Genomic DNA, 72,089 nt, shown 5'->3' with positions numbered 1-72,089 from the left:
CAGGAGCCTTTAATTTACTCTGAGAAAGTGAAATCCTGCTGATTTTTCTATGCTCTTCTCTCTAAACCCATTGTGGAAGGGCAAATGTTTGGCACAGTTGTTCATTAAAAATGATTAGCAGAGGATGGTTTCGATCCATCGACCTCTGGGTTATGGGCCCAGCACGCTTCCGCTGCGCCACTCTGCTGAACAACACCCCAGACGGGACTCGAACCCACAATCCCTGGCTTAGGAGGCCAGTGCCTTATCCATTAGGCCACTGGGGCTCCGTTGCCTATACAGTCAACAACAAGCGAGAACACACTGGTATTTTGACACATTTGAACTAATTTACAAAGCATTTAATTATGTTTTCGCTGTGTTTCTGAGTATGAAGCGAGAGTGCTGCAAATAAAGGCTGGTAATATTTGCTGAATAACACAGACAGCATCAGAATCCTCTGATCCATATGCTCTTGTGTCTTGAGCCCAGCTATCTGGTGCCTTAAGTTTGCTATCTGGCAAACAAAGGCAGCTACTTTTCCAAGCATGTTTTTTTACTCATTGTAAATCTGAGCCAGACACTTTGAGCGGACTTGCTGCAAGAGAGAACGTTGCACGTTTCTCAATTCAGTGGGTAGTAGCAGAGGATGGTTTCGATCCATCGACCTCTGGGTTATGGGCCCAGCACGCTTCCGCTGCGCCACTCTGCTGTGACACACTGATGTCGGGACTTGAAGCCACAATCCTTGGCTTTGAAGGTCAATGGCTTTTCCATTAGGCCTCTGATGCTCTATTGGCTGGCCTATCACCAGTAAAAGATCTGTTGTATTTGGCTTGGATTGCATGGTGGTCAAAAAGACAGCACGTTGACATTTGTTCACAGTACAACCTATTTACAAAGCTTAAACATTCATGTCAGCATTGTTCCTGAGCCTGAACGGAGAGTAAGGCTCATTTATTCTAGGAATATTCACAGAGAAACATTAATTAGCATAGCATTGTTTTGACCCAACAACTTTTGTTTAATGGGCACAGCTCTCAGGAGCCTTTAATTTACTCTGAGAAAGTGAAATCCTGCTGATTTTTCTATGCTCTTCTCTCTAAACCCATTGTGGAAGGGCAAATGTTTGGCACAGTTGTTCATTAAAAATGGTTAGCAGAGGATGGTTTCGATTCATCGACCTCTGGGTTATGGGCCCAGCACGCTTCCGCTGCGCAACTCTGCTGAACAACACCCCAGACGGGACTCAAACCCACAATCCCTGGCTTAGGAGGCCAGTGCCTTATCCATTAGGCCACTGGGGCTCCGTTGCCTATACAGTCAACAACAAGCGACAACACACTGGTATTTTGACACATTTGAACTAATTTACAAAGCATCTAATTATGTTTTCGCTGTGTTTCTGAGTATTAAGCGAGAGTGCTGCAAATTAAGGCTGGTAATATTTGCTGAATAACACAGACAGCATCAGAATCCTCTGATCCACATGCTCTTGTGTCTTCAGCCCAGCTATCGGGTGCCTTAAGTTTGCTATCAGGCAAACAAAGGCAGCTGCTTTTCCAAGCAAGTTTTTCTACTCATTTTAAATCTGAGCCAGACACCTTGAGCTGACTTGCTGCGAGAGAGAACGTTGCACGTTTCTCAATTTAGTGGGTAGTAGCAGAGGATGGTTTCGATCCATCGACCTCTGGGTTATGGGCCCAGCACGCTTCCGCTGCGCCACTCTGCTGTGACACACTGATGTCGGGACTTGAAGCCACAATCCTTGGCTTTGAAGGTCAATGGCTTTTCCATTAGGCCTCTGATGCTCTATTGGCTGGCCTATCACCAGTAAAAGATCTGTTGTATTTGGCTTGGATTGCATGGTGGTCAAAAAGACAGCACGTTGACATTTGTTCACAGTACAACCTATTTACAAAGCTTAAACATTCATGTCAGCATTGTTCCTGAGCCTGAACGGAGAGTAAGGCTCATTTATTCTAGGAATATTCACAGAGAAACATTAATTAGCTTAGCATTGTTTTGACCCAACAACTTTTGTTTAATGGGCACAGCTCTCAGGAGCCTTTAATTTACTCTGAGAAAGTGAAATCCTGCTGATTTTTCTATGCTCTTCTCTCTAAACCCATTGTGGAAGGGCAAATGTTTGGCACAGTTGTTCATTAAAAATGATTAGCAGAGGATGGTTTCGATCCATCGACCTCTGGGTTATGGGCCCAGCACGCTTCCGCTGCGCCACTCTGCTGAACAACACCCCAGACGGGACTCGAACCCACAATCCCTGGCTTAGGAGGCCAGTGCCTTATCCATTAGGCCACTGGGGCTCCGTTGCCTATACAGTCAACAACAAGCGAGAACACACTGGTATTTTGACACATTTGAACTAATTTACAAAGCATTTAATTATGTTTTCGCTGTGTTTCTGAGTATGAAGCGAGAGTGCTGCAAATAAAGGCTGGTAATATTTGCTGAATAACACAGACAGCATCAGAATCCTCTGATCCATATGCTCTTGTGTCTTGAGCCCAGCTATCTGGTGCCTTAAGTTTGCTATCTGGCAAACAAAGGCAGCTACTTTTCCAAGCATGTTTTTTTACTCATTGTAAATCTGAGCCAGACACTTTGAGCGGACTTGCTGCAAGAGAGAACGTTGCACGTTTCTCAATTCAGTGGGTAGTAGCAGAGGATGGTTTCGATCCATCGACCTCTGGGTTATGGGCCCAGCACGCTTCCGCTGCGCCACTCTGCTGTGACACACTGATGTCGGGACTTGAAGCCACAATCCTTGGCTTTGAAGGTCAATGGCTTTTCCATTAGGCCTCTGATGCTCTATTGGCTGGCCTATCACCAGTAAAAGATCTGTTGTATTTGGCTTGGATTGCATGGTGGTCAAAAAGACAGCACGTTGACATTTGTTCACAGTACAACCTATTTACAAAGCTTAAACATTCATGTCAGCATTGTTCCTGAGCCTGAACGGAGAGTAAGGCTCATTTATTCTAGGAATATTCACAGAGAAACATTAATTAGCATAGCATTGTTTTGACCCAACAACTTTTGTTTAATGGGCACAGCTCTCAGGAGCCTTTAATTTACTCTGAGAAAGTGAAATCCTGCTGATTTTTCTATGCTCTTCTCTCTAAACCCATTGTGGAAGGGCAAATGTTTGGCACAGTTGTTCATTAAAAATGGTTAGCAGAGGATGGTTTCGATCCATCGACCTCTGGGTTATGGGCCCAGCACGCTTCCGCTGCGCCACTCTGCTGAACAACACCCCAGACGGGACTCGAACCCACAATCCCTGGCTTAGGAGGCCAGCGCCTTATCCATTAGGCCACTGGGGCTCCGTTGCCTATACAGTCAACAACAAGCGACAACACACTGGTATTTTGACACATTTGAACTAATTTACAAAGCATTTAATTATGTTTTCGCTGTGTTTCTGAGTATGAAGCGAGAGTGCTGCAAATAAAGGCTGGTAATATTTGCTGAATAACACAGACAGCGTCAGAATCCTCTGATCCATATGCTCTTGTGTCTTGAGCCCAGCTATCGGGTGCCTTAAGTTTGCTATCTGGCAAACAAAGGCAGCTACTTTTCCAAGCATGTTTTTTTACTCATTGTAAATCTGATCCAGACACCTTGAGCGGACTTGCTGCGAGAGAGAACGTTGCACGTTTCTCAATTCAGTGGGTAGTAGCAGAGGATGGTTTCGATCCATCGACCTCTGGGTTATGGGCCCAGCACGCTTCCGCTGCGCCACTCTGCTGTGACACACTGATGTCGGGACTTGAAGCCACAATCCTTGGCTTTGAAGGTCAATGGCTTTTCCATTAGGCCTCTGATGCTCTATTGGCTGGCCTATCACCAGTAAAAGATCTGTTGTATTTGGCTTGGATTGCATGGTGGTCAAAAAGACAGCACGTTGACATTTGTTCACAGTACAACCTATTTACAAAGCTTAAACATTCATGTCAGCATTGTTCCTGAGCCTGAACGGAGAGTAAGGCTCATTTATTCTAGGAATATTCACAGAGAAACATTAATTAGCTTAGCATTGTTTTGACCCAACAACTTTTGTTTAATGGGCACAGCTCTCAGGAGCCTTTAATTTACTCTGAGAAAGTAAAATCCGGCTGATTTTTCTATGCTCTTCTCTCCAAACCCATTGTGGAAGGGCAAATGTTTGGCACAGTTGTTCATTAAAAATGATTAGCAGAGGATGGTTTCGATCCATCGACCTCTGGGTTATGGGCCCAGCACGCTTCCGCTGCGCCACTCTGCTGAACAACACCCCAGACGGGACTCGAACCCACAATCCCTGGCTTAGGAGGCCAGTGCCTTATCCATTTGGGGCACTGGGGCTCCGTTGCCTATACAGTCAACAACAAGCGACAACACACTGGTATTTTGACACATTTGAACTAATTTACAAAGCATCTAATTATGTTTTCGCTGTGTTTCTGAGTATTAAGCGAGAGTGCTGCAAATTAAGGCTGGTAATATTTGCTGAATAACACAGACAGCATCAGAATCCTCTGATCCACATGCTCTTGTGTCTTCAGCCCAGCTATCGGGTGCCTTAAGTTTGCTATCAGGCAAACAAAGGCAGCTGCTTTTCCAAGCAAGTTTTTTTACTCATTTTAAATCTGAGCCAGACACCTTGAGCTGACTTGCTGCGAGAGAGAACGTTGCACGTTTCTCAATTTAGTGGGTAGTAGCAGAGGATGGTTTCGATCCATCGACCTCTGGGTTATGGGCCCAGCACGCTTCCGCTGCGCCACTCTGCTGTGACACACTGATGTCGGGACTTGAAGCCACAATCCTTGGCTTTGAAGGTCAATGGCTTTTCCATTAGGCCTCTGATGCTCTATTGGCTGGCCTATCACCAGTAAAAGATCTGTTGTATTTGGCTTGGATTGCATGGTGGTCAAAAAGACAGCACGTTGACATTTGTTCACAGTACAACCTATTTACAAAGCTTAAACATTCATGTCAGCATTGTTCCTGAGCCTGAACGGAGAGTAAGGCTCATTTATTCTAGGAATATTCACAGAGAAACATTAATTAGCTTAGCATTGTTTTGACCCAACAACTTTTGTTTAATGGGCACAGCTCTCAGGAGCCTTTAATTTACTCTGAGAAAGTAAAATCCGGCTGATTTGTCTATGCTCTTCTCTCTAAACCCATTGTGGAAGGGCAAATGTTTGGCACAGTTGTTCATTAAAAATGATTAGCAGAGGATGGTTTCGATCCATCCACCTCTGGGTTATGGGCCCAGCACGCTTCCGCTGCGCCACTCTGCTGAACAACACCCCAGACGGGACTCGAACCCACAATCCCTGTCTTAGGAGGCCAGTGCCTTATCCATTAGTCCACTGGGGCTAAGTTGCCTATACCGTCAACAACAAGCGACAACACACTGGTATTTGGACACATTTGAACTAATTTACAAAGCATCTAATTATGTTTTCGCTGTGTTTCTGAGTATTAAGCGAGAGTGCTGAAAATAAAGGCTGGTAATATTTGCTGAATAACACAGACAGCATCAGAATCCTCTGATCCATATGCTCTTGTGTCTTGAGCCTTGAGCCCAGCTATCGGGTGCCTTAAGTTTGCTATCTGGCAAACAAAGGCAGCTAATTTTCCAAGCATGTTTTTTTACTCATTGTAAATCTGAGCGGACTTGCTGCGAGAACCGTTGCACGTTTCTCAATTCAGTGGGTAGTAGCAGAGGATGGTTTCGATCCATCGACCTCTGGGTTATGGGCCCAGCACGCTTCCGCTGCGCCACTCTGCTGTGACACACTGATGTCGGGACTTGAAGCCACAACTGACAGCACGTTGACATTTGTTCACAGTACAACCTATTTACAAAGCTTAAACATTCATGTCAGCATTGTTCCTTAGTCTGAACGGAGAGTAAGGCTCATTTATTCTAGGAATATTCACAGAGAAACATTAATTAGCTTAGCATTGTTTTGACCCAACAACTTTTGTTTAATGGGCACAGCGCTCAGGAGCCTTTAATTTACTCTGAGAAAGTGAAATCATCTGAGTTTTTCCATGCTCTTCTCTCTAAACCCATTGTGGAAGGGCAAATGTTTGGCACAGTTTCACATTAAAAATGGGTTAGCAGAGGATGGTTTCGATCCATCGACCTCTGGGTTATGGGCCCAGCACGCTTCCGCTGCGCCACTCTGCTGTGACACACTGATGTCGGGACTTGAAGCCACAATCCTTGGCTTTGAAGGTCAATGGCTTTTCCATTAGGCCTCTGATGCTCTATTGGCTGGCCTATCACCAGTAAAAGATCTGTTGTATTTGGCTTGGATTTCATGGTGGTCAAAAAGACAGCACGTTGACATTTGTTCACAGTACAACCTATTTACAAAGCTTAAACATTCATGTCAGCATTGTTCCTGAGCCTGAACGGAGAGTAAGGCTCATTTATTCTAGGAATATTCACAGAGAAACATTAATTAGCTTAGCATTGTTTTGACCCAACAACTTTTGTTTAATGGGCACAGCTCTCAGGAGCCTTTAATTTACTCTGAGAAAGTGAAATCCTGCTGATTTTTCTATGCTCTTCTCTCTAAACCCATTGTGGAAGGGCAAATGTTTGGCACAGTTGTTCATTAAAAATGATTAGCAGAGGATGGTTTCGATCCATCCACCTCTGGGTTATGGGCCCAGCACGCTTCCGCTGCGCCACTCTGCTGAACAACACCCCAGACGGGACTCGAACCCACAATCCCTGTCTTAGGAGGCCAGTGCCTTATCCATTAGTCCACTGGGGCTAAGTTGCCTATACCGTCAACAACAAGCGACAACACACTGGTATTTGGACACATTTGAACTAATTTACAAAGCATCTAATTATGTTTTCGCTGTGTTTCTGAGTATTAAGCGAGAGTGCTGAAAATAAAGGCTGGTAATATTTGCTGAATAACACAGACAGCATCAGAATCCTCTGATCCATATGCTCTTGTGTCTTGAGCCTTGAGCCCAGCTATCGGGTGCCTTAAGTTTGCTATCTGGCAAACAAAGGCAGCTACTTTTCCAAGCATGTTTTTTTACTCATTGTAAATCTGAGCGGACTTGCTGCGAGAACCGTTGCACGTTTCTCAATTCAGTGGGTAGTAGCAGAGGATGGTTTCGATCCATCGACCTCTGGGTTATGGGCCCAGCACGCTTCCGCTGCGCCACTCTGCTGAACAACACCCCAGACGGGACTCGAACCCACAATCCCTGTCTTAGGAGGCCAGTGCCTTATCCATTAGGCCACTGGGGCTACGTTGCCTATACAGTCAACAACAAGCGGGAACACACTGGTATTTTGACACATTTGAACTAATTTACAAAGCATTTAATTATGTTTTCGCTGTGTTTCTGAGTATGAAGCGAGAGTGCTGCAAATAAAGGCTGGTAATATTTGCTGAATAACACAGACAGCATCAGAATCCTCTGATCCATATGCTCTTGTGTCTTGAGCCCAGCTATCTGGTGCCTTAAGTTTGCTATCTGGCAAACAAAGGCAGCTACTTTTCCAAGCATGTTTTTTTACTCATTGTAAATCTGAGCCAGACACTTTGAGCGGACTTGCTGCAAGAGAGAACGTTGCACGTTTCTCAATTCAGTGGGTAGTAGCAGAGGATGGTTTCGATCCATCAACCTCTGGGTTATGGGCCCAGCACGCTTCCGCTGCGCCACTCTGCTGTGACACACTGATGTCGGGACTTGAAGCCACAATCCTTGGCTTTGAAGGTCAATGGCTTTTCCATTAGGCCTCTGATGCTCTATTGGCTGGCCTATCACCAGTAAAAGATCTGTTGTATTTGGCTTGGATTGCATGGTGGTCAAAAAGACAGCACGTTGACATTTGTTCACAGTACAACCTATTTACAAAGCTTAAACATTCATGTCAGCATTGTTCCTTAGTCTGAACGGAGAGTAAGGCTCATTTATTCTAGGAATATTCACAGAGAAACATTAATTAGCTTAGCATTGTTTTGACCCAACAACTTTTGTTTAATGGGCACAGCGCTCAGGAGCCTTTAATTTACTCTGAGAAAGTGAAATCCTTCTGAGTTTTTCCATGCTCTTCTCTCTAAACCCATTGTGGAAGGGCAAATGTTTGGCACAGTTTCACATTAAAAATGGGTTAGCAGAGGATGGTTTCGATCCATCGACCTCTGGGTTATGGGCCCAGCACGCTTCCGCTGCGCCACTCTGCTGTGACACACTGATGTCGGGACTTGAAGCCACAATCCTTGGCTTTGAAGGTCAATGGCTTTTCCATTAGGCCTCTGATGCTCTATTGGCTGGCCTATCACCAGTAAAAGATCTGTTGTATTTGGCTTGGATTGCATTGTGGTCAAAAAGACAGCACGTTGACATTTGTTCACAGTACAACCTATTTACAAAGCTTAAACATTCATGTCAGCATTGTTCCTGAGCCTGAACGGAGAGTAAGGCTCATTTATTCCAGGAATATTCACAGAGAAACATTAATTAGCTTAGCATTGTTTTGACCCAACAACTTTTGTTTAATGGGCACAGCGCTCAGGAGCCTTTAATTTACTCTGAGAAAGAAAAATCCTGCTGATTTTTCTATGCTCTTCTCTCTAAACCCATTGTGGAAGGGCAAATGTTTGGCACAGTTTTTCATCAAAAATGTGTTAGCAGAGGATGGCTGCGATCCATCGACCTCTGGGTTACGGGCCCAGCACGCTTCCGCTGCTCCACTCTGCTGAACAACACCCCAGACGGGACTCGAACACGCAATCCCTGGCTTAGGAGGCCAGTGCCTTATCCATTAGTCCACTGGGGCTAAGTTGCCTATACCGTCAACAACAAGCGACAACACACTGGTATTTGGACACATTTGAACTAATTTACAAAGCATCTAATTATGTTTTCGCTGTGTTTCTGAGTATTAAGCGAGAGTGCTGAAAATAAAGGCTGGTAATATTTGCTGAATAACACAGACAGCATCAGAATCCTCTGATCCATATGCTCTTGTGTCTTGAGCCTTGAGCCCAGCTATCGGGTGCCTTAAGTTTGCTATCTGGCAAACAAAGGCAGCTACTTTTCCAAGCATGTTTTTTTACTCATTGTAAATCTGAGCCAGACACCTTGAGCGTACTTGCTGCGAGAGAGAACGTTGCACGTTTCTCAAAGGTAGTAGCAGAGGATGGTTTCGATCCATCGACCTCTGGGTTATAAGCCCAGCACGCTTCCGCTGCGCCACAACACCCCAGACGGGACTCGAACACGCAATCCCTGGCTTAGGAGGCCAGTGCCTTATCCATTAGGCCACTGGGGCTAAGTTGCCTATACCGTCAATAACAAGCGACAACACACTGGTATTTGGACACATTTGAACTAATTTACAAAGCATCTAATTATGTTTTCGCTGTGTTTCTGAGTATTAAGCGAGAGTGCTGCAAATAAAGGCTGGTAATATTTGCTGAATAACACAGACAGCATCAGAATCCTCTGATCCATATGCTCTTGTGTCTTGAGCCCAGCTATCGGGTGCCTTAAGTTTGCTATCTGGCAAACAAAGGCAGCTACTTTTCCAAGAATGTTTTTTTTACTCATTGTAAATCTGAGCCAGACAACTTGAGGGGACTTGCTGCGAGAGAGAACGTTGCACGTTTCTCAATTCAGTGGGTAGTAGCAGAGGATGGTTTCGATCCATCGACCTCTGGGTTATGGGCCCAGCACGCTTCCGCTGCGCCACTCTGCTGTGACTCACTGATGTCGGGACTTCAAGCCACAATCCTTGGCTTGGAAGGTCAATGGCTTTTCCATTAGGCCTCTGATGCTCTATTGGCTGGCCTATCACCAGTAAAAGATCTGTTGTATTTGGCTTGGATTGCATTGTGGTCAAAAAGACAGCACGTTGACATTTGTTCACAGTACAACCTATTTATAAAGCTTAAACATTCATGTCAGCATTGTTCCTGAGTCTGAACGGAGAGTAAGCCTTATTTATTCTAGGAATATTCACAGAGAAACATTAATTAGCTTAGCATTGTTTTGACCCAACAACTTTTGTTTAATGGGCACAGCGCTCAGGAGCCTTTAATTTACTCTGAGAAAGTGAAATCCTGCTGAGTTTTTCCATGCTCTTCTCTCTAAACCCATTGTGGAAGGGCAAATGTTTGGCACAGTTGTTCATTAAAAAAGGGATAGCAGAGGATGGTTTCGATCCATCGACCTCTAGGTTTTGGGCCCAGCACGCTTCCGCTGCGCCACTCTGCTGTGAGACACTGATGTCTGGACTTGGAACCACAATCCTTGGCTTAGAAGGTCAGTGGCTTTTCCATTAGGCCTCTGATGCTCTATTGGCTGGCCTATCACCAGTAAAAGATCTGTTGTATTTGGCTTGGATTGCATTGTGGTCAAAAAGACAGCACGTTGACATTTGTTCACAGTACAACCTATTTACAAAGCTTAAACATTCATGTCAGCATTGTTCCTTAGTCTGAACGGAGAGTAAGGCTCATTTATTCTAGGAATATTCACGGAGAAACATTAATTAGCTTAGCATTGTTTTGACCCAACAACTTTTGTTTAATGGGCACAGCGCTCAGGAGCCTTTAATTTACTCTGAGAAAGTGAAATCCTGCTGATTTGTCTATGCTCTTCTCTCTAAACCCATTGTAACCCATTGTGGAAGGGCAAATGTTTGGCACAGTTGTTCATTAAAAATGGGTTAGCAGAGGATGGTTTCGATCCATCGACCTCTGGGTTATGGGCCCAGCACGCTTCTGCTGCAACACTCTGCTGAACAACAATCCAGACGGGACTCGAACCCACAATCCCTGCCTTAGGAGGCCAGTGCCTCATCCATTAGGCCACTTGGGGCTCTGTTGCCTATACCGTCAACAACAAGCGACAACAGACTGGTATTTGGACACATTTGAAAGCATCCAATTATGTTTTCGCTGTGTTTCTGAGTCTTAAGCGAGAGTGCTGCAAATAAAGGCTGGTAACATTTGCTGAATAACACAGACAGCATCAGAATCCTCTGATCCACATGCTCTTGTGTCTTCAGTCCAGCTATCGGGTGCCTTAAGTTTGCTATCTGGCAAACAAAGGCAGCTGCTTTTCCAAGCATGTTTTTCTACTCATTGTAAATCTGAGCCAGACACCTCGAGCGGACTTGCTGCCAGAGAGAACATTGCACGTTTCTCAAAGGTAGTAGCAGAGGATGGTTTCGATTCATCGACCTCTGGGTTATGGGCCCAGCACGCTTCCACTGCGCCACTCTGCTGTGACACACTGATGTTGGGACTTGAAGCCACAATCCTTGGCTTAGAAGGTCAGTGACTTTTCCAGGCCTCTGATGCTCTATTGGCTGGCCAATCACCAGTAAAAGATCTGTTGTATTTGGCTTGGATTGCATTGTGGTCAAAAAGACATGTTGACATTTGTTCACAGTACAACCTATTTACAAAGCTTAAACATTCATGTCAGCATTCTTCCTGAGCCTGAACGGAGAGTAAGGCTAATTTATTCTAGGAATATTTGCAGAGAAACATTAATTAGCTTAGCATTGTTTTGACCCAACAACTTTTGTTTAATGGGCACAGCGCTCAGGAGCCTTTAATTTACTCTGAGAAAGTGAAATCCTGCTGATTTTTCTATGCTCTTCTCCCTAAACCCATTGTGGAAGGGCAAATGTTTGGCACAGTTGTTCATTAAAAATGGGTTAGCAGAGGATGGTTTCGATCCATCGACCTCTGGGTTATGGGCCCAGCACGCTTCTGCTGCAACACTCTGCTGAACAACAACCCAGACGGGACTCGAACCCACAATCCCTGGCTTAGGAGGCAAGTGCCTTATCCATTAGGCCACTGGGGCTCCGTTGCCTATACCGTCAACAACAAGCGACAACACACTGGTATTTGGACACATTTGAACTAATTTACAAAGCATCTAATTATGTTTTCGCTGTGTTTCTGAGTCTTAAGCGAGAATGCTGCAAATAAAGGCTGGTAATATTTGCTGAATAACACAGACAGCATCAGAATCCTCTGATCCACATGCTCTTGTTTCTTGAGCCCAGCTATCGGGTGCCTTAACTTTGCTATCTGGCAAACAAAGGCAGCTGCTTTTCTAAGCATGTTTTGTTACTCATTGTAAATCTGAGCCAGACACCTTGAGCGGACTTGCTGCGAGAGAGAACGTTGCACGTTTCTCAATTCAGTGGGTAGTAGCAGAGGATGGTTTCTATCCATCGACCTCTGAGTTATGGGCCCAGCACGCTTCTTCTGCGCCACTCTGCTGTGACACACTGATGTCGGGACTTGAAGCCACAATCCTTGGCTTTGAAGGTCAATGGCTTTTCCATTAGGCCTCTGATGCTCTATTGGCTGGCCTATCACCAGTAAAAGATCTGTTGTATTTGGCTTGGATTGCATGGTGGTCAAAAAGACAGCACTTTGACATTTGTTCACAGTACAACCTATTTACATAGCTTAAACATTCATGTCAGCATTGTTCCTGAGCCTGAACGGAGAGTAAGGCTCATTTATTCTAGGAATATTCACAGAGAAACAATAATTAGCTTAGCATTGTTTTGACCCAACAACTTTTGTTTAATGGGCACAGCGCTCAGGAGCATTTAATTTACTCTGAGAAAGTGAAATCCTGCAGATTTTTCATTAATTTTTCTATGCTCTTCTCTCTAAACCCATTGTGGAAGGGCAAATGTTTGGCACGGTTTCCTGTGGAACAGTTGTTCATTAAAAATAGTTTAGCAGAGGATGGTTTCGATCCATCGACCTCTGGGTTATGGGCTCAGCACGCTTCCGCTGCGCCATTCCGCTGAACAAAAACCCAGATGAGACTCGAATTCACAATCCCTGTCTTAGGAGGCCGGTGCCTTATCCATTAGGCCACTGGTGCTCCGTTGCCTGTTCAATCAACAACAAGCGACAACACACTGGTTTTTGGACACAGTTGAACTAATTTACAAAGCTTCTAATTATGTTTTCGCTGTGTTTCTGAGTCTTAAATGAGAGTGCTGCAAATAAAGTCAAGTCAAGTCAGCTTTATTTATACAGCGCTTTCTACAATTTTCATTGTTACAAAGCAGCTGTACAAGAAAACATTGACTATAAGTAAAACATAAAAGGTTATGGAAGTCAAAACACAGGTCAAATATCAGACACACAATAAATTCCTATTTGCAGTGTTAATTAAATAAGACTATCAAATTCTAGCAGCCCCCCCAGTCAGATAACAAATTAATATTGGATTGGATTCGATCTATGGTCACACATACGAGTACAGTGTAACGAAATGTAGTAAGAAGAAAAATACAGCATAACATGGGAGAGGTGAGGAGAAAGACATGCACACAATTCACCATAGACAAGACTTGCAACAGGGGAAGTAATCCACGAGTCTCCAGCACCGACTTACAAAGAACTTTTGACATTTTGCAAAGAATTCTCACCCTCAATGAGAGAATTAGAGAGACTGTTGAAAGTCAAACTAAAACCATCTGACCTAAGAAAGTTACAGGGTAAATGGCCTGTGGAGGAAGGGAACATGTCAACTGGTCACATACAGACAATGCAGAGTACAGAAGGATTTTGGAAGAATTCTTAGAAGGACTAAAAACTACGTTTCCCAAAGCTCTGAACCTGGACAAGATCGCTGCTTGTGTGCAAAAAACGGATGAAAGAGTGGAGGATTTCTTGGCCAGGCTGGAGGAAGTATTTAAAGAACATTCTGGACTTCAACCTGATGCAGACGGACCAAACATTGGTCCGTTCGAAGGACATCTCAGATCCGCTTTTCTGCGGAACCTCAGAGGAGAGCTGGGACGAGAAGTGGAAAATCATGCATCGAGCCAGATCGCTCAAGAATGAGTGAGATCGTCAGTCATGCTGTGCACGCAGAAAGACAAACAGAAAAGAAAGCGCTTCAGAAGAAACACAAACAAGACAAAGAACTTCACATGGCTGTAGTAAACATCGGAGAAGAGCATGGAGGGAAATGAAACTGGCATGGACGTGGAAGAGGAGGTTTTAAACCCTCTAGTAATTATGGAGAGAAGAGATCACGGAGGTCAAAAGAAAAGGTAGATTGAAGTGAGGGGGTGAGGCATCATTCCGAGGGTGGTGAGTATGATTTCCCCTAGCATATGCAATGAAGAAATGCTTTTTCCTACTGTATGCAATGAAGATCTGCTTAGCTCACATTCCATGATAAATTAAACCGCTTTCTGAACTTTGCTAAAATACACAATGCTTGTGTGCAACAAAACGCTTGAATTTTTGATAGATTCAGGGACAACAAATAGCCTACTGTGATTCACAAGAAGTGTTTAAATTTGCCAGAGTCTAAACTAGCTGTGTTTTCCCTAAATGCTAGTGGCTCTAATGTAAAATAATTTATGTCAAAAGGGTGCAATGCGAGTTGGGGAGTGTCAAATTTCAACACAGGTTTCTCATGTCTGACTGCTGCCCGATTCATTTGCTGGGCAGTGTCATAATGTCTATGATGACAGATTGAGCATGATAACAATACGGCCCGAGTGCAGCGCTCGTACAGCTGTACGATGTAGTTTTGAATTACGTAAGTACGATGTTAAAAATGTTTTGCCTCACAGAGCCTCATGACGTTGATTGCAATGGTGTGGGGAGCTGTGGATGTTTTGCTGACAAATATGTGCACGCCATAGAATGGGTTAAAAGGGATGACGCGCAATATTCAAATGTGTTGCCCGCCCATCGTGAGAATCATGCCTGTCTGTCAGCAACAAGGGGACTTGAATTGTTTTCACACACAAATAAATTAATGATGCATGTTGACATACCAGAAATTTTGGGAAGGTGCCCGTATAATGTTGGGTTGATTAGGAACTGTGAGCCTGTTGTGATAACGCCCAAGAGTAATTTTCGTCCATGCAAACAGCAATATCCCATCAAATCAGAATCCTCAAACCAGAAGCCCTCAATGGCATAAGGCCAATATTTAACGAGTTTCTCAAAAAAGGCATAGTTGTGCCATGCCCAAATTCACCGGTGCGCAGGCCTTTGTTTCCAGTTAAAAAGATAAGAGAAACGAACACAAAGTAAATGTCTCCAAAGTCCAGCTGACAAAACGATTTGTTCATTTTTGGGTCACGAAATTACTGACCGCGGCAGACAGCTGTCCTGCAAAGCATGTCTGCAATTACAGACATCGCAAGTCCAAAAGCAAAGAAGCAATTGATATCATTTTTAGGGACCATTTCTCTGCTCAGACAGCAGAGCTCATTGCACTTACACGCGCATGCGAATTAGCAAAGGGTAAAAATGTAGACATTCACACAGACAGTAGATATGCATTTGGTCATTAACTCATGATTTTGGCACATTGTGGAAACACAGAAACTTTGTAAAAGCTGATGGTAAAAACTTTTAATCACGCATAGGTTGCTGATATGCTATCTGCCATTCTTCTACCATCAGCCATTGTTGTGTGTGACTGTGTACACACACTTTTGTATCTGAAACAATTTCTACAGGAAGTCGACGAGCTGACCTTGCAGCAAAGCAAGCAACATCAGAGCCACAGACAGATTTTCTCCAGGAATCACTAACAAAACTCTTTCTCTTGCAGAGATGCAAACATTTTGCAGAACCAGCTGAGCGTGCACTCTGGGAGGAGTGCTCATGTAAATACACAGACAATGTTTGGGGAGGCCCAAATGGCCTCACCTGTTTGCCAAAACATTTTTTCCCTGCTTTTGCGATTTTGACGCATTGCCTAGACCACGCGTCAAAAGGGGAGATGTTACAATGTGTTTTTGTGTTTTTGCTCTCAAAATATTTGTGCAGGTCAAAAGAGCAGTAGCAAACGGAGCTGACAAATCATTACACAGCTTCCAGGAAGTCGTAGGAAAGACACGCCTCCCACTGCACAAAGGTTTCCAAGGAGGGGCAACCCCAACCGTAGGCCCGTCACCATGGAATCCACATGGCTCTTCGCAATGGTCGTGCTGACTCAAGCAACAGGAGGGGGGCTGTTGGTGCTCGCAAAGGGAATCACTGTTTGAGTCGGGGAATTTTATTTCTGTGCGACCCTATATTTCGAGGTTTTAAAAATGTTATTCTGCTAGGTACTGGGGAACAAATATGTATTTGTGTAGAGGTAGGAGTACCTCAGGTGATGTTATGGATAAGGCAACAAAATTTGAAAATGTGGGACATTATGTCCCCTGGGACGGCCAGATAAAAAGGAAAAAAAGAGAAAGTTTTAGACTAGCTCTAACTCAGAAAAATTTTAATTATAAAGGAATGGGAGCAATTTACCAAATAAGAGTGGAAATATGGAAAGTGACGAAGGTTAAGCAGGTGATGAAGGTTTAAGCAGGTCAGTATTGGTGTATGTGGTGGAGGAGAGAAGGAAAGACACAGGTCAGAAGGTTCAGATATCATTTCACCCAAGGAATTTTCAGGCCGCAGAGCAGTTTGAAAAAGAGGCACAAGAAGCAGAGGATAGAACGTAGATATGAGAAAGGCAATATACCAATGCAAAGGCAATAAGGCACTGATAGAATAGAAAGAGGTTGGAGTGAATGACAGTTGTTGGTGGTATGCGACTCGAGCAGGCATGGAAAGTCAGTCCTCTGAGATATAGAGGACCGGAAAAGGCTTAAGTGTCACCCTGCACAGTCACAACCCTGTTGACAGTTGCAAACAGCACCAACAAGGCCGAAGAAAAGACAGAGTGCAGAGAAGCAGGTGGTAAGTAAAGTAAAGAATTGAACAGTTTGGAAGTAGGGAATTAGGATTGCAGGGTAGGTTGTAAGGGTTAGGGTTAGGGTTAGGGTGTGTAAAATGCTCAGGGTCAGTTGTTGTTTCTACATTCAGGAAGCCGGATGATATGACTAAACAGCCTGTTGAAGTGGTGGAGTCCCAGAACCGATCCCTGAGGTAATCCATAATTAACTTGCGTTAGATTTGATGATTCCCCATTTAAATGGACAAATTGATGTCTGTCTGGCAAGTAAGATCTAAACCATTGTAGTGCCTGTCCCTCAATACAGGTACAATTGTGTAAGCGATCTAGAAGTATGTTATGGTCTACGGTATCGAACGTAGCACTAAGGTCAAGCAGGACCAGGAGTGAGATGTTACCTTTATCTGATGCTTTAAGCAGGTCGTTTGTAATTTTAACGAGCACAGTTTCAGTGCTATAATGCCTGACTGAAATATTTTGTGCATGTCGTTATTTTGTAAGAAAGAGCACAACTGAGTGGACACTGCTTTTTCTAGAATTTTAGACAGGTATGGGAGATTTGAAATCGGTCTATAGTTTCCTAGTTCATTTGGATCTAAGTTTGGTTTCTTGATAAGAGGCTTAATGACGGCCATCTTAAAGGGTCCTGGGACATGGCCTAGATTAATTGACGAGTTGATAATGTTATAAATGGGCTCAATTGCAACACGTAGTAACTCTTTTAATAATTTAGTTGGTATGGGGTCTAATAAGCAAGTTGTAGGTTTAGATGTTGCAATAAGTTTAATTAAATCTTCCTGTTTAATAGGTGAAAAACGTTGTAGCCTTTCTTTTGGAGCGATGGTTGGTGCTAATTCATAGGACAGATTTGGAGGTTGAGTTTTTACTATTTTGTCGCGAATGTTTTCGATTTTCTCTGTAAAAAACATGAATTCATTGTTACCGAGGTGCGGCGGAAAAGCCAGGTCAGGTGGTGTCTGCTTATTTGTTAATTTAGCAACTGTGCTAAATAAAAACCTTGGATTGTTTTTGTTGGTTTCTATGAGGTTACGAAGGTGCTCTGCCTTTGCTGCTTTTAGTGCCTTTTTATAACAATTTGCACTCTCTTTCCACGCCATTTTAAAGACCTCTAATTGCGATTTTATCCATTTGCGCTCTTGTTTGCGAGTTTCTGTACTGTTCTGCACTCTTTGATGCAACAAATGCATCAGTTGTTATTGGAAGTGTTACTGGTTCCGGTTGATCTAACTAGTGCAGCCTAGATCTTTGGAATATATATATATTATGATAGTGTAGTGTATATAAGATTAAAAAGATGCGTCTTTAGTCTAGATTTAAACTGACAGAGTGTGTCTGCCTGCTGGACAGTGCAGGGAAGACTGTTCCAAAGTTAAGGCGCTAGATAGGAAAAGGATCTGCCGCCTACACTTGATTTTGAAATTCTAGGTATTACCAACTGACCTGACACCTGAGAGCGTAGTGCACGTGATGGACTATAATACGTGAGAAGTTCTCTCAAGTAGTGATCAGTTAAACCATGCAAGGCTTTATAAAGGTAATAAGCAAGATAGGTAACCAGTGCAAGGTTGACAGAACCGGGCACATATGCTCATACTTTTTTGTACGTGTAAGAACTCGAGCTGCCGATTTTTGGACCAGTTGAAGTTTTTATAATAGGCCTGCAGGGCAACCACCTAATAGTGCAATATACCAAACCAAAAAAAAACATGTGTTAGCATATTTTAACACATTTTCACAAAAAAAAATCATATTATTACTCACTATATGAGGGACTCGCTGCAACCTGCGGTGGATGTCCAACCCAGCCCACATCCAAGTGTGATGTCATAAACCACGCCCTTGTCCAAAAACGTCACATTCTCATTAACATTGAAACAGTAAGACACCAACACAGTAGATGGTGATAATACACATTATTGATAACAAAACTTTCATAAAACTAAAAAGAAATAAAAAAACTTTTCGCTATGTCGATAAGTAAAACAAATCTTGTAATTTCAGAAGAATTTATATTAAGTGGATTTAAGCTTGCATATGCCCTTTTATGTCAAGTATACATCTATTAAATACAATTACTGAAAATGCACTCATCATCAACTTAGGCCAGATTAAAACGTTTTGTTTTGAGCCATCGTGAGGTCAGACTCGCTTGACAACACTGAAAATATGTGCACCATTTGTGTGCCTTTGTTCAACATGCTTGATCAAAAAATTCAAACTTTAAATTTTTTCATTCCCCCCACAATTACGCTCAACCACGCACACATAACGCTTAATTTCACTGATCACTTGCAATACCTCCACATATTCTTGATTGGAATTCACATAATTTCAATATTTACAAATTTTCCTTTATTAATGTAAAATGTCATGTCAACGTTTTTCAGCATCCTACGCATTTTAGATCAAATCCTGATGAAGAGCAGTTCTGCAGGGATGGATGATGTGAATGTCCCTGCTGCAGTTATACATGCGATGAAAAGATTTATTTTACTTTTCACATGGAGAACCACATGCATGGAGGAATGGTGGGACATTTCTCAAGATAATAATGGATTTATGTGGTTTTAAATCATAAATGTGGCTGTTTTTAGCATTGAAGATATTTTCTTGCATCTCCAAATATAGAAAATATCAAACCACTAAAGTGATGAAGTTGTTGTTTTGATTATTTATTATTTATTTTGAAACTTGCATTGTTAATAACTTTGTTGCTACACTCTTACAGGTTACTTCATCTCAAAATGCAACAAACTGTGCAGGACCACAGCACATTTTCACTGTCTGTATTAGAGAAAAAATTATAACTATGCAACCAGAAGTTGGAATAACGGGCATCACTTCTCGTAAACCAGCTCGGGATTCTTGCTGGGGGGCAAAGGGAGGGGGTGTCACATTTTAATCATATATATACTATGTGTGCAGGAGGAAAGAGCGCCTTCTCTCTGCACCATTCTCATTGCTTATGATGCAGATTAAACATAAATAAAATACTTTGCAAAGTAACCTCACCCCTCTGTGTATTGCGTTTGTCAAAGTTGACTCAACCTAGATTAAGGAATAAGAAAATTCCACAACATAGTCGATATAAAAAAGTGGATGAGTAGCAATTTTTATTATTGAACTCGGACAAAACTGAAGTGTTATTTATTGGACCGAAAACCGCCATACGTAATAACAAAGAATACTGCTTAACTATTGATGGATGTTCCATAAAACCCTCATCTTCAGCAAAGAATCTTCCATCTTCAAATATATCTCAACTACGTTATATGCTGTCACCATCAGATTCAGAGAAGCTAATTCATGCCTTTATGACATCAAGACTAGATTACTGTAATGCACTATTAGGTGGTTGCCCTGCAGACCTATTATAAAAACTCCAACTGTCCAAAATGGGGCAGCTCGGAACCAGGAACACTTCAAATAACAATTGATGCATTTGTTGCATCAAAGAGTGCAGAACAGTACTCTACTCTCAGCCAGTCTTGTGTCATTGTTCCAAGGTTACCAGAGCGAGCAGGACGCAGTCCATACCCAGACCTGACTAGAGCTGGACAAAGGACGTGGCGACTCTAATAATCTAATAGCAGCTGAAATTTTGTAATCATAATTTTTTTACAGATCTATTTTTTTATTTTATTTTGCCTTGTTGTGCAAGCACAGTTGAGCTTGTGCAGAGGCTGCAGCTTTTGCTGGAATCCCCTGGTTAGGGGATTTTAAACTGTGCGTAGGATCCTTACTAAAAGTGTACATGCGCTCGAGAGCCAAAAATGGCCTATGCAAACAAAAATTGAGACTTATAAAACTGTGTGCACGCACACCTGCACGCAATTGTCTACCTTCAGGGAACTAAGGGAATATTTATTTATTTGGCCTAGTGGTTAGAGCTTTGGGCTTGTGATCAGAAGGTTGCAGGTTCGAATCCCAGTGCCAGCAGGTCATGACTGAAGTGCCCTTGAGCAAGGCACCATACCCCTAATTGCTCTTCAGTAATGTGCCACTGTAAAAAACTACTTGTAAAGCGTCTGCCGAATGAGTAAATGTAAATGAAAGTGATTTGTATGTTAATGGTTATATGGATAGTTCTATATGCGCAACTTTTCAAGTTTAATGTGTTTAATTTCATTAATCTACCGTCAATCCATCAGCTCACGATCGGTTGTCGCCAAAACTGCTCCGTCTCCAAAATGTTCGTACGCATGGGTCACAGTTTGCATGCAGGTACGCAAATATTCCCGTATAAATTTGTTTTTATAAATCACAATTTATGCGTCTGAAGTGGCGTACGCCTGTTTCAGTGCCTTTTTGTGCGTACGCAATGGTTATAAATGAGGCCCCTGGTTTCCCTCTGAGTTTTTTTTCTCCAGAGGAGTTTTGGGTTCCTCGCCACCGTTTGCATACTGTTTTGCACTGTTTGCCTGCCTGCTAGAAATGTATAGTTTTATTTAATTAACACTGCATATAGGTATTTATAGTCTGTCTGATATTTGACCTGTGTTTTGACCTGCATAACCTTATATGTTTTGCTTATAGTTTTCTTGTACAGTTGCTTTGTAACAATGAAAATTTTAAAGCTGACTTGACACAAAAAAAAATATTTATGTCCAGGGCTGGGCAATTACGAAATGCATGTAATTTAGTTACGTTTTTCTTAAATACAAAATAAAAGAAACTGTATTTCATTAGTTTACCGTTAAAGGGGTGGTAATCAAATTACACTTACATCTCAAAAGTATTTTAGATTACCAGAGTGATTACTTGGAATTTTATTGTCATTTAAACATTAATAATAAATGTAAAAGGCGATTATTGTCCACAGTAATCAGTAATTATCTGACTCTTACAATCTGCAAAAGCATCCTATACTACAGTTCATACACATGATACCCCTTGCCGGATATGCAAATTGTGAATAATTTTAACAAAATAAGAGGGATCTGGGTTTATAGTAATTGCATGCTAATTTTAATTAGTACTTTCCTTAATAATCACAAGAATTGTCCAATGAGGTAAAACTGTAAAACTGATGTTGTTTCAAATGAATGCAGAGGAAAGCCAAGTCATCTGTTTGGTGGCCTCTCTGTTTTATGCACCTTAATAGTATTCCAAATTATTCCAAAGTATTGAGATTAAATTACAAAAGCAGCTGTACATGAAAAATGTTGATTATAACCACAACATTTAAATTATACAAGTAAAAAAAGGTAAACACACACAGAAAACAACAGGCAGGTTCACCCACATGCAAAACCCGGACTCACAACTCCACACACACAGAACACAAAGTACACACATACTAACACAGAGAAGTACACATTAACAGTAATATAAAAGAGAGAGAAACACAGGTCAAAAAGTAAACGGACTATGCATTCCTAAATGTAATAATACATACATTTTGGAGAGCGTTACATTTAAAGTGATATTACTTAATACAAAAACTGTCAAGCAGCCCCAAATCCCCCAGCAGCTCTCTCTACTAGCTCGACAGTGCTTACACGACTAGGTTAAATAAAAATGATTAAACATAGTAAAAAGGTAGATAACAGGTTTTCCTACCATCATGTCTGGGCATGGACTGCATCCTGCTCACTGTAGTAGTCTCAGAACAATGCGACAAGACAGCCAAAACTAGCTTTCATGTGGTACAGTGGTTGGAACATGGCGCTAGCAACACCAAGGTCATTGGTTCGATTCCAGGGATTGCCCATAGATAGAAACAAAGCAATGTAAGTGTAATGCCAAACCAGCAGAGGGAGTCATCACCCGAGTACTGACTGAACGCTCCCTCTGCTGCTTCTACATTCACTTCCTGTTTGGGACTACTTAAGTTGTGACCGTGTGCTTTTACATCGCGAAGTATTGCCAGTTTAACCCTGCCTTACCAAGCGTTGTTTCTATTTTTCTGTTTGTCTGCAAGTGTATGATTCTGCCTAGTTCTCCGACCATTGATTTACGGATTTCCCTTTCTGGATTGTTTGTTTGTGTGGACTGATCTCAAGTTGTGTGTTGTTGGATGTTGACCATAAACTTCCGCATATGGATTCTAAAGCCACCTCCGCATCCTCATTACAGTAAGGCCCTTTGGATAAAAGCGTCTACCAAATGCACAAATGTAAAAGAGTAGATTGCTGTTCTTCACAATTCGATTTAATGCAAGAAGTACATAAATTGTTATGGGAAGTGTTCCTGGTTCCAAGTGCTTTAACTAATGTAAGTTTTACGGAGAAGGTTTACTGACAAATAAGTGCCATTGATTTGTCTCAACATGTTTTAATCAAAGACCTCAATCCCTGTCTGTTATAGCAGACCTGCATTGTTGGTGCTTATGACATCGTTATTGACTTGCAAGTTACGGTAGTCTGTAGTTAAGTGTCTTCTAAATGAATTAATGTAAATATTTTATATATGCAATAAAACTATTTGAAAATAAAGCAACAAAACTTGAAAAATAGAAATTTGAGGAATTCACAACAGAAAGGAAACATTTCAATAATAAAGGTCAGCATCATTACTAAAACATATTTTTATAGAAATCAAAAATCATCTTATTTGTTACATATACAAGTATAGTAATACAGACATGCATGTGAAAAAGGTTCACAAATTATTCTTCACATTGCTGTAGCATCCAAAAGCCCATAAAATAACATGCAATTAGTTTAATAGTGACACATACTCCCTGAATCCAGAACAAATAGTTCTTGGTTCAGAATTGTATGCAGGATTGGTACATTTTATTAGTACATTTTCATAGTGTGCATGGCAGGCAAACTATTTATTTGACAATCCATTTGGCCCCACCCTCCAGGATAAAACATACACAGGGCACTATTATACTTTATAGAACCAATAGCTGCATGATAACATCATGTTTGGTGCAGCCATCCAATGCACGACACAGGTTACCTAAAGTAAAACCCAGAACTCCCTCCCTCATCTTCCAGCACTCCAACATCTGGTGCACCTTTTCTAACAGCCCATCACGGTCATAGTCATGCTCGATGGTCTCCACGTCTATTTCAGTCAGACCTAGTTTACGAGCAACGCGTTTCCAGTTACTCCCAATGTTCTGACGAACAATGTCCAGGTGGAATTCCGTAATTGCATGGTCCTCTAATTATGAAAACACAATGAGAAAAAGAAAAAAAATAGTAAGAGTCATATGAGATTTGTTTTAGCGCTCAAATAAAACAATTAGATTTTTAATAATAAATGGAGTGGGGATGTTAATGACAACATCATGATATGATAATAATAACCTATGCAAATAGGTCTTCCCTTTATTGTGGAGTTCATTTGATTCAATTTAGCTTATTGTTCAAATCATTTAAAAGAACGCATTGCACATCCACATGCTCCTGTGTAGCTTGGCTTCTTTTGCCTTTGATGTTTTGACTTGCCGACTTGTTTGCAACTAATTCCTGAAATATACTACACAAACTGATCAACAGAGTTGACTGCGATCCGCAGTTCGAGCCATAAATAGGCAGGGATAGTGCATAGCTTTGAAACAGTTACTGCAACGTGAGTACATGGTTCTCACATGTGCATTGCGAAACTGGCTTTAGCAGTGTCTGGAACTGCTGCATCTACGTAGGTATATATCTACAGTCCAAGCTGTTGCAATTAGGTTTGGACTAATTATGAATAATTATGAATTCCCATATGCTAAATGAGGTAATGGTGTGTTGTTACATTCAAGTTATATTAAGGCATGTAGAAATGATTTTTAATGGAAAAATATTTTGCATAAGCTCCTTTGATGCTCAAAGATGAGTTTTAAATATTAAAACGATAAAAAAATTTTTGTAAATTTATCACGATTTATTTGACATAACATGATTTTTTAAAGATATACAGTCATGGCCAAAATTGTTGGCACCCCTGAAATATGTTCAGAAAATCAAGTTTTTCTCACAGAAAAGTATTGCATTAACACATGTTTTGCTATACACGTGTTTATTCCCTTTGTGTGTATTGGAACAAAACGAAAACAAGGAGGGAAAAAGCTTATTTCACATAATGTCACAAAAAAACTCAAAAAATGACCTGAACAAATTTATTGGCACCCTTAACTTAATATTTGGTTGCACACCCTTTGGAAAAAATAACTGAAATCAATCGCTTCCTATAACAATCAATAAATTTCTTACACCTCTCACCCGGAATTTTGGACCACTCTTCCTTTGCAAACTGCTCCAGGTCTCTCATATTGGAAGGGCGCCTTTTCCCAACAGCAATTTTAAGATCTCTCAACAGGTGTGCAATGGGATTTAGATCTGGACTCATTGCTGGCCACTTCAGAACTCTCCAGCGCTTTGTTGCCATCCATTTCTTTGTGCTTTTTGAAGTATGTTTGGGGTCATTGTCCTGCTGAAAGACCCACGATCTCAGACGCAAACCCAGCTTTCTGACACTGGGCCCTACATTGCGACCCAAAATCCTTTGGTAATCCTCAGATTTTATTATGCCTTGCACACAGTCAAGGCACCCAGTGCCAGAGGCAGCAAAACAACCCCAAAACATCTTTGAACCTCCACCATATTTGACTGTAGGTACTGTTTTCTTTTCTTTGTAGGCCTCATTCCGCTTTTGGTAAACAGTAGAATGATGTGCTTTACCAAAAAGCTCTATTTTGGTCTCATCTGTCCACAAGACGTTTTAGGCTTACTCAAGTACATTTTGGCAAACTGTAGTCTTGCTTTTTTATGTCTCCGTGTCAGCAGTGGGGTCCTCCTGGGTCTCCTGCCATAGCGTTTCATTTCATTTAAATGTTGACGGATAGTTCGCGCTGACACTGATGCACCCTGAGCCTGCAGGACAGCTTGAATTTCTTTGGAACTTGTTTGGGGCTGCTTATCCACCATCCGGACTATCCTGCGTTGCAACCTTTTATCAATTTTTCTCTTCCATCCTCGTCCAGGGAGATTAGCTACAGTGCCATGGGTTGCAAACTTCTTGATAATGTTGCGCACAGTGGACAAAGGAACATCTAGATCACTGGAAATGGACTTGTAACCTTGAGATTGTTGATATTTTTCCACAATTTTGGTTCTCAAGTCCTCAGACAGTTCTCTTTTCCTCTTTCTGTTGTCCATGCTTAGTGTGGCACACACAGACACACAATGCAAAGAATAAGTCAACTTCTCTTCTTTTTATCTGCTTTCAGGAGCATCACATGCATTAAACAATCTTATTTATCCACAATTTTGAAAGGGTGCCAACTATTTTGACCAGGTCATTTTTGGAGTTTTGTGGTACATTATGTCAAATTTGCTTTTTTCCCTCCTTTTTTTGGTTTTGTTCCAATACACACAAAGGGTATAAACATGTGTATAGCAAAACATGTGTTAATGCAATAGTTTTCTGTGAGAAATATTTGATTTTCTGGAAAAATTTCAGGGGTGCCAACAATTTTGGCTATGACTGTACTTATATACTTTTAGATTCTAGTATTTTGGTAATTCTGTTAAATCCCATTATTTACCATTTCGGTAACACTTTCCTTGAAGCATGTATGTATAATGCATTATAAAGAGTTATAAGAGTTATGTAAAAAGCATTATAATTCTTCATAATGCGTGTTGTAATGCATTTTATGTTGTTGTAAATAATTATAACCATTTCAAATGTGTAGTGTAACAATGAATTGCTAAGTGTTATAATGTATTAACTGTAGAAACAATTATTTATAAGACATTACAATGCATAAAGAGGGGCACTACAAGGCTTTACATGCATGCTTCAAGGAAAGTGTTACTAATGCCATCATTCATCTATGAATGAAGGTGAAGCTTGAATGAAGCATTAATGGTTTAAAAACCTTTGCATGAATAAGAGCCTGATCATACAATGCAATGCTAGCCAAATGATGACAAAAAAATAGTAGTGATGGACGCTTTCGAAACAGGTAAACTCATGAACCAGTGTCTATAATTGATTTCACTCCCTCCGAATCAGCCAAGAACCTCAGAGTCATATTTGATGAACAGCTGTCCTTCAATGATCACATTGCAAAGACAACGCGATCCTGTCGATATGCCTATTTAACATTCGCAAGGTTAGACCGTATCTCACTGAGCATGCGCCACAACTCCTTGTCCAGGCCCTGGTCATCTCATGGTTGGACTACTGCAATGCTCTCCTTGCTGGTCTTCCTGCAAAGGCTATCAAACCACTTCAGCTGGTTCAAAACGCAGCAGCACAACTCGTCTTCCAATCCAAGAGGGCTCATGTGACACCCCTTTTCATCTCTCTCCACTGGCTACTGGTTGAAGCCCGGATCAGATTCAAGTCACTGATGTTTGCATACAGGACTATCACTGGATCTGCGCCGGCATACTTTCACACCCTACAACACTCCTACACCCCGTCAAGAACCCTGCGTTCAGCAAACGAGCGGCGCCTTGTAATGCCTTCTCAGAAGGGCACTAAATCCCTTTCCCGCTCATTCTCCTTCACAACTCCTTGTTGGTATAACATTCTTCCCAATGCGGTCCGGTCAACCACATCTCTCACAACCTTCAAAAAACTACTTAAAACACCTCTTCGGCGAATACTTGACAGAAAAATGAAAAAAGAAAGTACACTAACCCTCTTCTCTCAACAGGTAGTGGTCTAGCTTTTGTTGAAACTAGTAACTTTGTATTAGCACATTGTGGTGAGGAAGGCAGGACGAGAGCCGTGACGCAGGGCCGGTGGCGTGAGTGATCAGTGCAAGCAGCTGTGCGCGCACCGGTCCCGCATCTTATCACGGAGGAGATTGGGAGCTTAAATGGATGTTCGGCAGGACTGTTGACGAGAGAGGACCGGGCCCGAAACTGTGTTTAGTTGGTGTATGTTTTATGGCCGGCAGTCTACCGTGAGGTGGCTGTCGGCTACTTCCGTGTTCAGTGTTTATTGTTTATTTAATTAAAGTTTTAAAGTTTGAATGTTCGCCGGTTCCCGCCTCCTTCCTTCCCTTCTTACGAACTTTGCTACACACATATTGTACTATTGCTCTTTGTATGAAATATCGCTTATTGGTCCCCAAACTCTTTGTAAGTCGCTTTGGATAAAAGCGTCTGCTTAATGACTAAATGTAAAATGTAAATGCTGGGGGGAAACCGACTCACCTAACTAATGTGATTATTTTAAAAACGATTTTAGAATAGATTTTTTATACCAGATTTATATTTAGTTATTTAACTGTACCTAAGAGGTACTGGAGCGATATTATGAAAAGTTTTATAAAAAGTTTATATATTATATAGCATATTTGAAAAACTTTGTATGTTTATTTGCAATCAGTTAGGTTTTATTCTTAATTTATGCCGTTAAAACAGTGACATCTGCTGATTGTTGTGACAGGAACATGCCAGCTGAAGATAATTAAGAAATTAAGTCGCTTATTTTGCCAAGTGTATTCCAAACGTCTACATAAATGCCCTGCTCACTCCAAAGTCAAAACTCCAAGGATCTGCCCTTCAAAGGGAGTAGGGCATAGGAATTATGACTTTGTTTGGAATTTTCCCTGTGACAGTTCAGTACGAATGCACGTCATCCCAACCCTACTATACAGTGTTTGAAAGAGATATATTTTGGAAAATCATACCATATTTCTGTAGCAGCTCATTGTATCTGGCTCTGTTGGATCCTGTGGATAATGAGCTGTGAGAGCTGCTTTGAGTGGTCCGTAAATTCATTGTGTTGTTGCTTCCAATCTGAATCGCCTGAGCATTTGAGATAAACACTGTTGGACAGAAAAACAAAGTTGAAGACATGTAAGCAATGATACTCTGAGGAGAAATGTAATCATGCAAAAGCAAAAATTATGAACACTTTATAAAATCTTTCATTTTGAACAGAAACACTGCCACTGACAAAGTAAAACGAAAGAAAATGATTCCTTTTCTTTCCTTTCCAAAGGGTGTGGCAGGTGGTCCTGACTATCTATCTATCTATCTATCTATCTATCTATCTATCTATCTATCTATCTATCTATCTATCGTATCTACTGTATCTACTAATAAAGGACACTCCATTAAAATCATCGCAGTGAAGATACAGTAAAGAAAAGAGACTGATTCTGCAGCCTTCGTCCCAAGAATAATAAAGTACAGAGACCGTTTACACTACCTGAAGCTGCACCCGAGTCTGACGGAGGACATATGACAGGTGCGCTACAACGTAAGCCAGGATTTGAATCCAGCATGAGCAGTTCTGCTTCAGGGCATCCACTTTCAGGACAGGACTTCATTCGATCATATAGTTGATGCTGGGGCCTGTAATATTCAGAACCCAGCCCTGACAAATGATTTAAATTTTCTGTCCTGCGAAAATCATCAAATAAACTTGGAGCAGTTGCAGACCTCCATTGGACCTCTTCCTCTGGATTTGGACATGGGCTATGCTTAGTCCAAGACTTCACCGATGATACCTGAGAAGAAGCATCCCTAAGGCATCTGCTACTGGCTGGTTGCTGTGGTAGTGGATTGTAAATGCTTTGCGGCAAGAAATCCGGTTCATCTATACGGCTGCCATATTTGTGGTAGTTGTACTCCTGTGCCAACTTTAGCTCTAAATTGGGAGAGCTTAACGGTGCTGCATCAACCTCTAGAATAGACTCTCTAGAGGGCATGAAGCTGAGGTCTTCAATGCTGGCCTCCACTGGACCGATGTCTGAACTCCTCAAAGATGCTGGGGAGTCTCTTGATAGAGTCAAAGGCTCTGCCAATGCACAAAACATCAATGTGCATTATGTCATTTGAATTTTTTGAACATCATGGTAAAACTGTAGTATGTATTAAGTGAGAAAGATCTACTAAACATAATCACAAACATTAATACAAAACTTTTTGTGTTGCTACGTGCCAATGCACACTCCAAAAAAAACTGTTCACTTTACTTAAATTTGTTTTGATTTAATGCCATTTATGAGAATTAACACTGAAAAACAATTGCATCATCATGTTAAACTGACTTGTAATGGTAACTTTTTGGCTTAACTCCATGTTTTCGTTGTTTCAATCAAGTCGCTAAAACACTCACGAACAATTTACTTTAACTAAACATGTTGATTTAACATGATTTATTTCCACCATGCTTTGCATTTGATTTAATAATGAGTGTAAATGTCTAAACAGTGTTATTTTATGCTTTTTTAAAAGAAGTTTAGGAGGATACTATTATGCTGAAGAGTAGAGCATTTGCTTAGGCTGAGAACTGACACATTAAAGACTATTTTGATTGTTTCTATAATTGTTTTATGATGTTAATGCCGTGATCCATTTTTTTCAGATCTCAGCTCTTGCTTTACCTCATGTCATCGTACATAGTTTCATGTTTAAAAGAAGCCCTTGTTGCTATTAGGTAGAAGTTAATCAAAAGTTATTCAATCTAGTTGTTCTGACATTTTGATGGATTTACTTGATTCATTCATGTTCCCACTACATGAAGTACTGTATCCGATTAGATTTTACCATTTTATTTCATGTTTAGATTGTACCATTTTTATTTCATGTTAATGAAACTAGACATAAACATGTGGAACAACGGTCAATGATTGAATCATGTTAAACTAAATATAAATTTAAACGTAACATACATGTCTATGGGTGTTTGTAGTTTTTATGATTAAAAATTAGATTTTAGGAAATCAAGAAGACATTCTGACTCACAGCAGGCATCACATGCATGTTTTAATGGTAAAAAATGTTGAATACCATTTATATTTATTCAAGACCAGGTCAACATGTGGATGTTGTGCATTTATCTAACAGTGTTGACGTGATCAAGAACTGGATGTCTGATAAATGGCTCCAAAACCGAAGTTATCCTCATTGGCTCTCCCCATCAGTTGTGAAATGCAGGCTTTATAACTCTTTCTATCGACAGTGCCACCTTGGAGTTTCAAAGCACACCAAAAAATAATCTGTGAGAAATGTTTATGCTTCGCTGTCATTTGGGCCTTTTATGCAGAATACAGTAAAGAGATCCTTTTTCCATCTGAGAAATATAGCCTGTTTACGTCCTATGTTATCCTTTGCAGTTGCTGAGAGGTTCCTTTGTTTTTGCGTATTGACTATTGTAATGGTCTTCTAGCTGGAGTATCAAAAAACTCCACTAACAAGTTACAATAAGTGCAAAACTCAGCTGCTAGAATTCTTTCTGGGGCCTGGTTTTGTGATCATATTTCTCCTGTGTTGGAGTCTCTACACTGGCTCCCTGTAAGATACCGTATTGATTTTAAAATCCTTATGTTAACATTTATTGCTTTGCATAACCTGGCTCCGCAGTACCTGTCTGACCTGTTATTGCCGTACATACCATGTCGAAAATTCTCAATGTGGCCTTTTATTGGTTCCCAAGACACGGCTTCGCACAATGGGTGATAGAGCATTCTCCTCATACGCTAATAAGCTCTGGAAATCTCTACCGGCGGACATCAGGGTGGCAAATTCGCTTGTGATCTTTAAATCTCTTCTTAAAACATTTTATTTTAGGATTGCTTTTAATTGTTTTTTTGCTGTTATATTAAATATTTTTTTACAAATTGTCTTGATTTATCTGATGCGATGTCTATTGTGAAGTGCTTTGAGAAAGCAACTTTTAATTGCAATTAAATGTATCATTATTATGTATTCAAACATAAAACAAATGTAAAAAAAATTATGTTTTCAATGGTAAAACTGCAGTATTTAATCACTCTTTATTTGTTTAAGGAACAGTTACTTCCTAGAACATGAGTTATGCCTTTTGTCACTGCATAGTACCTCTAATATACACGTAACTCTGAATCATTTTGCAAATGAGATTAGCATACCCTCAGGCATGTGTGCTTCTGAAGTTGTGAGGAATTTCAATTTCTCTACAAGATCTTCTGGACCCTCATACAATGTCTGCCAGGAGAAAAAGTAGAGTTAGTTGTCATGCATTTCCCCAAAGCCATCCTGACCAAGTCTCTCACCCAAATGCCTGTTTTAACAATCTTAATTTTTTGTTGTTTAAAGCATTGCACATCATTGTTCTAAATTCATGATGACCGTGAAAATGTGTAAATACTGACACAATCCTGTCCTCTTTGTAGCTGCTGTTTTTTACTAATTTATGGTGATACAATCGTGGCAGTTCCACAGTCTATGTTTGGAAGCACATGGCCATTGTTTGTTTCTTTGTGCCATATGCACTCCTGTCTCGTGTCTTGACCCCGCCCCCTTGTGCTCTGATGAATTATTCATTCACGTTTCTTCTTTTCCCATTCAGTACCCTGGAAAACTTAAATATTATGACAATTCTCTAACATCCACTCACCATAAAATTGAGCAAATCTCCTTCTACACTAGCTTCCAGCTTCTCCTGGTAAAATGGTAAGATTTTTGTATAGTTCTCTGTAAATGAAGCAATGATGATTAAACATTTATATAACTGAGCAGTAGTGTTTTTTCACTAAAGTACATTTAATATATGCAAAAATAGCTAGACATTCCTCAGGTATCACTTGATTATCATATACATAATTTCTGTCTGGTAAATTTCACTAGCCATCATGGGGTTTAAAAAGCAATTCAGTGCTTCATCCACTATAGACACACCTTTAAATGTGGGACGGCTGTGAGGGTCCTTATGCCAGCATGTTTCCATAAGGTCAATGATTTCTGATGGCGTGTCATCTGGGATATGTGCTTTACTGGGACGTTCCCCCTGACACACACAGTGGCAGATGTGCTCTTCACTTCGGGCATCTGAAAGAAACACAATTTACATACACAAGTTTTGGTCACTAAAAGTGTTCCAAATATGATGTTTTAAATGTTAAAAAGGAGTAAAAGTTTTCCTTCGAGAAGCCTTCAAAAGTCTAAAAAGAGCAAACTTAGCTCCTAAAAGGCTGCTTTTTAACATTTAGACATCAGCTAGATGCAAAAGAAAGAAAATGACTTATAGTGTAAAAAGATTGGAAAATTCAGAATATTCATATTTTTCTAAACATAGGTCAAATTTATTTTTATAGTGCTTTTTACAATTTGCATTGCATCAAAGCACCTGTAAAAAAAAAGATAACATAAATTGAACAAACATAGAATAATGATATAAATGTGTTGAAAACCATAAGAAACGTCATTATATCAATTAATAACAATCAAAAAGTTAAGAAATAATGATTTAATGTTTAGAATATGCATCGACAGATAAAACTCTGAATAATTGGCATCGGTATCGCTGCATTTCTAATATACTGTACATATATACACTCATGTATAGGCATTGTAAACAAAGTATTATTACAGAGTACAAGTCTCATGGTATTAATGCGAGTCCTACAAAACATGAGGTAGACGATAGATCAATTATCAACAAGTCAAAGGGAATTTGGACCGCACGAATAGCTGCACAAATGGACTGCAAAAATAGCATTCTTGGGAAGAATAGCTTGATGTCTTTAACATATTACACTAAAATCGTAAAGGCAACAGTCAAGTATAAATCCCTAAACCTGATGTCAGCCCAACAGTGGCCAACAGTGGCAAGGAACAAAAACTCCAATGATGTATATGAATGGAAGAATAACCTTGGGAGAAACCAGACTCGACCAGGAGAACCATTTCTTCGCTGGCATAACTTCTTAAACTTTTGCGAGCGCAGAAAAGTATAACGACAAAAAAATATTGCATAGGCATTAGATAATATAAAAGGCAGTCGCTTACTTTCGAAAGGCTCTTGACCAGTGAGGATGACCCAGACTACAATGGCAAAACTGTAGACGTCAGATTTTTCAGTGGAATGGGTGTGGATGCTTTCAAGGTGTTCTGGGGCCATGTAGCACAACGTGCCAGAAGCTCGCATATAGGAGGACTTCTTGCCCAAACGACTCCGTCGGCGAGATTCCTCTTTTGTCAGTTTGCTCCATGCTTCAGATGTGGCCAGGCCGAGGTCTGCTATCTGATTCGGAACAAATAAAAAATGATTCAATTTAAATATAGAGTTTAGAAATGAGAAATATAGTATTTAGCATGCAATGACAACTCTAACTATCAGGCTAGAGACAAATAAAAAAATCAAGTAATCCTTTACAATGGTTAAGGAAAACAGATTTGGCCTCTTGCCGGCCAAAAAATAGATGCAGCTGCAGAGCCAATGAGAAAGCTCACCCAAAAGTTAAAATGAAGCCAACCTCTGTGACATTGTTTCTTTCGTGATACACAAAAGCAGATTGAGAGTGACAGCTTTAGTCACTATTCAGTTTTCATTCAATCTTTTCCAGTGCATTAAAAGTCAACAGAGTCCGGCCACCTCAGTTACAAACATGCTTTCTATCTTACAGGTTTGGAACAACATGAAGCAGACTGAGCAACAACAGAATTACTTAACGCTAAAACTAGAGAGTTTGTACCTCACCTTAGATTGTATCACTGTTGTAAGTAAATTGTGCTTTATTGTTTTAGAGTAAGTTAGAAGTACAATTATTTGTGAGTTTGTCATCATTGCATCATTGTTTAAAAGTCATAGTTGAGTAATGCAAGTCACAATTTGCAAAATCTGAATTCCAATACACCGCAAGATCCTTTTTTTCATGTTTTAAACTTTGTAGTTACAACAGGATGACTCCAAAGATGTTGTGATGACCAGGGGCCTTATGTACAAATACTGCAATGATTCCATACTAAAACATTGCGTGCAGACAAAGCTGTAAATGTGCGGACGCACAAAAAAAACCTCATACCAGACATGAAGTTAGCGTGGACGAACGCACATTCTCACGTTAACGAAGTGCTGATACATGAGGCCGCTGGAGCCTCATAGGACCACAATCTAACCTGGTTTCAGTAACCATTTTTTCATATAGTGGACAACTTTACAAAGGTGATATTTGGTTGGATTCGGATATCATTCAGAAATTAACTGTATACCTTTATATGAAAATGATTGTCCACCAGGATGTTCTCTGGTTTAAGGTCTTTGTGAATAACTTGGTTTTCTGTGAGATAAACCATTCCTTCCAAGATTTCCACAATGAACCGTCCCGACAGAGATAATGGGACAGTTACCTAGTACAAAAGCATGACAGAATAAGTACACTTTTGCAAGTGTTACAACAGCTTGCGGTGATGAAAGAAAGCTAATAATGTTTTTCAATCTAAAGTCATCACCCTGATATTACCTTCTGAAGCATACAAAGCAGATTGCCTTTAGGAATCAGCTCCATGACTAAAGAGTAGTCACAATCTTCCAAAATGACACCTAACAGCTTGACAACTCTTGGATGGTTTAATCTGCTCATCAGGCTGCCCTCATCTAGGAGAGATTGCTTCTGTCGGCTTGACAAACATGGAAAAAAGTCAAGATACCATTATAGATGTAACCATATATGTATACTGTATATTGGGGTGTAACGGTACGTGTATTCGTGGCGAACCGTCACGAGGAAAATTACTTTGAAGGGCAGATCCTTGGAGTTTAGACTTTGAAGTGAGCAGGGCATTTACGTGCCATTATATAGACGTTTGGAATACACTTGGCACTACAAGCGACGTAATTTCCTCATTATATTCAGCTGGCTTGTCAGCATTCTTTACGTCAGCGATTTGCACTTCAAAGGAGTAGGGCATAGGAATGATGACTATATTTGGAATGTTGCCCGTGACGGTTTAGTAAGAATACACGTACTGTACCGTTACACCCCTACCGTATATGGTATATTTTCAATTTTAAAAATGTATATGACTCCTTGCGGTGGCACATTGGGGCACTATATATCGCAATACAAATAATAAATTATATGTATTGTGAAGCTATGGCGAGTTTCTAAAATATGACATTCGTTTAGTCTATTAGTTCTTTATGACAGACCTATTCATTGTTATTCATATTTTATTATAATGTTTTTAGTAATTTTATGGTGTCTGTACATTAAGCAAACAATTACTTCATTTTGTATTGTTCCTCGTTGGAATTATAAGTTCCTCATGGGTTTATGGCTCATGGGTTAGTACCCAGTGTTTCCCGAACTGGGGTTCGCGGACCCCCGGCGGTTCACGAGGGAATAGCAGGGGGTTCGTTAGGTTCACTGTGTGCATAAATAAGTAGTTTCCATTACTTAGGAGTAGGCACCTTGTTTTTCAAGTTTAGTTTAGGTCAAGCGTGTACGGCGGACAAAAATGACTGTACTAACCCACTGCGTGGAGGTCCAGTGTAGACAGTCTTCAGCACCACGTGACCAAGTGTTTTGTGATAACACAGATACACTTCTCCAAAGCCTCCATAATCCAACAGCTCTTTCTTAATCAGATCTTTAGACGTCATACGATTCAGGCGTTCGGTTGCCATTCTGTTTTTGTGCTTAAATTAGATTACCCTAAAAGCAAAATAAATCATATAAAAAAGACCAACATGTTTGAGGTTTGCCTCCGGATGACGAAATCAACGGACGACCACTTCATGTGTGTAGAATATTTGCGTTATCGGTACGAAGAAGAATCACAGAAAATCAGTTACATCTTTGAACAAGCAACATGTATGGCAGATCTGCCCCTTTTACTTTAAAAACATTTAGTTCTGTTTACTTAAGTGGATAAAAACTTTTTGAACTACACCAGCAGTCAATGTCATTGGCTTATCAAAGGAAAGAAATCAACTTGCCTTATCTGTTTTGTTGACTCTAGTCGAGATGGCGACAGGTAAAAAGAAGATCAGAAGAAGAACAATAGAAGTTAAAACCGCACATACCGTGTGTCAAAGCGCCTATAACTTTGCTTCCCTGCTTCCGTGATATCGATTTACAAAGTGAAAGTAAGAATGAGGCAGGCATTCATAATCAACACCAGATAACAAGATCGTCAGCTCGTGTGATGCTCGTTTATTAACGTTTAATGTTTCAAGATTCAAAGCAATTTTAATGTAGATTTAAATTGGGCGAGTGTGTCTGATTCTCGAATAGTATCAGGAAGGCTATTCCGGAGTTTAGGTGCTACGTATGACAAAGCTCGACCCCCTTTGGTGGATTTATTCTTTCAAAAGTCCTGAGTTTTGAGATCTTGTGATTAAAAGAACTTTAAAGTCATACGATAATGGGTAACCCTTAAGGGTTGATAACATTGGGGTTATGTGATCGTATTTTCTGGTCATGTGATCGTGTGATTGTGAAATGACAGGTTGCTGTCTAATATTATGCCTAGATCTTTTACTGTATTTGTTGGGGTAACTGAAAATCCTTCGATTTGCAGGTTAATCCGAACTATTCGGTTTACGTGTCTTTAAGACACTTTCAAATACATATATTAATACGTAAGGTGAGTAGAATGCGTTGCTCAACTTGACTCTAAATGGCATGAGACAATTCTATATTTTATTTGTCTACCTATATATTTTTAAAAATATATTCATATCCAGTCCGATTCCTGAGATCACAGTTATATTAGAAACCAATCTGTTTTTCAATGTTCAGCGATTAAAGTTTAAGTTTAATTGTTGTTCACTCCAAAATAGCCTGGTCGCGTTACACACGCAGTAAACGTTTCTGCTACAAACGATTCTTTACTTTATTTACAAAATTCGTTTTTGAACATTTCCAACATGTTCTGTCACGTGCCTGTGTGGACTGTGTGTACTGTGCCTTTAAGGGAGGCTCGTCAAATGAAAACACTACAACGTATGGACGTAACTAGCTGAGAAGAGAAACTGTCGATGTAATCCCGAAAACCACATTTAAGCAAACTTACTGTTTATTTACTTGAATCTTTAGCTGCAGCAAACGCAGTGACATGGGTAACGGGGTGAATAAGGTACATGGCTTCCTGTTTCTGCAAATACATTTTCAACTTTGCGATCATATCGGCAAACCACTTAACACAGTGTAACGTTGCATTTCGTTGTAAACGTTTTAGATGTGTTTCTGAGATCTGTTGTTACTGCTCAGTACATTGTGCTGGCGACCAACGTCTAACCCTCACTTCGATCTACAGACATGGATGACACACTCAATGTCAAAACGTGTTTCTTTTCTTGATATTTTGATTCGTGGTTTTTATCAGCCTGTAGAATGAAACTTTTTAGGGAAAATGTACATGACAGAACTGATATTTGACCAGTGGTTTGACTTGCATAACCTTATATGTTTTGCTTATAGTCAATGTTTCCTTGTACAGCTGCTTAACTGAAAATAATAAAAAGCATTTTATAAATAAAGCTGACTTGACAGACGTTTAAGCGAAGTTGCGGCTGTAAACGAGCACACGCAATGTCATGGTAACCGCACAGCAACTTTCTTTAATAGAACAATCAAAGCAACGGTCAAGCATGCTTATTGCTATGGCAACCACCCACAACACGCTATTAATGACCTAGCAACGTGCTAACACCCACTTGAAACATCTTGGTCATCCCTTTATCTGACAATATGTGTACACTGAGAGAGCGCATGACATGGAAAGCCAAACATTTGGTTTTGCGCATTCAAAAATCCCTCAATGTGTATCTATATATAAAGTGTATGTATATAAATGTATTTAAAAATACATATAAACAAGCGGATCCTAAGGAAGTTGTGTTTTGTATGAATGTCCTGTGTATTATTTGGCCTTAAGTTGTGATTAAACAAACTTCCTTGTGTTGTCCCAGGTTCTGCCAGACTTGTACTTGGGTAATTTTAACGGTAAGAATGAAAATTGTTGAATCATAGAAAGTTTGTTTTAAAGAGAATCATAAAATGTTTTTTTACAGATGCCAAAGACCGAGAACAATTAGCTAAAAACAACATTACACACATCCTCTCCATCCATGATACTGCCGCTCCAAATTTACAGGTATGCAAGTATACAATTTAGACAATCTTGCTCTGTTGTGTACATTTTCACTACTGATCTTCAATCAAACCGCACTGTAATTTGTATTTCAAGTCGGATGACTGCATGTGTGTTTTCACTTAATACTTTCCTGAAAAATGTACAAGCAGGCACGTTTGACAAGTATACGAAAGAGCTATCATGAAACAATATGTTCAACAACAAACAGCCTGATGATTTAAATCAAACTAAGTAAGTAAATGAATTATTTTTAAAAAGCATCCCACCATACCCCTCCGGAAGTTGGTTGAGAGAATGCCCCGAGATTTAATTCAGAAAAGGATTGTTGGATTTGTTGAATTGTCCATTCCTCTCTGTATTATTTTACATCATAAGAGTGGGAAACATTAACAGCAGGTGTGTCCAAACCTTTGACCATGTGTTGCAAAATATAACATTGCTGTATTTCATCCCTTTGTTTAGGAGATGACTTATCTTTGTATTGCAGCAGCAGATTCACCCAGACAAAACCTGTAAGTAGGCTAAATACATATCGGTGTGCATGTTTGTCGATGTATTTTTGCCACCAGGGGGCAGCACGAGTCACTGTGTCAGACTAAAGATACACATGATTTTTTAAAGTACATATGTTTACGAAAGGTTTGTTATTAACGCCAACACGTACTGTTTATGTTCATATGTTTTGTCTGTGATCATAACCCTAATTTGTGATTTTGTTATTTCATGCCATTATGGACTCACCTCGTAGCGTGCATGAACTGTGTGTGAGTGCACATACACGCATACGCACACTTCCTCTTGTGGCCCTCGTAGTGCAGGAAGGAAGTTATGAGCTGGGTTCTGCTGTGATGCCTTGGTCTTGCTACGCCTTTATTTATATCCACCCTTTACCATCAGGCCTCATGTCACTTCTCTGAGCCTGTGAAACCCAGCAATGCGTAATGTGAAACTGACCCTTTTTAACCAAACTGGACAAACCCAGCCCTTTCTCATCCTGGTCCTGTCAGAAGGATGGATGTTCTGGAGGAAACGTTGTTGTATCTGCCATGCTGTTTTCTTCTGTGCATGCTGAATCAAAACCACAGCCAGATATTCTCTGGGCAGTGTTAAACAACAGCTGATTTGGGCCTGTAACATCAATTTAAGTTATCATTTGTTGATATGATCAAAATACTATTCAAGGCATTATTCTTATATGCCTCATCATTAGGCCCGTTGTCCAATTCCATGGACTGAAATCACTCACAGTAGGTACTCTGTTCTGTGCCTTATTACAAATGCGACTAGATCAGTTGAAATCCTTACTGTGAAGATTATGACCAATTACGTATTTTAGCCAGGGTTCGAATTGAAAGGTCCCATAAGGCCCTAATAAGCCTTATGGGACCTTCCATAAGGTCTAAAATAATGTTTTTCATTAAAACTAGACCACTAAAAACGCTCAATAATTTTTTGTCAAATGATCACGCTTAAACAAAACACGTTTGTCCGCTACTTATTTCCTAAGACACAAATTAAAATGTAATTTTTATCTGAAATAACACCACACAGTGTTCAGTGAAGACCAGTACAGAGATGTCGCAGCGAGGCACTGGCAGCTTGCGGATCCTCTCATATTGAAAGCTTTTATTATAAAACTTTATAGTTAGGCTATCATTTTGATATGCAAGTCCTTCTTTATGTGCACTGTTATCTCACATTGTCAAAACAAATGTCAAAACAGATCTGCAAAAGCATGATACATTTAAATATGGTGTCTATGGTGCCAAATCTCATTCTTGTATGTCTCGTGACTAGTTGTTGCGTGTTTTGTCACATGCTGCGTGATGACCTTGTGTGCACCCCACTTGAAGAACTATTCCTTTAACAGATAGGTGTGTGTTATTTCTAAATGAAGACAACACAATCTTTCTGTTTTTGCCTCCACAGTATGCAGCATTTTAAAAAGAGCATATCGTTCATACATGAATCCCGTCTGAAAGAAGAGGGCTGTTTAGTTCACTGGTAAGTGAGAGGTTTCTATCTTCCTACACTATCAAAATCTGTATTGCACAGAAGGCCTGTACTATTTTGTCACATATGATTGCTTGCACCAAGACTATGATCGAACCATAAGCGGAACGAAAATGTGCTCGCAGTCAAGATACCGCAAAATAGAATTTGAGCTCAGGGTGACAATGTGAACAGCTGATAACTAGGTGTCAAGGGGGAAAGGCTTTTTTTATACTTCCCCAAATATAGTAGTAGACATCAGCCTCAGTTTGATATGAGAATATTATAAATCATATGGATACTACTGTGGGGCTGTGCCATGCTGTGAAAATCTTTATTTAAAATGTTCCACCCACGCACGGCTAGTGTTTTATATACATTTAGTAGTCCTGTGTCTGGGTTTCTTTACTTTATGTGTACTGTACTCACCAAGGTTCTAAAATCTATATTACAATGTAGGTACGCAGTTGTGTTGTTTGAAGACAGGCACTGTCCTGTATATTTGACTTGTAATGTACCACCAACCACAATATCGTCAAATATCATATTTCCTCAATACATTTTGATGTATTGGTTGGTCCGCATGTATAAAACTGTTCAAGGCTGTAAATGCTGCAATAATGATGCAAACTGGCTTTATGCGGAACAAAGGGAACAATAATTTTACTTTTTTATTGAATGTTGCTAAACAAGAGCCCGTCTTTGAACTTTAATGATGACACAAACATTTTTGTTGAACTGTTTCTCTTTATTTATGAGGTTTAACATGCTGAATACGAAAATATTTTTTAATACCATTTATGGTACTTTACAAAAAATAAAGTACACAGATATCACAAGGGACTGGCATAACCCTGAGCTCAAAACAGCAGTTTAAAATAACATTTACTATAATAAGTCGTCCAAGACTTCAGATGTGTTCATTTTATTTTGTTTGTTTTTGTCTCACAAACCAAGATCCAGACGTAGTCACCCATCATCGCTTCATCTCACCTTCCCTGTGCTAAAGAAATTTCTAGAATTTTTTTGACAGTGACAATTGTAAAATATTTTTTTAAATATGTGTGTAACAAAGATCCATAAAAGGAAAAAAGTAGGCCGGAACCGGCGAACGTAACACCATACTTAATATAATAAATAAACAAACAATAAAACAAACTTACTTGAGCTTAATGGACACTAAAACCTTGATGCTTCATGACAATAAATATTACCACAATGATTAGCACCACAGAATTGTACAAGAACTATAAAACAATTTGTTACAGTGTGTAATCTGATTCTTAGATTTGGCTCAGGTCTCTTTTGCACTATAAGTTTATGGCAGTGTTTCACATTTACACTAATTCCCGAAGTGTTAAATATGTCATTCATGATGTGACATGTTAAATGATGTCATTCATGTCTGAAGCATAATGCAACCGGACATGTAACATTACGATGTGTAATACTTAAGGTTACAGGTTTGCTTAAATCTTATGAATCATTAATAAATCATCATACTGACCTATAATTAAAATGGTAACTGTGATGAAATATTTGAGACGCATGTTTCTTCAGTACTTGCCTGTATGGCGACTAACATTTACTTTTAAATGAATGCATGTGGCAGATGGTTTTACACAAAGTGACTTACAAACCTTACAGTGAGGAAAATAATTATTTGATCCCCAAATAAAAATAAAAAAGTTTGCCTGCTTACAAAGAAATTAAGGGTTTATAATTTCATGGTAGGTTTATTTTAACTGATAGGGACAGAATCTTAAAAAACAGGGGAATTTTTACATAAAGCTTATATATTAATTTCCACTTCAGTCAGTGAAATAAGTATTTCATCCAGAGCAAAACATAACTTTGTACTTTGTGGAGAAACACTTGTTGGCAAGCACAGAGGTAAGACATTTCTGATAGATGGTCACCAGGTTTGCACATGTGTCAGGATACATTTGAGTCCTCTAATCTGTAAATCTTTGAGGAACCACCCAACTTCTTGGCTGTCGCTCAGCAAATTCACAGATGTTCTTTAGGACTAGGGTCAAGAGACTGGCTAGGACATTTAATGTGCTTCTCCTTAAGCCACTCTTTGGTTGTCTTGGCAATATGTTAAAGACACACCCACGACCCATCTTCAGTGATTTAGTTGAGGGGAGAAGGTTCTCATCCAATATTTCACCTCAATGTGGTGAAGTCATCCTGTAACAGAGCAGAGAAAAAGCCCTAAAGCATAATGTTCCCAACACTGAGCTTCTCTGTAGGGATGCTGTTCTTGGGGTCGCAGTCAATATTTCTCTCCCTCCAAAAACAGCAGTAAAATTTGGTCTCTACACTTTCTCCAAAGCCTTTTCTGAATCATTTAGATTTTCATTTTCAAGCCAGGCAGGCCTTCATGGTCAGGAGGACCTTGCGGGTGCTTCGGGATTTCCATCTTTTGTGGCATAGCGTGTTACCAATGGTTTGCGTGCTAAGTCTGGTCCCAACTGTCTTGCAATCTTTAACAAGCTTCTTCCGTGTAGTTCTGGGCGGATATTTAACCTTTCTCATGATCATCTTTACCCCATTGAGGAAATCTAGGAGGGGGCTCCAGACCGAATGCAATTGATAGTTAATTTGTATTTCTTCTATTTCCAAATAATCTCACCAACAGTTGTCTACTTCTCACCAAGCTTCTGTGTGAAGCCTTTTCAAGGTTTGTGCAGGTCTACAATCTAGTCCCTGATCCTTTGAAACCTATGGCAGGCACATAACCAATCCGTGGAACCAGATTTCACTGACTGAAATGCAAATCAATTTATAACCTTTTCTTACAAACTTTTCCCCGATTATTTTTGATATTCTGTCTCTATCAATTCAAATAAACCTCCCATACAAATGATAGACCCTTAATTTCTTTGTAAGCAGGCAAAAATAAAACATCAGCAGGAGATCAAATAATTTTTTCTCTCACTGTAAATGTCTTATCAGTATGTGCATTCCCTGAAAATGTACCTTGGCATTTCATACCGCTACCCGTTTGCTTCCAGAAAGCTTTTTACCTTTCATTTATTTATTTTCAGTCTTGCTGGCGTGTCACGTAGTGTGACACTGGTGTTGGCGTATATAATGACTGTGACTAGTCTGGGGTGGCGGGAGGCTCTAGCTGCAGTGAATGTTGTCAGACCCTGTGCTTCACCAAACGAGGGGTTCCTGGCCCAGCTGCAGGAGTTTGAAACCACCCAACTACAGCAGGTAAATTATGAGTAAGGTGTTTATGAATGTGTCAGAGTAATATACAACCCTTGATATTAACCCAAACGTGCTATTTGAAACCCTTGAATTAGCTTCAATGTTTGAAAACATGTCTTTATAAGCAGAATGCTGATTATTTCTGTAAAGGAACATTCTAATGGCTATAGAGCATGCAAACCGCCTGTTTCAGTTGTGCATGCTGTATGGAATACAATTTTCCATCAAAGCAAAACCTCAGTGAATCCTTTCTGTCAGTTTTCTTTAATTAAGCAGTATTACATGAATGTTTTACACTGGATTATAATTATTCATGTATGTTCAGTTCAGAGAATGGCTGAAGGAGGAGTATAAGGAAAATCCCTTTAATGATGAGGAGTACATCCGTGCCCTGCTCACACAGATACCCAGTAGTCCAGGACAGGACAGTGGACACATGAGAGACTGATCTTGACTGCTCGTTCACAGAGGGAATTAAAATCAACAAGCCATATGGCATTCCTCAACGACTTATGTTGACTGTTATGTCAAATAAGAAATATGTTTGCACTGTTTTTTTATTATGGACACTTTTTGTAAATAATTCGGGAAAGATTTTAATCTTTGCTACTAAAGTGATGTTTAAGGCATTTTTGTGTTCTCTTGTTCTAGGAAATTTAACACAGTTATATTATAAAAAGTTTGATTTATAGTCTTTTATCGAGTGGTCTTTTGCATTTCCATTTCGGGTTGTCAGTTCGGTTACTTTGGTTCTTAAATTATTTTTTTAATTTGATCTTCAGTAAGTTGGACGATTATCTATGGAATCTGTTCCACCCATGATAAAAAAAACTTTTTCATTTGTCAAACAAACAGTAAATGCATTTACAGTAGTGGCCAAAAGTGATGTATCGATGCATATGTGCTTTTAATGACCCCCAACTTTAATTCAACTATCAAATGTATGTAGTTTCGCAGAATAAATTGTGAAACGCACAAAACTTCAACAAAACTCACTCAACGATTTGGCAAAATGGTCAATTACAGCATACATCATAGAATATGGAGAAATGCACAGAAAACGTAAAAGTTCACAGAAATTAAAAGCATAGGCCAACATTGACTTGATAATAAATATTTCTCGAGTCTCTCTTGTATTCATGTTTTGTAGTCCTTCTCCTGGGCCTCAACTCAGTAAGCTTTGCACACGTGTTGGATGTAACGTTTTATTCTGATTCAATTGTTTATAAAAGGTCAGCTTCAGTTAACACTCCATGCACTACTCGCAACATGTTTGAATAGAAGGTAAAATTTTCACTATTTTGGATACCAATTTTGGACACTACTCTAGCATGAAGAAAAATATACAATTGGCACATTATAATTATAGCTTCCTGAAAGCGACATAATACTCTACAGTTGAATAAAGAACAGTAGATCCGGTTTACCACAAGGATGTTATGTGATTTTAAAATAATGATGAGATGAGAATTATATATGTAAACTTCCCATGCCCGTGCAGATCGAAATGAATGTTTCGCTCCAGCACCAGGGGGCAGCACAGTCACCATCATTGAGCCGGACTTAGCCTACACTTACTAACATTCTACTTTAAATGTCATATTTATGAAAATATATACGTGTACATTTACAAATACCCCCCTCCCTCGAAAAAAAATGACGGTGACATATATATGTCATTGATGTTTTTAAGTAATCTCATCGTGTTACGTCCCGGATGGAGCTTTGTGACGCCTGCACACTTTTATTAAAGCTCACGCCAGACGCAAGGATAAATCTGATGACGAGTCCTGGGAGATGTTTGCCATTAGTTTTTTGTCTTTTTCCATCTTGTGTATGTTTGTCTCAGAGGGGTTTCCCGTATGTTGGATGTTTATTCTTGCGGTTCTGCCGTGTTTCTCTGAAGTCTGTAGCTCTTAACGGTGCTGCTGGAGAAATGCGCTTCCACGTAACGCTCCACCCATCTCTCCACCTATCACATCTTCATTTAAGATTAGAAACACCTTCTGCTGTCATGTCTTAAACAGGGTCGGCTTTGACAGTGAAGTCAAACTGTGTGCATTTAGAAAGGTAAGGCTCGGGCTTATAGCTTCTCATTTAAATAACTTCATTATTGAACTGGCATTAAACAAACAATTTGAAATAGCTATTTAAGGACACTGTTGAGCCAAACTAATTTAAAGCATACAATAAATTCCAACAGTATTTAAACGAACCTGAGCTGTTTAACTACTTTTATACACATTAGCTTCCATGTTTTCATGCTTAATAGATGCTTTGCTGTAGGCTACATAAATGTTGTTTCGGAATTGACCGATTTTCTTTGAGATCTTCATTTTGTTGTTTTTTTTCACTCATTTGTTCTGACTCCGAGGTGATGCTTGTGTTTCTCCCATGCTTCTGATGGGACTTTTTTATTTGTTACATACCTACACCTTGTTTTCTATAAAAAAAGTTTCCAAATATGCATGCATTAAAAACGTTTTTTTCTCGCTTACTGCATGTGCATGCATTGCTCCCGCATGCATTCCTGACAGACATGAACTTAGATGGAGACTGCAGCATGTCAGTCAGTTGTGGGAATGGCAAACTTAGGCAATGGCTCATCGATCAGATTGATAGCGGGGAATATCCCGGTTTGGTTTGGGAAAATGATGAGAAAAGCATTTTTAGAATTCCCTGGAAACACGCAGGGAAACAGGACTATAACCGCGACGAGGACGCTGCGCTCTTCAAGGTGAGTGATGAGGATGAAGAGCTCGTCATCAATGTAATAAACGTCAAAGGATTTGTAATACAATGTTAGACACAAAATGCTTATTTAGCCATTATTTACTGGAACCATTTTCATGTTCATGTTTATTTTTTACAAATTAGAAGCACTTAAATATTTAAAAAGTATTGAATGCATGAAATAGTTCACACCACCAGTGTTAACTTAAGGGGTACGTAGCTGTATACCCAATTTAAACTCTATCTTAAAAAAAGATGTAGCATCGTTTGTTTTGGATGCTACACTTGGTTTGACATTTTCTAATCCAAAGCAATAACGATTTTATTATTAATTGTGATTTTATTGGGGCCATCAAGGTTTGTGTGTATTGGATTGTTAACATTGTTGATGGCTCCCAGAAAGACATTTTGATACTTCATTTTTATGTTGTTGAAGAGAATAACAGCACTGAGAATTCACATGATCTAAACAGATGGCATACAGCTTTTAACCCATGTGTTACCTACCTAAAACACACCCAAACGCAATAATATTATCGAAGACACTTTCTGTTTATAGCAATACTGTCATATTTTTTTAAAATTGATTTTCTCCCTCTTCTTTTCATCTTCTAATTGTTACGTCATGTTTATTGTGGTCTTGCTGGTCATAGGCTTGGGCCCTGTTCAAGGGAAAATACAGAGAAGGCTTGGACAAGCCTGACCCCCCAACATGGAAGACGAGGCTGCGCTGTGCCCTCAACAAAAGTAATGACTTTGATGAACTGGTGGAGCGAAGCCAATTGGACATATCGGATCCTTACAAGGTCTACCAAATAATACCAGAGGGAGCAAAGAGAGGTGATTTAGATTTTTCCATTAAAATATTTCTTATAGTTGCAAAGTTATACATTTGTTGGTTTAACTTTCTCTTGTTCCCAAAATGCCAAACGGTTTCCCTGTGATCTTGCCCTTTAAATTAATTTAATGTATTTTTAGAAACATTTCGTAAACAATGGTTACACACTGTCAATGAATACCCCAATATTGACATATAGGAGTGCTAGGAAGACACAGATTTTAAGCAACAAAGGAAACAGCGTGCTATGAATTTACATAGAGTAGTGTTGCTTGCCCTCACTAATACGTGTAGCAGGAAGCTAAGAGGAAGCCACTACATGTGCTAAAATCCCTCAAGCTTTTTATAGAGAGCTTCGGTTACCAATTGCATACAGCACTAAGCAGCACAAGTGACCCCTGCATAATATAAACTTGTGAGGTCAAATTGATGAAGGTCCCTAGTTTGTGCGTAAAGTACTATAAATGCTTCATGAACCCGACAGCAGCTTCATACACATATAAGATAGTGTCATGCCTTACTGCAGTTGCTATTCTTGGCGCATGTAAATCTATACAGAGTACAGTTCAACACTGACAACACAAACAACGTTGGTTTGAGTTCTTTGGTGCAGAAGCCATATTTGACATGTTTCTACAGCTTTCATTGTGTTCATTGTGTCTAAATGACTTAACAAAAAATAACAATATGTATTATTAAAATTTTGAAAGCTGTCATCAGTTGCTAAATGTTGAAAATCTTTGCACAAAACATAATTGTAAAAATGAACTGATATAACAAATAAGGAGATTAAGGAGACATCCAAAAGGCGTAGAACGGGTCTGCAGGAAAAGTTTTGTTATTGTGAAACTTGTGTGTTTTTTAGGCTCTAAGGCCAGTAATATGGAAGACAGTACAGCACATGTGACCTCTATCAGTTATCCTATGCACTCGCCTTATCCATCCCTACAGCCTCAGGTAAGAGGACATTACCTTTGTGATGTCACACATTTCATAAACTTACCAGAAGGTGCATCCGTTTTGTAAGTGGCAATGATGAAACAGGCAGCTAACTATACAAGGTTAGGAATCAAAAACCTTTAATTTCTCGGTCAGGTGCCTGGATATATGCTCCCTCAAGAGAGACGTGATTGGAGGGAATATAGCGCCGACCAGTCTCATCCCCAGACGCCTCATGCCGAGTTGCCATACGCCCAGAGTCCGTATCTACCAACACGTTCCTTACCCTGGCACGCGGCACCCTGTGACAACGGTACTTGCTTCAACCTTCTTAAATAATACAACATTTAAAGCTACTGTTTTGTAGTCGTGGCTGCCGGATTTATTCAATATAAATATTTAACTTTATTATAAGACATTTTAAAGGATGTGTAAATCATGTTATTTATTTATTGGACAAGCTAGTTGATGTTTACTTGGAACCATACAGTACCATACTTTGTCCCATATATGGATAAATACATCCGATGAAATTAAAGTGTGCTTTATGTTCATAATTCATAAAATGTGTCCAAAACTTATAACAAATAAAGTGGACATGTATCATAGATATATCAAGGTGTTTCTTTTACTTCACTGTAGGTTTCATTGATGTAGCTGACAGAATTCGAGTGTTGATCTTGTGGCCTTGGCCTCTCAAGATGACATAAACATGGCCTTAGGCTGAGTTTCACTATTCGGTTTCTTGGTTTGTGTTTTGGTCTCTGCTTATGGCCTCAGATAAGAGTGTTGTGAATTATCAATTCACACATATTGACTTTCTATTTTCACTATTTCCCAGAACTGCAGAAACACTTCTTAGCCACAGTTTTTGAACACTATAATATATACAATATAACGAATAATTTCACAATGTTTCACAGTTCAGTTGATTCAAATCATCGGGGTTCAGTGTTTGGACCTATGAGCTCTGAGAAAACCCAACTCTATAATTTCATGGAGTTACTGTATATTCTTAGGCACTGATGTCACAATTATTTTGAACGATTTATGATGCTGCAGTCTGTGTCAACAGCTTTTGGTAAAGTCAACAATTTTAACGTTTATACACTTTCCAGGATACCAGTTTTCTGGATCCTTCTATACCTACACACCTACAGAAAGCCATCCTGTTGCAGTGGACCCCAATATGAGATCTGCTGAAGCCATGGCCATTTCAGGTAAAGAAACTCTGGAGTTTTCCAGTACCTTGTGTACTGTAGAGATGAATGACACCTCACATTGCGAGCTGCTTGTTAAAGAGACACTCTTTCAGTATAAATGTGTTATAAACCATGTAGAATAGTATATAGATCATATACCAAAGCCTTGGCAACTCTACACAATGGCGTAACACTGTGGCAGTTTCATACTTCATCTTGCGCCACTCGTATTCCTAAAAAATGTAAAACCATTTTTTCTTTGTTCTGCAGACTGTCGACTACACGTCTCCCTTTATTACCGCGAGTCTCTTGTTAAGGAAGTGACCGCCAGCAATCCCGAGGGTTGTCGAATCTCCTCCTCTCCATCCCCTGGAACCCCCGCGTCCCCATCTTCTCCCTGCCCTGAGGAGAGACTCTATGGTGGGGCAGAGCCCGTGCTCTTTCCCTTCCCATACCCCCAGTCCCAGCGCCGCGGGGCTGAGAAACTGCCCAATATCTTTGAGCGTGGTGTTTTGTTGTGGATGGCACCGGACGGGCTGTATGCCAAGCGCCTGTGCCAAGGGAGAGTGTACTGGGAAGGGCCACTGGCTCCATATGCAGACAAGCCGAACAAGCTGGAGAAAGAGCAGACCTGTAAGCTGATGGACACCCAAGAGTTTCTCTCAGGTTAACACATATTTTCCATTATATTCGGTAGAACGAGTTTGGAATGAAGAGAGTTTGGAAAAGTTTGGTTCATGGATGAGTGAGTGATTAACAGTCTGCCTGTGTTTTGGATTAGAGGTGAAATGAGTGGAAGGTACATTTCAAGGGTTAAAAGATGAGAGTAATATGGCTTTGTCTGCAGATTAAAGTAAAATGTGTATAATGTAAAGTCCTCTTTAGAAATTATATTTCTGTTATTTGCTGTTTGTTAATATAATTTCCATATAAATGTATTCTGCATTAATGCAACAATGATAATCTCATTTTGCTCATGGCCCATCACCCGATGATGAACTTCTTTACGTACCTTATTTGCTTGTGTGTAGAGATGTTGATGAAGAGTTCTAAGTTTGAGTTTATCAAGTTAGCGTTTCTGTTTAAGCCAATAATTGGATATTTAGTGACACTAGGGGAAGACCTGCCATTTAACTTCTTCATTGACTGTGCGTGGTTTGCCACATGTCATGCTTAGGTCTGCTTTAATGTCACATGTTTCACGGGCTGCTTGACACTGAAACTTTCCAGCAAACACTTAGATCATCTTCCTGACCACCTCATCACATGTACAGGTCTATAGGGCACCTGCAAAAGTTCATTTGCAAGTCACTGGTTAGGAAGAAGGTTATGCGAACAGGCATTAAGGGGTCTTGTGTTCTCATTTTTGCTCATCGGGACTTTTATATTCTTTTGATGGGAAGAGTATTGACTGTAAAGCATATCTTTTCATCAGTTTACTTTGAATCGTGTACCACTTTGCTTTATATGTGTTTTTTGTGGAAATGTTATAGTAGGCCAACTTAAATATTATATAAATAGCTGATTTACGTAAAATATGATTTGTTGTTTTGTGTTGTAGGTCATGCGTGTGACCCATGAATGTTGGAATCGCTGCAAAAGTTTTTGTATAATGATGAAATGATTTTCTTCTTCTCAACATAGAGTTGCAAGGTTTCATTCACCACGGCCGCCCCATGCCACGCTCTCAGGTGGTGTTGTGCTTTGGCGATGAGTTCCCGGACCCCCAGCGGCAAAGCAAAATGATCACAGCTCAGGTTTGAACGTGGCACATCTTATATTTTATAAGAATATTGTCATATACCATGCTTATATTAGTTACAGCCATAAAGTAAAATGCCTGTTGACAAGTTGCTTAAATATCTATGTTGATTGTTGATTGTAGCATTATTTGAATGTATTATCCATTTAAAAGAGTAACTCTAAAACTTTCATCCATATGATTAATAAGACACACAATACTAGTGAATATTGGCAAATCTTTTTACAATAAAGAACTTGATAGACTCAAAGACCTGTTGTACATCCGCAGTGCTTTTATGGAAGTTGGCTCTCTTCTCTGATGGCTAATATTGCTCTTGTTTTACAGGTGGAGCCCATGTTTGCAAGACAGCTCCTGTATTTTGCAGGCCAGACTAATGGTCATTACCTGCGCGGATATGAGCTCCAGAGTCAAGGTGCTATACCAGTAGAGGACTACCAGAGAAGCCTCCAACACTTGCAAGAGTAAGCTTATTGTAATAACAACCACTCCTGAGATACTCCCCCGAGAGTCATAGCCCAGCAGTGCATACCGTATCTCCTCTGAAAAAAACCTCTTGGTCAACAGCCAGAGGAGACCGACAATTTCAAATTGGAGGACCAGTGACTTGAAAGACTTGAAATTGTATTTTGCAATTGCCTGACCAAGTGTCTAAAAGCCACAGTGTGTTAGTCAATTCTAAACACGCTTCGAAAGAAAATCCAGCACTTCACACAAACAATGATGAAACAGTATTAGCCACAGTCATTTTTGTATGAAATGAATGTTCATCCAAAAGCGAATTATTATTTGGAAGTACCGCAGGGTTCATAGGTCTGAGACCAGAATACATTTTTGTTATTCAATGTTATTTTATATCACGTTACATTCTGAAATAGACTGGCTTTGAAGATACTCAACTAGAAAAACGAAATATATTTTCAATTGTGGTTTTAAAGTTTTGTAGCCTGCTGTTTCCAAATGTTTCATTTGAGCATTCAAGAAAGAACAACTATTTTTCATAAAATAAATTACGAAAAAAGTTCATTAAAAAGTTATAGATTTTCCTTTGCTATGTTCTATGTGCCTCTGATCAGATAACAGAATGACTATATTTTCAATATAAATTCGGCTATGTGACTATTTATACTGCATGCATGTAGATATCTATATGCAGAGCCGAATGTACTGTATAGGTGTATAGATATCTTGAATGTAATCTAATTATTTCTCTGAATGGCATCTGACAAGAAATTATATAGTGCTAAATACTAAGAAACAGTTTGTGGTGCGTGTATTGGTGCGTAGGGGTGTGTGATTGTGATTGTTATCTGCCTGTGAGTAAGGACCTCAAGTCAATAATGTAATCATAGCAAAATCTTGTCTTCCTCAGTGTGTGTGTGTATGTGTATGTGCACACTTGCACGTGAGCATATGTTGAGTGCTGACGGGACGCAGGATACTGCCCACAAAACTGTGATGATAATGTTAGATGTGTGAATGAAGCATAGAGGGGACCTCCCACATGCTGTCTTATTTTCTGCATCTTTCTGTCTTTTTCACTTAACTCTGTTTCTCTGGTAGGAGTTTTGTATCTGTTTTTTTCTATAGTTAAATAAAGAGTTATGACCTGTATTTTAATGCTTTCTGTATATTTAGTACACACTTAAATCCATTATTTACACTTACATTTGATCATTAAGAAGAAAGGGGAAAAACAATAGAAGCAATTTGTGCAACAAAAACATCACAGGAGCCAGCAAGAGGGAGTAGCACATAAGCTAGAGCAGAAGTAAAACACAGTAAAGCGAGTGCAGTGTAGTTGTTTTTAATTCATAGAATATGAAGTGCTTTTGAATATGTGCTTTTGAATAAGTTCGGTGTTCATGAAAGAGCTCCAACTTTACTGATTGTCTCGACAGATCAGGTGAAGTTTGGAAGGATGCTTATAACAAAACAGTTCTTGGACCCCATTGACTTCCGTAGTAGGCAAAATTACTTATTTTGATCACAAAAGAAGACATTTTGAAGAATTTAGGAAAGCAAACAGTACTGGGGTACTTTCTCCTACTATGGTAGCAAACAGATTTGGAACACCTAAAGAGTGAGTCATTTATGACAAAAAAATCATTTTGAGTGAACTATCCCTTTAAATATCCCAATTGTTTCTCCAAAACACCAATAAGATGTGAAAATGTTCCTTCTGAGGACGCAAACCAGTAATCTCACACATGAGACATTAAACAAGTGTTTCAGAGATAACTAGAGATATCCAGAGACCAATAGATACGTCACAAACTGTAAACTCTAAGATTTGCAAAGATAATAAAAAGTCTTCATTAATTACGACCATTAAATAAAGTTTTTTAGTTCTCAGCTTTGTCTTAAATGTTTCTGCGAAAATTATAAAGACATGAAGATACACTCACCTAAAGGATTATTAGGAACACCTGTTCAATGTCTCATTAATGCAATTATCTAATCAACCAATCACATGGCAGTTGCTTCAATGCATTTAGTGGTGTGTTCTTGGTCAAGACAATCTCCTGAACTCCAAACTGAATGTCAGAATGGGAAAGAAAGGTGATTTAAGCAATTTTGAGCGTGGCATGGTTGTTGGTGCCAGACGGGCCGGTCTGAGTATTTCACAATCTGCTCAGTTACTGGGATTTTCACGCACAACCATTTCTACGGTTTACAAAGAATGGTGTGAAAAGGAAAAATATCCAGTATGCGGCAGTCCTGTGGGCGAAAATGCCTTGTTGATGCTAGAGGTCAGAGGATAATGGACCGACTCATTTAAGCTGATAGAAGAGCAACTTTGAATGAAATATCCACTGGTTACAACCGAGGTATGCAGCAAAGCATTTGTGAAGCCACAACACGCACAACCTTGAGGCGGATGGGCTACAACAGCAGAAGACCCTACCGGGTACCACTCATCTCCACTACAAATCGGAAAAAGAGGCTACAATTTGCACGAGCTCACCAAAATTGGACAGTTGAAGACTGGAAAAATATTGCCTGATCTGTGAGTCTCGATTTCTGTTGAGACATTCAGATGGTAGAGTCAGAATTTGGCGTAAACAGAATGAGAACATGGATCCATCATGCCTTGTGACCACTGTGCAGGCTGGTGGTGGTGTAATGGTGTGGGGGATGTTTACTTGGCACACTTTAGGCCCCTTAGTGCCGATTGGGCATCGTTTAAATGCCACAGCCTACCTGAGCATTGATTCTGACCATGTCCATCCCTTTATGACCACCATGTACCCATCCTCTGATGTCAACTTCCAGCAGGATAATGCACCATGTCACAAAGCTCGAATCATTTCAAATTGGTTTCTTGAACATGACAATGAGTTCACTGTACTAAAATGGCCCCCACAGTCACCAGATCTCAACCCTATAGAGCATCTTTGGGATATGGTGGAACGTTAGCTTCATCAACTGCACAAATCTCCATCAACTGCAAGATGCTATCCTATCAATATGGGCCAACATTTCTAAAGAACGCTTTCAGCACCTTGTTGAATCAATGCCACGTAGAATTAAGGCAGTTCTGAAGGCGAAAGGGGGTCAAACACAGTATTAGTATGGTGAGTGTAGATACAAGTGTGACAATTCATTGCCTTGGAATAATCAGGTTCCATCTGAATTCTGAGCAGTTTTGAGATATTGCACTTCAAAGTTTTCATTCCCTTTGACTTTGTGTCATTTTGGGGACTTTTTGTAGAAAACAGTGTAAATAAAAAACACATCACATAATGTGAGTTATGTTAATGCAAGAATACTGTATGTAAATAACTTGACAAAAATGTCACACAGAAGCTTATTATTGCAAGGCAATGAATGGTTAAATACATGAAATGGGGTGTAGCTTACATTTCGATTGGAACAGTTTTGACAAGAAATGTTCATGTAAAATGTGAGGTATAATGTTTGTGGCATTGGTGGGATCTGATCTCTTCTGCTGACGTCTTCCTAGGGAAAGTTTTTCAGATGTTGGAGACTCAAGCTAAAGTTTAGATTTTCTCCCCAATTAATGTTTTTAATGTGAAGGATAAACAGCTAATTCTGTTATTAGTGTTGTTTTTCTTTTACAGTGTTTAGGAGTAAATAAATCTCAAATGGCTACATGTATATTCACTCGTAATTGTTGGATTATAACCGCTGTGTTTCTGTCTGTGTGTTCACTCAGGTCGCTGGCTTTTGGTTATGCTTGAGTGATAGCAGTCGAGAGCAGTGGTTTGGGGGGACAGTGTGAATGCAATAAGAAAGACACAGGAAACTCGAGTCACAGGTGCACAGGAAGACTAGGCCACAAGAAAAACAATGAGACTAAGTTGGGGTATTGGGGGGTGGCAGCAGGGGGGAGGATTTGTGGGGGGAGGACAACAGTGCAACATTCAAATTGTTTTGCCTCTTTGTGTTTTGTATATCTACATTTGTACTCTCTGAATAAACTATGATTATTGTGAGCTGTTCATTAATGTACCATATTCCAAAGAACGTAAGTTTGTGTTTACCATGAATACTTGACAGGAACATCTTTATCACACTATGATTTATGGATTGTAGGTCTCAACAATGACACAGACTAAGGTCAGATTTGCTTAATATTCTTGAAACTCAATATAAAGTCAGACAAGTCTCTAAATTTTACCTTTACAATGTACATTCATTTTACACCTACGTGCTCTTATTCTTTAAAAACAAATGAGTAGATTATTTTATTTTGTATAATCTACTCATTAAAATTGAGTTAACTGTACTCAAAACTGAAATAGTTCTGTTAACTTAAAACTCTACCCGATTGCAAGCAACCATTGAATTCATTTTTGAAAAGGTAAATTTTTTTTAATTGTGATCACCGTTTGCTTTAGTTGGGTCTGCACTCTTATGCTTTACTACCAGAACATTTGTTTAGGTTCTGTGTAACTGCTGAACCAGTGTGTTGAAATCTGTTTGTTGGGTAAAAGCAAAGAAATCTGGTGGCAATTTTCAATTGATGATTTAATGATTATGAATCACTGGTTAAGAGTGATGTTTGTTATTACAGATTAGTGTTATGATTGTCATATACTCAGAGACAAATAATAAATTCTAACAAACCATTTAAATAATAAATATATTAGATATGTATAATCGGTGAATTAAACTCAACAATGGTGACAATCAACAAAATAAACCTGGTCAACATCATGATTCCCAGCATGCATTGCAGTTGCTCTTTTTATCTGAATTTGTTTGATGATTGATGAAAATGTTGGTGTACACTCAACTTATATTAAAATGTACATTCACATCCCCACACTTGTAAAATAAAAACTGAAGCTGAATGTTGAGATTTGCACTCGTGGACAAAACTCACGAACCTGTCTTCTGAAGACTTCTGGAAGTTGCCGAAAAATTGTCTGAAATGTGTAAACTTTCTGACTTATCAGAAAGTAGTAGCAAAGGTCAAGGCGGGAAGATTTGAAACTGCAGTGACAGATTTGAGAGGTTGTAGATTGCACTATTTGTGGCTGCAATTCAAATCTGAATCTAGGACAAGGTGTAAATATGTGGACGCATTTATTTCTGCCAATGTATTTTTCTGCAACTTCAAATCATAATTTAAGCAGCTGCTTACATTTAGCTTATTTTGTGTGTCTACCCATAGGCTTATGTAAGTGGGTCCTTCCCAGCAGCTTCTGTAGCGTATAGGGACTAAGTTCTGGCGCTACATATGAGTGCAAGATCGAATTTACCTTTTGCCAAACTACATTCGCATCACAAATCAGATCAAACAGTCATTTATTTTCAACAAAATTTATAATTAAGTTTATGGTGAGGTTAAGGGTAGAAGAGAGGTCTTTAATTTTCATCTATTTAATAATTTGAATACACATATATAATAATAATATACACTCTTATTATTATTGTATAATGTATATTGTACAACATTACTTGTCTACCTTGATGGGTCGAAATGTAATGAAGTTTCATTTATATGAGCTGTCAATATCAATCTATTTGAGGTGGCCATGCAAGCAAATGTAAGAAGGTGGGATTTGCTACGGACAGAAGCCAAGGTTAAGGTCCGCTTTAACTGTGAAAGAGCCATTGCGATGAAAGTAGATAAATGTTTAATGTTTAAGAACTGTTTTATCATAGAAATGTTAGGGCCATTCACAAGTGTAAAAACACATGCAAAAATTTGGCTTTTTCCCTCTTTCTTCTTTTGTTTAAGTAATATTATTTGATATGACAATGGAGAAAAGACGGAGAAGCTTTTGTTAGATACAGGTGAGTGGGACTGGCAAAATACACTTGAAAGTGTTGTTATATTCCAAACTGGTAGCTGCAACATTAAAGACTAAGGAATTGGACAAACTACTGTTAATATATTGTTGTTACAAAATGTAGTTATATTATTACTTACATGTGCACTTACTGAAGTGTTGTTACCAATGTCCTGTTACACATTTGTACTTAGACAAGCATTCAGTGGGTTGTTACACAAATAGTAGTACAGCTGTAGATACTCTTCCGCTGTGGTTACATACTAAGTACACATCTAGTTACCATGCAAGTTCACATGTAGTAGGGCCACTTAGTATACAGTGGGACCCTGGTATGTTTAGGTTTGTCATGAAGGCAAATTACGCTAGGTAATTACATTAGACAATCACCCCCTGCTGGTAATGTTACTCCACCTGTGTGTCATTTTCACGCCTAGAAGAGGAAAAGCGTGATACTGACAGACTTTCATGAGTGGACCTGATGGCAGGTTTCCATTACCCTTCAAAACTCTCTAATTGAAATAATGCATTGAAAATACGCTTAATACATTTAGCAAAATCTGCTATGTATCGCAAAAAAGTTCTCACGCTCACATTAGGTGTTTTTCAGGAAATACGATAAAGGCATATTTTGCAAAACCTGCAATGAAAAGACTTTTATGTCCTATTTACAAGTCACGTGGCGTATAAAAAAGTCACATGACCATTTGTGGTACGTTTAGGCAGAAAATTTGGAAAGATGGGATGGAAGGAATTCAAATGAAGTAATATCTTATATGTTGGCCCAAATGCAGGAAAACGAGTGAGTGCAGTATGGATATTTAATATGAACAGTGAGGTAATATGAAAATATATAAGGAAATAAAGACATTTCTCTTCACTCTTTCATCACGAAAAAACGTTTGTCTGATGCGTGTATCTCCAACGCATTAATGGTTAAGCTTGTAAATGTGAAACTGCAGATCCATGTTTATACTGGTGTACCTGATTTACCAGTGTTTCACATCCACTTTCCCACAACCGCTTTATGCATCTCCAAAAGAGACTCAATGCACCAACCAAATTCTGTTACATTTGTATGGTTGACTGTTAAAAAAAGATTTCCCAGGTCAGTTGTTTGATTGATTTTCATGGAAATCCATCATTCAAAACCATCCCCTCCTTCTCTGAACGTATAAGGAACCTTTAATATAGGATATTCTCATAACATTGGAAGGACCTTCAGGGGCCAAACTACCATGTTGCCTGCCAACAAATGACAACCAGTTATGTTATTTATTTGTAACATGCATTGCAGCATGAAACGTTCTTTTGTTGATTGATTTTTGAGTTTTTTGTGATGACTGTTGAAGTTAAAGTAATGCTTTAGTATATGTTGTTGCAGTACTTTCCACTTAATAAAAAAGAATATTTGCATTAGTCATGAAAGCATGAATCTCCTTATCAAGTGTAGAATCTAGAAAAATGCATGTCACATCACATATAGCGCATATTGCCAACTTGAAAGTTTTATCCTTTGACATAGCATAAGTGTTTTCATAGAAACACATCACAAGCATTAAGAGAGGAAATCCAGAGTCAAGAGCCCAACTAAAGCAAACACTGATCACAGTTGTTGGTTGGTGGAAATTCGAAATTTTTCCAACAGTAATTGCATTCATTGACATTGAAAAATCACCTATTTTAAATATTGATACTATGGATTGTACCTGTTAGCTTGCTGTCTGGGGGTCCCCTACAACAAATGTTCTTTGAAGGTCCACCAAATAATGTCCCATCACACTTTAAACAACTCCACATTGTGACCATATCCGAACGTTCTGAGAATGTATTCGACACCAGTAGGATGTTTCTGAGAACATTCTCAGAACAAAAATGTCTAAGTTTGACATTTTTGTTAGTTATTCACATATTTTTTTTCTTATTTATATTATGTGATGTAAAGAAAACAAATCGGTTTGATCTACAAAGTTAAAAGGAATGAAAAATCTTCGATTCTCAAAACCTTAAAATCTAAAAATATGATATATGCCTGGAATATTATATTATGAAATTAATTTCTTTCAAAGATTCAGCAAATAAACACTATTATTGAAATAATATAAGAAATACATTTTTAACGTTCTCAGAATAAAAAAAATCTTAAGGGGAGAACATTCCAAGGTTATAATATTGAAATGTTATTATTTTTCCTTTCTTATTTTATAAACAAAAATTATTTTTTACACAAATGGGTCAAACAATTACAGATACAGGAACATATTTGCATATTTCACCTCACTTGCCACACATTTCACAATGGTGCATATTTTTATCCACCGAAATATTCAGAAAGATACCTAGAAATACTATTTGAATGTTTGGCCAAGGTTGCTAAAGTCCTAGAGCTGGAAATCTAGTACTAAATAAGAAAGAGAAACATGTCCAAATATATAGCTTGCTGTCAATATATTCTATTGTAGCTAGCGAATGTTAAACAAAATAGAATAAGCATATTATACAGTATTGTTGCTTTTGGGCAGAAACCTTGCATCTCCATATAAACATTCAAGGTTTCTGTCCTACAGTGACAACACACAAGTATAAGTACTGTACTTGATCAACTGTTTGATGTGCATTTGAAAATTTATTGGGATTTTATTTAATTACAATGTTGGTCATTCTACAATGTGTACAAATGTGTATTTGTCATTTGTGTGAGGTATGTAAGCACTAAGTTGGCAATTTGGATGGCACTGGAAATGTGTGTTTTCATTTTGTCCATGTTATTTTCTCTTATCTGGTCACCACAATTCACTAAAGTTGCGCTACAGATACACTACTGTTCAAATTATTGTTATCAGCTATTATATGTTACGCGTGGAATATACATATATTTCACGTGTTAAAGTTGTTGGTCTAAATAACTAAAAAATAAATATTTTACCAAAATGTTGTCTTTATTCTTTTGTTTATCATTATTGTATCGATGGATCGTTGTTGTCATTTGTGTGTAAACTCGATGTAGAAACACAAACTCCTAGGAAACATACAAATGTTCATAATATTCATGAATCATAGATTTCATAGATAATGGAATAGAGTCATGCATAAAATAACAAAGAAATTAATACAGGTCATTTTAGACCCATGTTGTGCATTAAAGGGGGTTTCAATAGCTTTTGCATCAAAGGATTAATGAGTCGTGGGATGTGTTTGGGAGCGTTTGCACCGTGGCGGATTTGCTATTTCTTCTGCAAAATTTGCAAGAGCAAAGGCTGGATGCTTCTCTGGAGAGGAAACGCATCTGGTCAATACAATTACAGACCATCTACAGGACAAGGTAGATTTTGTATCTTTGCGTACAGAAATATAATCTTTAACGTTGTGATCCTTTTAAAAAAACACTTGCGTCGTGCACCCACAGATCATTTATTGTACCAAATGGAAAAGTGTGTGGAAAAGTATGCTCTCAAGTTCAATAGTTAGTTGACCTAGAATCAGTCATCATTTTTTAAATATTTTGTGCTTATTTAATGTGTACTTGAAGATATTACACAATGCTAAGTTAACTTAACAATTTAAATGTAATACGTATGTACACATCAGCTTAAGTGAACCTAAATAAACACGTTTTGTGAGACATAATGAGTAAGTTACATTGAGGGAAATGTTTACTTACTCAACTTAGAACAAATCCATAAAAGCTAAAACTCAAATGAATTTAAACAAACATTGAACGCTTTAGGTTCAATCTACATGCATTTTATATCAAGTTAATGAAAAAAAAAATCACTTTTATATGTTGTTTATGTGTTTGCAATGTGTGTAAACTAGCACCTTATAATGATACAAACTTTTATTAAATCTTCATATAACCTCAACCAGATGTTGGTATCGTTGGGGTGGTGTCGTTCCTTTGCTCAGGGCCTGCCCACGACTGAACAGAGACCAATGTATTACCATGGTTTCGACCCTACATGAGTTGTATGCTGTCTGACATTGTATCCACAATGGACTGTATCGTGCAGTCTAGGGTGAAATCAGTAAGTACACAAATGATGATTTGACACCAATATCATGTAATTTAATAGTAAATAATGTGAGTTTTTTATTCTGCGGGCCAGGAGGATTTTAAGTCTTATCACAACATGACAACAGATAAGAGAACATGGGGTTGTTGTTGAGGACAGTACCTTCTCACGCTGCAGCTGAAGATCTTAAACAAACAGAGACCCTCTTTTAAATCTGAATTCACACCAACTCATGGAAACTTGTATCACTGTGGGCCCTGATATTGAGGTCCCCATGGGTAAGCAAGCTTATAAATTGTACAGAACACTAGTTTGTGAAAATCTTAAAATGCAAGAGAATACAAAGAGTATCATTGAAGGAAATAAAGACTACCACACACCATCACATGTACACAAGATATTGTTGAGAATTACCAGAGGTTTGTATTTTAGAAAAAAATAGTTTGAAGTCACTATTATGGTGATCAGTGTTTTATTAAGTTGATCACTTTCATCTTTCAATGTTTGACTTTCCTCTGATCATTGTAACAATATGTTAAAAGTCAACACATTGCTTTGGCAAGGAAAATAAAATTGAGTCAGCCAATGGACTCATCACAAAGCAAACTGATTCAGTTATCCCAGCCAAGAGTCAAATCTATCATTAATCTAGATAAAGACTGCAAATCTCTTGATGCTGCAGTGCATGTTGGGTCATTTCAAAGTACATAACGCACCTATGACTCCCAGCATGCATTGCAGCAATACATTTCCCAATAGAACTTGACTATTGTCAGCATTGTTGAGGTTTCTATGATGAGTGGTGATGTCTCAATTCCTTGGTGAAGAAAATATGCGTACCTGCTCTGTGTTATTATATCAGGTTATGGGCTATCATAAGAGCCACATTTGCCCAACAGAAGGATATAGCCGCTAATCATCTATCCAATTATTTTGCTTCTCGAGCTTGTAATTGTTTCAGTCAGACAAATTAAACTTCAGACCCTTGTATCACGGCACGAGTTATTTAATAAAAGTCAAGAGCCCTATTGAAACAAACTCTGATCACTATAATGTGACGATTTGTTGTTGATAAACTATAAACTAGATCAATAAGATCATTGTCACACATATGAAATCAAGTGAAAGTGATCCGTAATAAGAAAAGATTCTGTGTTTGTGGACTTTCTCTGTAAATTTCTCCTCTGTCTAGATTTGATATAGCATGATAGCATCAACATGATTCTGTTGATTACAAAACCTCATTACAACTGGCTGAAGAACTTAGCCATTCGTATTCAAGGGTCAAGAGCTCTACTAATGGAATCACTATATACTATTAGGATGATCTTATGTTGTTCATCTTTTCATTGGTGATTCTCTTTGTCAACAGCAGGTGTTCAGGTGACCCGATCACCACTTTATTAACCACTTCATTCACCTCATTAACTCTTGAGCCTAGTCCCACACTCTTTCACAGCGATGCCATACAAGAACCATTTTTTGTTCCACGAAGAACCATTCAGTCAAAGGTTCTTTCAAGAACCATCCCCAGCGTGCACCTTGATGTTGAAAAGACATAAAATTGACATCAAAGAAAACTTCAAATTGATATCAAAAAGCAGGTCAGAAATGAAAATCAGACCGACATCAAAGTTTTACATCAAAAAAGCTGTTCAATGCAACTTTGTTTAAATTTCAACAAACCATCTTTATTGTGATCAGTGTTTGCTTAAATTGGATTCTTGACTCTAGTTTTTAATCTTTAGATTTTTTTAGCAATCTATGTGCCTCAAAGAACATTTGTTGTGATGAAATAATTTTGAGTGTGTTGCGTTATTGATGTGAGAATACTGTGTACGGTTCTGTGTGTGATTTTAAAACAGTGATACGACTATCATAATCTCAGGATAATCTCAAAAATTGAATCAATAAAACATGAAGAATGAGGATTAGAAAATCGACAATGGTTGCTATAAACAAAATAAAGCTTTACGCTGCAATGCATCATGGGTTCCATCATAGGACAAAACACTATTTGAAAGAACAAGAGCCCAACTAAAGCAAACACTGATCACAGTAATGTTGATTTGAAGAAATATTAAGATCTTTCAACATATATGTCACGAACATTGACAAATCAACATATCCGATTAGCATATCTTTGTGTACAAGTTCATTGTTCTTTACTTAAAAATGAACCATTTAACAAACAAAATACTGTATGTGAAGAATATGAAGGGCTACTGTATGTGCATCTAAACTTTGGAAGCATTTAAAAATGTTGCGTTGTTGGACTATATGGGTTCAGAGAAGTGACTTGACCAGGTTTCGTGCTTACAGGGTTTCACTTCATGTACAGGGACACTGCTGTGTGTGTAAATGAATGTTAACCTTGAAACATTTTGACTCACATACACACAAATACAAACTTCATTTTTTTGTTTAATCTCACATCTGACCGTGCATGGGAATGTTATATAAAGGTAGTAGATATATCTAGGAATCTTTGAGTTTCATATGAGGGCTATCAAAAGTCAGGGAGGAATTGGTGATGCTCGTGGTAATGAACTCTTGGTGTTATGTCTCACAGAGAATGTGCAAGATATTTTTGTCGGTCAATATGTTTCCACAGACTAGTAAATAGTGTCATCTGGTATTTGATCTTAAACCCAAATGAAATTAATTTTAGTAGTTTAAAGGCGAATTCTGAAAACTGACATGAAGCCTGTGTTTACTGGTGTATTCTGAAGCTATAACTTTATGAAATAGAAAGTCAATTAACTCATATTTGTGAAGTTACTTCCTAAAAAACAAGATTACAGCTCAAACTCTATGTTGAAATAAACATAATTCTACTTTCATTCTCTACCATTTAAAGAAGTTTGGATAAGTTTTTTATACATCCCTGTCCACATCATTGTTCACTGGCCATGACTTCCTTTTATAAACCACTAAACTTTCACTTGGACCTGTGACACTTGTTACCAAACCAAAGGCTGGATGAATTAGTTTAACCGCTAACTTAAATTTCTTACTGTTTCCCTGATCTGCCTAAGAAACAGTGTAAAATAACTGCTTTATGGGTTTGCGTATCTGTGTGCATGTGCAAGAGTGAAAGAATAATAAACGAAACAGAGAAAAAGAGAGAGGGGATAATAATAAGAGGAGTTTTGTGTGTTGACTGGGCTTTATTGACATTTCAGAAGACATGTGGCTCCCCACCCACATGCCTGATAACCCGGTTAGCTGCTGTCTGACTAATGTGCTGTCTCTCAGATACACACATGCACATTTACTGAAAATGATTCATCATTCATCAGGTTACCTTTCAGTAAAAACAGCTATTTATCAACAAGAAAAGACCACATGAAACATTTTACTTCACGACACAGTAAACCGTTATAGTAAAGGACATTTGGGCCAACGCCATGGTCATGGGTTCGATCACAGGGATTGCACATGCTTGGAAAAAAGTATATTACATTGCAACATAAATGCGTAAATGCAACCAGCAACTGTTTTACATTATTATCAATAACTTTTTATACGTCTGATGATAAGAAACTGATGACATTTAATGGCTAATAATGGGTTGCGTAATCATATTGTTATTTTCATTTATTTCCACTTTAATGTGGTTTTAATCACTGATCTCTACATACTATTGTTTAGATCAGTGGGCACCATACTTTATTTTGCAGGGTTTCTCTCCCAAAATCCTTGGTTAATAGGGTTAACACACGATGGACTAAAACCTATGCAACTTTGTGAAATGGGGCATTCCTGACATTCCTAACTATTCGGTTCACATTTATGCTCTTCATAAGCGGTGCACCTCAAACTGTATGGTTTAGTAATATAGTATGCAAGTATTTTCATGACTTCTTCAATGAATCTGTTAATGCTCTTTAAATGCTGGACCTTGCCAGCGTGTGGTCATAAGATGTTTTTATCCTCATGACCTAGTGTTTCGGTTAACTCATGGATCACGTGTGAGAACGGAACCAGAAACCTACTGGTTGTGAGCCGGAGCATTCTCCACTATTACTTTAGGGACCTCGCAGAACTGACTGTTAAATGTATAAAAGCAGGCTTTGCTGTTGATACATTAATATTATGATGTGTCAGTGTATACAGTGTGTACAAAAATGTCTGTGTGCTAGAACACCCCACTCCATATGAACAAATACTGATTTCTCTATCTGTTATAAATAGAGTCATTATGTGTTACATAAGAACGTTTTGAAGAACGCGGGCTAATCCGGTGATTTGCGTTCCAAAACAGGGTGCACTGTTCAGAAAGTAACAGGCAGTTTCTGATAAGTCTATTTATAGGTATGAATGAAGATCCATTGTCAGGTTATTCCCCGCACGGCACCCAGAAGCCTCCCCGCGGCCCAGCGACAGCCTACCACCACAGTCAGGCTGGTACATCAGAGAGCAACGAAAGGCCAGAGAAACAACCGCAGAGCAGCAGCGTGTGGGGTCTCTTCTTTTCAATCACAGCCGAGTAGTAAGAACTCAAAGGGACAAAACAAATGACTTGATAAACAGGGCTGGACCTCCTTGAAATTGTAGGCGAAGACTGTGAGCGGGAAGATGTACTCGGCTGCCTGTACGCTGGTGCTTTCCCCCAACAGGAAGCCGAGGTGACGGGTAAAATCTTTCCGAGAGCTTCTCTCGCGCACATTCACAGTGTCGGGGCAGACATGCTTTGGGTAGACATGGAGGGAAACTGTCATTCGTCTCTGCCAATGTAAACAAACGACGTTATCGTCGCCTTCAAAGAAATGAAACCTGCTAGAATGCGTGGGCCAGCACTAGGATATTGATTTCCACTTTATTATTATTACTACTTAGTCATTTTCCAGTTTTTAACCACAATTGATATAACAGGATGTAAACAGGATACTAAGTGCAAATAGATCAAAACAAAAACTTACCATAGAAAAAATATCCGGTGAATCATTTCGTATTTCATATTTTGGATTATTCAGATGTGTTTTAACATTATGAGTTCATTTACGTTTATGATTCCGTGCTAAGAAAGGTTTACATTACCCAGAAATACTGTACTATTGTGAATGTAATCATGTATTTTTCTAATAATTCTAAATGATTCGTTATTATGACTTGACAGAATAATGGATACTGGCCACCTGTTTGGGTTCAGGGCCTTTCACTGTCTGATATATGCTGAGATACATTTCAGCATGACGTCTTGGTTTAGTGTTCATCTGAATTAAAAAAGTTTGTAAAAAATAAGCTAGTATTGATCTAGTAGGAATTAATTAATATTAATTGACCGCTAGTATTGACCGCGTGTTCTAAATGTACATGTAGTTTTGGTTTAGCAAATGGGACAGAACTCTAAGCAATAAAATCACCCTAAAAGGTGAGATGTACTGAATCATCATAATGGTAACAGAGACTCTTGCCTCTCTACTGAAGCTGCTTAATTCAGCTCAATACTGTGAAAGGACTGGTGGCTGGCAGGAAATCTTTTCATTTCTTAAAACTAGATAATGATTAAATGATTCATTTTTCTTTCCTGTAGCTCAGTGGTTAGAGCATGGCCTCAACAACGCCAAGGTCGTGGGTTCAATCCCAGGGGATTGAAACAAAAACGTATAGGATAATGCAATGTAAGGTGCTTTGGATAAAAACGCTCTCAGCCGGGAGGGCCAGGTCTCCTCTGACATGTCGCAGCTGCACTTTTGTTGAATTGAATGTTGTAATTTGTTGGAACCCTTTATGTCTAATTTAGTGTCTTTTGTTGAATTGAATGTTATGATTTGTTGAAACCCTTTATGTCTAATTTTGTCTCATTTTGAGACTGATATCAGACAACAGAGGAATGTTATAAGCAGGGAATATTGTAGTGGCATAATGTAACTTAGTGCAGCTATAACTTCAAACTGCTGTCATGTGATTCAGTATTAGGTTTAGCATTAAGTAAGTTTAGCATTAAATACTAATTATTGTAAATACTGTTTAGCATTAATGTAACAACAAGTAGTTGGTATTTGCTCTTAGTTGGTGATGGGTATACTGTACATCTGTACATCTTTAATATTTGGATAAAAAGACTGAAATTGGACTGCAACTTTGACTAGAACTGTATATGTGACCAGTACTGCGTTGTGTAATATGTGTGATCAGAGATCTTTCGCAATGCAGATATAAATAAGACTTTGTTTTTATTGTTTTACAATACATTTCTCATGAAACACTGAATGATGTTTTTTATATATTTTAATATATTCAAAGTACAAAATGGCTTATCTGGCAACAGATTACATGAAATGATTATATAGCAATATTCAAACATGTCTACACGAAAAAACAAACCAAATATTTCTGTAAAAAACTGCAATTTTACCATTATTTTACAGGTTTTCAGATATTGTTTTAAATTCTGTAAGATGTTAAATAACAGAAAGGAACTGCACATTTACAAGTCGGTTGAAAATAATACGACAAACATGTAATTTCACTCAACATAAAAACTGTTACTTTGCCCTGCCGCCCCAGCTGCCAGAATAGTTTTACGGTAAAATGAAAGTTTGCCTTATACATTAACAAATATCACCTCAGAACTATATGTGGAAGAAACAACTATCACATCAAAAAAATATCACTGATCACAACAAAAGGAAAAAACAAACACAAACCACCGTCACAGAAACAAAAAATCACTTCAGCTGATGGGGGCTGTAGAGTTATTTTAAACATTTGCACATGTACAGTAAACTGTTGTGTCACAAAGACAATACACCCTCACATTCTATGATATTATGATGTGACTATAGAGCACACTGTCTCTGGGAAATGAAGAAGAAAAATCCCCCTTGTTAATACAGAGCCGTGCTGGTTTGCAGGTGAGATGAAGGGGAACGGAGTGGTGTGTTGGTGTAAGCATGAGAATGTTTGTGGGTTGGAGTTTGGGTAATGGGGAGATTGGGGCATGAGGGGGTGTGGGTATGAGCCTTAAACTCTTACCTTCAAGTGTACTGTACTTCTTAGAGATATACCAAAGAATATTTTTTATTTAAAGTGTTTAATAAACAATGAAATCTCAAACTCCTAACAAACGTGTAAACGTTGTCTGAGGGAGGACACAACACAACCATCAATCATGAAACACCATTCATTAAAAAACAACTCCAAATACAACAGCACACAAAGCATTTTCAACAACAAGTGCATGAATAAAGTTTTCAAACAATAAAACAGGAATCCATTTAAAAAAATGTATTCAAAAACGAACTACTACCGAATATGCCAAATGACGGGCTGGCCGGCTATCCAGTGTGTGTAGGACCTTTTTTGTGCTTAAATCCTTTATATTTCTACTAGTGATCATTTAACTCTCTTTGTGTGCGTCACCCAATGGATTGTTTGCAGCAGACATCTTGAATTTGGCTTGACCAGAATAGCTATAGTTTGACAAAACCATAGCCTTTAGTTGGTCTTCTTGTACATCATATTTGCTTGTTCATAAAAGCTAGATTTAGCTCCACGTACAAGTCTTTACTGTAGCTTGAATGTGACAAGTGCACAAACTAAGTTTCTTTGTTTTAGAATACAACAAATTTAGGAAAACAAACTAAAAAGTAAGGTAAACATAAAGGTCACAGCTCTGATTACCTGCAAGTGGAGACGTGATTCTGGAAATCAGGTTTTGTTTCCCATTGAAACGGGGCCACAAACTGTCCTGCTTCTTATTTTTTGGGGTAAAAATAGCAGGAGGCAGAAGTGTGGACAGGAACCTCTTGAAAGGAGTGTCACTTTCGCTGGCTGAGTACTGTGACCAGGCCTCACCTGGTAAGCAGAAGTGCTACCTGCAGAGTTTGCAGACAATTTAATATCTTTTTCTTTTTATGTTTAACGACAGTCAGTTAAAGGGTAATGGTGAACTATTAATGACAGATGGCCAATACGGCATCACAAATTATTTGCAATATACAGGTATGTTACGATGCAAACAGAACCTTACACATTGTCAAAACGGTGCCACACACACAGAGACATTTTCTTAATGGAATGATTAAAGAAATGTTGTTCATCAAAATGAGATTTGTTTCCAGAATTGACTCACACTTTGTGATCTTATCTGATAAAAGCATAAATGTAATGTTGTATACAGGGATCAACGTGACAAAGCTCAGAAAAGCACATACATCCACCATTAAGGTAATGGGTGGTAAATAAAATGAGTTAATGGCAAAACAATTGAATTACTGTTTTCTCACCTGTAAGTCGCTTTGGATAAAAGCGTCTGCCAAATGACTAAATGTAAAATGTGAAAAAACAATCTTTTTTGGATGAACTGGGCTGCGTTTCCCAAAAGCATCGCAAGCCTTTTGTTGATCATAGCTCTGACAATGGTTCTAAGATCAACTTTAGGTTATAAGGCTTTTGGAAAAGGCAGCCCTTTTCATTTAACTTGCAGATGTTATGAGGTGCGCATGGCCAAACTCAGATAGTATTTTGTTATCAAGAAGGATTTTCAAATTTGACAGAATATTAGGCCTTTGCGTTGGTAGATAGATTTTATGGACTGCTCAAAGAATTTGACGAAGACCCCCTTCGAAAATTCCTTCAATCATTACAGTCACTCATGAAAGTCCTCCTATGAAAGATAATATATATCTATATAGTTTTGTTTTAAACACATAATGTATCAAAAATAGCATTAGAATTGGCTGCCCTGGTATTTTTGACAAGGTGTGATAAATGTCTTCTTCTGCCCTCCTCTGGTCATTATACATACTGCATCCTCTTCCAATGTGATGTGTTCCGGTAGAGTTCAAAAATGATTAAAGGAACATTTTGTATCAAACTAGTAATATTACTCGTGAGCCGACCGGGGATGTGTATTAAACGGTTTGTTAGTCTTAGCACGTTTAAGATTAGGCCTACATTTTCATTTGTTCTTGCTTGGGTGTTAAAAGCAGATGGAATTTCTAAATCATTTTCATTGTAATTTATATATTAAAAATAAGACCTATTGTGCCGATCAAACACTGATACTAGTACAATGTGTTTAGGTTTTCACTTTTTTCTGAGGCAAACTGAATTCAGCTCATTAAACTGACTTATTTAAACCAGACCTCACTGTCTATTAGATCGTTTTTTTTCTTTTGGGTAACACACTAGAATAAACAGAAATGCAAAATAAAGTTAATCTTGCAGTCAGACCAAACAATCCATTTGTTCTTTCTGTCTTTGATTGAAAATATACAAAACTCTTTAAGTGATGAGGTCTCCTCAAGATAGAAATAAGATATAGCCTACAATTAAATGTATCTATTCATCTTTTATGCAGTCTAACATCAACATAAATTATTGGTATTAAACTGAAGAAATTGTATTAATGTGATTCAACGAATCTATGAATAAAATACTGTTTAAAAAAAACAATGGCTGTTGTAACCAAGAAATCTGTTGCGTCCGTTTGTGCGGCCGAATGTGTTATTTAGCATTATTGCGCATGTTAGTGTCAGTTAAAAAAGGCTGGCATCGGCCTTGCTGGATGGTTTGTGTTTCATTTTCGGATGACAGCTTCATGGGTGGTCCCAGCGGCGCTGAAGCCCCCGGCAAATTAAGGAACATTGCACACTGTATTCTCTTTTAAAAGCCGACAGCTGTCCATGTGCTTCATTTGTTTAACTTTTAGGTTAAATAAATCAAACACCAAGATCAAGGCGACGGAATACAACATCTATAAAAGCGGTCAAGCTCTCAACGAGAGAAAACATATAGCTGTAGAGTGTGAACAGAAATGACATTAAGAGAGTTTGATACACAGCTAAAAGCAGCAACATAAGAAGCGCAGATCTCCAAGTTGAACTTTAAATACAGTCAAAAGACATCGGCTTGTGGGCCATAGAATGGGGTTGAAAGGTCTATTTTAAGATGGAGGTGGAGCTGTCACTCAGCATGACTGGCAGAGGTCCAGGACATTTTCAATTTCAGGAACTGGAGGTAAAACAATAAACAAGAGCCCGTCATTCTTGGATCCCTGATGTGAGATAAAAAAGGAAGACAGAACATACACAGAACAAGCAATACATGCAACCTCTTGAAGCCTTTAGACACTGCTCATTCGTTTTTTTCATAAGACCTGGATGCATCTTTTGATATACGTATAATTTAAATAAGTTTTCATTTTAATAGGAATTCAGTCTACAAATGTTTCCATGCTTGACAAATTTTTCAGTGATCCCTTGACACTAAAGATAGAAAAACAGGATTTATTTTATTTGATGGGATTGGTTTGACTGTCACAGTCCTATCACATTCCCACTTTAGAGAAAAATCCATCTAATTTATGTTTAGAGTAAATCTCTGAACACTCCATCTTCCGTCCATTCTCCATATCAATTTTTTTATTATCTTCAGATGGCACTGTGCAATTTATTAGAATATTCTGTCGGCTATGATGTACCGAAATGTAAAGATTCACACACTTGTTAAGCATGGATCGTGGCCCATATGGTCAATGAATCCAGATTGGTGCTGCCCCTCTACACCACCACTACATGTAATTTCCCACATTGTAAGGACAATTTTATACCCACAAGGCAGTTAAAAC

General features: G+C 38.8%; 3 protein-coding genes across 5 annotated transcripts; 2 read left to right on the top strand and 1 right to left on the bottom strand.

Annotated features, from left to right (window-relative positions):
- Nucleotides 1-23,021: 23,021 nt before the first annotated feature.
- Nucleotides 23,022-36,587, bottom strand: ripk1l (receptor (TNFRSF)-interacting serine-threonine kinase 1, like). 2 transcript variants are annotated; one of them, XM_079453560.1, is made up of 11 exons: nt 36,466-36,587; nt 35,912-36,094; nt 34,901-35,057; nt 34,650-34,787; nt 33,447-33,681; nt 32,337-32,486; nt 32,056-32,132; nt 31,568-31,643; nt 28,882-29,472; nt 28,358-28,495; nt 23,022-23,877 (listed from the first exon to the last, which is right to left on the bottom strand). In XM_079453560.1, exons 2-11 carry the CDS (start codon nt 36,064-36,066, stop codon nt 23,603-23,605), a joined length of 1,992 nt encoding a protein of 663 aa, XP_079309686.1. In that variant the 5' UTR covers nt 36,067-36,094; nt 36,466-36,587; the 3' UTR covers nt 23,022-23,602. The 2 variants fall into 2 exon arrangements, with proteins under 2 accessions (XP_079309686.1, XP_079309685.1); XM_079453559.1 differs by having other exon boundaries at nt 36,379-36,536.
- A 782-nt stretch (nt 36,588-37,369) lies between these two features.
- Nucleotides 37,370-44,888, top strand: dusp22b (dual specificity phosphatase 22b). Its single transcript, XM_079451714.1, has 7 exons — nt 37,370-37,520; nt 38,356-38,389; nt 38,458-38,540; nt 39,003-39,052; nt 40,470-40,544; nt 43,586-43,757; nt 44,080-44,888. Exons 1-7 carry the CDS (start codon nt 37,500-37,502, stop codon nt 44,200-44,202), a joined length of 558 nt encoding a protein of 185 aa, XP_079307840.1. The 5' UTR covers nt 37,370-37,499; the 3' UTR covers nt 44,203-44,888.
- An 880-nt stretch (nt 44,889-45,768) lies between these two features.
- irf4a (interferon regulatory factor 4a) lies at nt 45,769-52,846 on the top strand. Of its 2 annotated transcripts, XM_079452770.1 has the most exons (9): nt 45,769-45,824; nt 46,292-46,491; nt 47,141-47,327; nt 48,191-48,282; nt 48,421-48,577; nt 49,383-49,484; nt 49,737-50,132; nt 51,111-51,223; nt 51,556-52,846. In XM_079452770.1, the coding sequence occupies exons 2-9, from the start codon at nt 46,294-46,296 to the stop codon at nt 51,694-51,696; spliced, it is 1,386 nt and encodes a 461-aa protein (XP_079308896.1). In that variant the 5' UTR covers nt 45,769-45,824; nt 46,292-46,293; the 3' UTR covers nt 51,697-52,846. The 2 variants fall into 2 exon arrangements, with proteins under 2 accessions (XP_079308896.1, XP_079308895.1); XM_079452769.1 differs by lacking the exon at nt 45,769-45,824 and having other exon boundaries at nt 46,090-46,491.
- The last annotated feature ends 19,243 nt before the right edge of the window (nt 52,847-72,089 follow it).

This window comes from Barbatula barbatula, assembly GCF_947034865.1.
Source record: "Barbatula barbatula genome assembly, chromosome: 3".
NCBI classification, from domain to species: domain Eukaryota; kingdom Metazoa; phylum Chordata; class Actinopteri; order Cypriniformes; family Nemacheilidae; genus Barbatula; species Barbatula barbatula.
This window is presented reverse-complemented; position numbering and strand designations above follow the sequence as displayed.

What these genes read in the sequence shown, in the direction of transcription:
- irf4a (XM_079452769.1), top strand. Translation starts at nt 46,219, where the DNA reads ATGCATGCATTAAAAACGTTTTTTTCTCGCTTACTGCATGTGCATGCA. An exon ending in CACCCAAGAGTTTCTCTCAG is followed by an intron (nt 50,133 to 51,110) that starts GTTAACACATAT and finishes TTCTCAACATAG; the next exon opens with AGTTGCAAGGTTTCATTCAC. An exon ending in GCAAAATGATCACAGCTCAG is followed by an intron (nt 51,224 to 51,555) that starts GTTTGAACGTGG and finishes CTTGTTTTACAG; the next exon opens with GTGGAGCCCATGTTTGCAAG.
- dusp22b (XM_079451714.1), top strand. Translation starts at nt 37,500, where the DNA reads ATGGGTAACGGGGTGAATAAG. An exon ending in GAGGGCTGTTTAGTTCACTG is followed by an intron (nt 40,545 to 43,585) that starts GTAAGTGAGAGG and finishes ATTTATTTTCAG; the next exon opens with TCTTGCTGGCGTGTCACGTA. An exon ending in AAACCACCCAACTACAGCAG is followed by an intron (nt 43,758 to 44,079) that starts GTAAATTATGAG and finishes ATGTATGTTCAG; the next exon opens with TTCAGAGAATGGCTGAAGGA.
- ripk1l (XM_079453560.1), bottom strand. Translation starts at nt 36,066, where the DNA reads ATGGCAACCGAACGCCTGAATCGTATGACGTCTAAAGATCTGATTAAG. An exon ending in ACAATCATTTTCATATAAAG is followed by an intron (nt 33,682 to 34,649) that starts GTATACAGTTAA and finishes GTTCCGAATCAG; the next exon opens with ATAGCAGACCTCGGCCTGGC. An exon ending in AGAAGCACACATGCCTGAGG is followed by an intron (nt 29,473 to 31,567) that starts GTATGCTAATCT and finishes GTGCATTGGCAG; the next exon opens with AGCCTTTGACTCTATCAAGA.